This window comes from Panulirus ornatus, chromosome 17 (genome assembly GCF_036320965.1).
Source record: "Panulirus ornatus isolate Po-2019 chromosome 17, ASM3632096v1, whole genome shotgun sequence".
Lineage (NCBI taxonomy): Eukaryota > Metazoa > Arthropoda > Malacostraca > Decapoda > Palinuridae > Panulirus > Panulirus ornatus.
Window position 1 is genome coordinate 52,864,995 of NC_092240.1, and position 54,708 is coordinate 52,919,702.

The following is a 54,708-nucleotide window of genomic DNA, read 5'->3' on the forward strand; positions in this document are numbered from 1 at the left end:
GATTGAAGTAGAGGAGGCAGTACAGATGGAGGGAGGTTATATTAAGAAGGGTATCTGTTTGGATCATGTCCGGGGCAATGTGGTGGAAGCTACGAAGCTCCAAAGTGACTGAAGCTTCGAATCCCAAGAGGATCGAAGCTTCAGTACTGGGTTGAAGGCTTCGAGGAAGCTAATTGTCAAAAAAGGAGAAAATGAGAAGAATGGAGGAACAATCTGTTTACAGAATTCCTTTTACAAAAAACACTTTTACTGAAGACCAGGAAAACAGAAAATGAGAATGATATTGTTCAGCGGTGTAATGACATCGGTATTACTACACGGAGCATCAACCTTGCCATTAAAAAAGATGGGAAGACGTGTGTTAACGGCTGGGAGAACCTCCCGTACAGATGACGAGAGACTTAGGAGATATAAAGTGCTATGAAAAGTTGTCGCCCGGTACTCAACCTTCGAGACATTGGCGAAGGAGACACTTAACTCTTTTATAACAGTGGGCGAACCAAGTTGCCTGCCATTAAGGCCCTGATGGTTGGCATTACGAGAGAGTTGGGCAACTTGATGGTTGTGCTCCCCACATCCCTGGTTGTGAGGTGGTGGTGCTGCGTGTGGCCAGGTGGTTAGGTATGGTTGGGTTAGGTTAGGTTAGTTAAGACTAGGCTAGGACAGGTTAGGTTAGGTTAGGTTAGGTTAGGTATGGTTGGGTTAGGTTAGGTTAGTTAAGACTAGGCTAGGACAGGTTAGGTTAGGTTATGTTAAGTCAGGGTCTGGTTAGCTTGGGCTAGAGTAGCTAGGGCTAACTAGACTAGTGTTAAGTTAGGGTAGGCCAGGGTAAGGTTAGGTAGGCTTGGCTTGGGTCTGGTTAAGCTAGGGGGTTAGGTTTAGGCTAGGCTATGGTTAGGTTAGGTTGATGTGTAGGACCCCGTGAGAAACGTGAAGGTGGTGCCATCGAGGATTTAAGACTTGTAGCGAGGGAGTGGGTAGAAGGGCGTCTCCCTCCCCGGGGGGAGGGGACGGCGGGTTTAAGCTTCTCGCTCAGGAAGGGAGAAGGCTAAGGATTTACTGTCCCTGTTCTTCCATCCACACTATACCGCCTCAACACCATCATAACCGCCACTCCTCACCATACTCCCACAATTGACCCCCCCCCCCCAGTCCTCACCGTCTTTTCCTAACTGCCATAAAATAATCGGCCACAAGTTAACCCCTCTTGGAAATGATACAATGAAAGGCCGACCTGACGAAGGGCTTGTGTGTGTGTGTAGGATGAGCACACACACACACACACACACACACACACACAATATATACATATATATATATATAATATATATATATATATATATATATATATATATATATATATATATGTCCATCATGTAAGTGGGGTATATGCTCTGTGTTTGCTGTGATGTGTTCACATGAAGTCGCTGAACTTCTGGAGAGAATAGTTCAAGGAATTTGAATATTTTTTGTGCCTATGTGTGTGTGTGTGTGTGTGTGTGTGGTGTGTGTGTGTGTGTGTGTGTGTGTGTGTGGGATAGTTAAGGAAGGACGTGTGTTGAATAGGGAGGTATCGAGTAGCGATGTGTAAGGGAGGCATGTGTGTGGTTGGCATGTGTTGGGTGGCTGTGAAGTAGGAACAGTGAAGTTGTGTGGTCAGGGCATCCTTCTGTGACCTTTTGGCAAGTGAGATGGTGATCGTCGACAGCAACAGTGAAGAAACGTCGTATCACTGCATCCGTGTTGGGATATACGTTCCGTCACACGACCACAGCACAAGATCCCGATGGTTTGCGCCGCTCACCAGCGGTGTGGGAAAGCTTGGATCAGTTTCTTTGTGTCGCGTGTTCATCATGGGGAAACCTGGGTTTCCCATGGCAGAACCATGTGGCATGTAGTTGCGCCTGTGTGTATGAATTAAGGAAAGGAATAATAATAATCTGGCTGCAACAGAGTCCATATTTAAGCCCTGGAGTGTTAGTATTGACACAGATCCTTCCTGTATTTGCGACAGATTGGAGCACACGAACCCACATCAAGGCCTTATCAACACGCAGAAAATCTCATACCTACATAATACAGACGAGCAGATTTCGTCCCCATTCTGATCTCGGCCGAACTCTTCGACCGGATCTGACGGAGCTGAAACCGAAGGATTAATCTCCATCGATCGTATGATTCGGGAAGAATCGGCCATTTTCGTCCGGAATTATTTTTGGCCACATCTCATCGCGAAAAAATCTAATCAGGATATTCGACAGCAGAGGGCGTAAGGGGGGGGGGGGGGGGGAGGCCATCGCTCCAGATACTAGATCCTCCGCTGACGTTACTCTAATGTTTACGACCTCGTTCGCTAGTTTACGAGGTAGATAAATCCAGGTTGGTGGAAATAACCTGATTGGTGTGTTGCTGCTGCTGCTGCCGCTGCGGCGGTCCCCTCGCTGTCGTAGAAGTGTTGGCAGTGGTTTGGCAGTGGTGGCAGCGAGTGGCAGTGGTGTGGCAATGGTGGCAGCGAGTGGCAGTGGTGTGGCAGTGGTGGCAGCGAGTGGCAGTGGTGTGGCAATGGTGGCAGCGAGTGGCAGTGGTGTGGCAGTGGTGATGATCGCGACAGTGGTGGTGGTGGGATCGTGCTCTCCAGTGGTGGACCTTTGGTGGTGGTGGTGGTGGTGGTGACGACGGGCGGGGTTGTGTTGTTCGCGGTGTGGTCGTTGGGTTGGGATGAGTTGGGGGTGTTGGGTTGAGGGAGGTTGGAGGGGGTTGTGTTGGCGGAAGGGAGAGAGAGACGGTATGAGGGAGGAGTAATTGGAGGAGACAACCCTGGTGGGAAATGAGATGATGGGGGGGTGCAGATAAATGTATGGCGGAAGGAATTATGACAAGGGAACAGACGCGATTGTGTAATGGGTGGAAAAGGGAATTGTGGGTGAGGGAGGACCTGGGTGCCAGGGGTTGGGGGTGGAGAGGAAAGGAGGAGGAGGAGGACTTCAAGGGGGATGGGGGGGTAGGGAGGGAGTGAGTCCCCCCCTCCTTGCGTGGGAACCTTTCCTCTGGGTTGCTCAAACTTGCGTTCTTAGACGCTAACGAGGCGGAGCCAAATTCTCGTTAGCAACGTCTTTAAGAACTCTTTAAGAAAGTCTCGGTAATGGAATAAACGAAGTAAATGATAGGCGATCGTTAAGAGAGAAGGATTAATATGTCGGTAGATTGGGCGGGAAGGACCCGGAACCGGGCCCATCTTCGCCCTTAGCCCAGGAGGCCCGAAGGCCCGTTATTGACCCACCGCTCGCAGCGATTTTATGCTACATTGGCAATGATTAGATTTGCTGGGGTTCATTTTCTGAATAATTGCCTGATTTTCTCAGGATCAGACGAAGGGGGGGTGGGTTGGTGGACCCCCCTTCTCCCCCCCCGAACGTCTCCCAGACGCAAGAGAAAATCATTAAGAGAAACAGGAAGATCTATTGGGGTAATTACCAGCGAGTCACGCGCCGGGCAGGAGCCATAAGCATTGGCTCTCAGCTGCCCCTCCTCCCCCTCCGCTGCCGAGCGGCAGCTGACTCAAATGTTGCAGCGGTCATGATACCGCTGACGCAAGGCTCCACAAGGAGCTTGAATATGAGCTTTTAGAGCTCGACTGTACGACGCTTGAATATGAGCTTTTAGAGCTCGACGGTACGACGCTTGAATATAAGCTTTTGAGCTCGACGGTACGACGCTTGAATAAGCCTTGAGCTCGACGGTACGACGCTTGAATAAGCCTTGAGCTCGACGGTACGACGCTTGAATAATCCTTGAGGTCGACGGTACGACGCTTGAATAAGCCTTGAGCTCGACGGTACGACGCTTGAATAAGCCTTGAGCTCGACGGTACGACGCTTGAATAAGCCTTGAGCTCGACGGTACGACGCTTGAATAAGCCTTGAGCTCGACGGTACGACGCTTGAATAAGCCTTGAGCTCGACGGTACGACGCTTGAATAAGCCTTGAGCTCGACGGTACGACGCTTGAATAAGCCTTGAGCTCGACGGTACGACGCTTGAATAAGCCTTGAGCTCGACGGTACGACGCTTGAATAAGCCTTGAGCTCGACGGTACGACGCTTGAATAAGCCTTGAGCTCGACGGTACGACGCTTGAATAAGCCTTGAGCTCGACGGTACGACGCTTCAATAAGCCTTGAGCTCGACGGTACGACGCTTGAATAAGCCTTGAGCTCGACGGTACGACGCTTGAATAAGCCTTGAGCTCGACGGTACGACGCTTGAATAAGCCTTGAGCTCGACGGTACGACGCTTGAATAAGCCTTGAGCTCGACGGTACGACGCTTCAATAAGCCTTGAGCTCGACGGTACGACGCTTGAATAAGCCTTGAGCTCGACGGTACGACGCTTGAATAAGCCTTGAGCTCGACGGTACGACGCTTGAATAAGCCTTGAGCTCGACGGTACGACGCTTGAATAAGCCTTGAGCTCGACGGTACGACGCTTGAATAAGCCTTGAGCTCGACGGTACGACGCTTGAATAAGCCTTGAGCTCGACGGTACGACGCTTGAATAAGCCTTGAGCTCGACGGTACGACGCTTCAATAAGCCTTGAGCTCGACGGTACGACGCTTGAATAAGCCTTGAGCTCGACGGTACGACGCTTGAATAAGCCTTGAGCTCGACGGTACGACGCTTGAATAAGCCTTGAGCTCCACGGTACGACTCTTGAATAATCCTTGAGGTCGACGGTACGACCCTTGAGCACGACGGTACAACCCTTGATACGACGGTACAACCCTTGAGTACGACGTACGACCTTGAATAAGCCTTGAGCTCGACGGTACGACGCTTGAATAAGCCTTGAGCTCGACGGTACGACGCTTGAATATAAGCTTTTGAGCTCGACGGTACGACGCTTGAATAAGCCTTGAGCTCGACGGTACGACGCTTGAATAAGCCTTGAGCTCGACGGTACGACGCTTGAATAAGCCTTGAGCTCGACGGTACGACGCTTGAATAAGCCTTGAGCTCGACGGTACGACGCTTGAATAAGCCTTGAGCTCGACGGTACGACGCTTGAATAAGCCTTGAGCTCGACGGTACGACGCTTGAATAAGCCTTGAGCTCGACGGTACGACGCTTGAATAAGCCTTGAGCTCGACGGTACGACGCTTGAATAAGCCTTGAGCTCGACGGTACGACGCTTGAATAAGCCTTGAGCTCGACGGTACGACGCTTGAATAAGCCTTGAGCTCGACGGTACGACGCTTGAATAAGCCTTGAGCTCGACGGTACGACGCTTGAATAAGCCTTGAGCTCGACGGTACGACGCTTGAATAAGCCTTGAGCTCGACGGTACGACGCTTGAATAAGCCTTGAGCTCGACGGTACGACGCTTGAATAAGCCTTGAGCTCGACGGTACGACGCTTGAATAAGCCTTGAGCTCGACGGTACGACGCTTGAATAAGCCTTGAGCTCGACGGTACGACGCTTGAATAAGCCTTGAGCTCGACGGTACGACGCTTGAATAAGCCTTGAGCTCGACGGTACGACGCTTGAATAAGCCTTGAGCTCGACGGTACGACGCTTGAATAAGCCTTGAGCTCGACGGTACGACGCTTGAATAAGCCTTGAGCTCGACGGTACGACGCTTGAATAAGCCTTGAGCTCGACGGTACGACGCTTGAATAAGCCTTGAGCTCGACGGTACGACGCTTGAATAAGCCTTGAGCTCGACGGTACGACGCTTCAATAAGCCTTGAGCTCGACGGTACGACGCTTGAATAAGCCTTGAGCTCGACGGTACGACGCTTGAATAAGCCTTGAGCTCGACGGTACGACGCTTGAATAAGCCTTGAGCTCCACGGTACGACTCTTGAATAATCCTTGAGGTCGACGGTACGACCCTTGAGCACGACGGTGCGAACATTGAGTACGACGGTACAACCCTTGATACGACGGTACAACCCTTGAGTACGACGGTACGACCCTTGAGCACGACGGTGCGACCCTTGAGTACGGCGGTGCGACCCTTGAGCACGACGGTGCGACCCTTGAGTACGACGGTACAACCCTTGATACGACGGTACAACCCTTGAGTACGCGGTGCGACCCTTGAGCACGACGTGCGACCCTTGAGCACGACAGTACGACGCTTGAGCAGACGGTGCGACCCTTGAGCACGACGGTGCGACCCTTGAGTACGGCGGTGCGACCATTGAGCACGACGGTACAACCCTTGAGTACGACGGTACGACCCTTGAGTACGGCGGTGCGACCCTTGAGCACGACGGTGCGAACCCTTGAGCACGACGGTGCGAACCCTTGAGCACGACGGTACAAACCCTTGAGTACGACGGTACAACCCTTGAGTACGACGGTACGACCCTTGAGTACGACGGTACAACCCTTGATACGACGGTACGACCCTTGAGTACGGCGGTGCACCCTTGAGCACGACGGTGCGACCCTTGAGCACGACGGTGCGACCCTTGAGTACGGCGGTGCGAACATTGAGTACGACGGTACAACCCTTGAGTACGACGGTACGACCCTTGAGTACGGCGGTGCGACCCTTGAGTACGACGGTACAACCCTTGAGTACGACGGTACGATCCCTGAGTACGGCGGTGCGACCCTTGAGTACGACGGTACAACCCTTGAGTACGACGTACGATCCCTGAGTACGGCGGTGCGACCCTTGATACGACGGTACAACCCTTGAGTACGACGGTACGATCCCTGAGTACGGCGGTGGGACCCTTGAGTACGACGGTACAACCCTTGAGTACGACGGTACAACATTTGAGTACGACGGTACGACCCTTGAGCACGATGGTGCGACCCTTGAGCACGACGGTACGACCCTTGAGTACGGCGGTGCGACCCTAGAGCACGACGGTGCGACCCTTGAGCACGACGGTACGACCCTTGAGTACGGCGGTGCGACCCTTGAGCACGACGGTACAACCCTTGAGTACGACGGTACGACCCTTGAGTACGGCGGTGCGACCCTTGAGCACGACGGTGCGACCCTTGAGCACGACGGTACGACCCTTGAGTACGCGGTACGACCCTTGAGCACGACATGCAACCCTTGAGTACGACGGTGCTTATGTTAAACACAAAGATACGACCCTCGAACACAGCGGTATGATCCTTGGGGGGGTCATGACGACGTGACCTTTGACCTGACCCTTAAAGGGTGAGGGGGGGGAGGGTCAACGTTGACCAGCACCATCCCCACCAACATCTACCCCCCCCCCCCCCCACCACCACCACCACCAAAAACATCATTGACCAAACCCCAACACTGTTTCCCCTCCAGCACCAACTTCGTCCACAATCCCCAACAGAGTCCATCGTCTCCCCACCAACACGGTCCCCGCCGGGACCATCCGCACCAGCACCAACACTCCCTCCAACACAAGCATTGAGGGGGCGCCGCACCACCACCACCAGACCGTATATACCGCCTCCTCCACCCCCAGCCGAGTCGCAATTAGATACACCATCCGTCTTCGGCTTCCCCAATTATACCATCGGAGTCCTGCTGTGTGCTACATCCATGCGGGTCTAAGCCGGGCGGGGGAGCATACTAATGTGCTGAATATCCTGCTGAGGAGGAGGGAGGGGGAGGGTAAGTTATCAGGGGAGAGAGAGAGAGAGAGAGAGAGAGAGAGAGAGAGGGGTGGGGGAGAGAGAGAGAAGTACAAGACATGATGAGACGAGATCAAGACTCGGGTAAGAGGCATTACAGAGAGAAGTGGACCCAGGGGAGAGAGAGAGAGAGAGAGAGAGAGAGAGAGAGAGAGAGAGGAGAGAGAGGCCATTGCCAGAGACATTAAAGAATCAAAATTGCTAAGCTTGGACGAGGTAATACGGTGGGAAGCCAAGGGAAAGAGAAAAAAAAAAGAAAAAGATTATGAGAACCCGCATTTAAAAGGACTCGAACCCTTCCTTACCACAGTGGAACGTGGGACAGTCAGCGGCTGCACCCCCCCAACACCACCACAAGAGCAGCGACTTCGAGAGCCACAATGAAAACTATCTGTTACGCCTAAACTGCTCCTACTGTCTCAAACTGCCAACCGAGGAGGTGTAACTGTGCCGCTACTGCTGTGTGTCCTGCCGCCGGAGCCATAACCTTCCAAAACTGTTTTGGAAAACTTGAGCACAGTCGAGATTTGAAAAAAAACAAAAAATAGAATCCCTTTCGGTTTTAGGGAAAGATTTTTTTTTTTGGGGGGGGTATATTTGAAATTCGTTTTACGTTAAAATCATCCGATTTTCACCCTCGAGAATGCGAGAGGAATATTTAAGAATCGTTCATCGTCCAAGAACGACATACTTACGACTCCTTATCAGCAGCAACTCCATTACTTCCAGAAAATAATGAAAAAAAAGTTAGGAAAAAAAAGAGGAATTCAAAAGCTAAAGGAACGGCACGTGAAGTGAATCGCATAGACAACAGACAACAGCAATCGTTCCTTTACCCTTATAGCTGGCCATAGAGAGGTATTCAACTCCTCTTTACCTACACCAACAATGAACAGTAGCTAATGCGGCAGTCCTCCCCAGTGTCCATAAATGAAACAGGTGTTCATAAGCGCTTGCCAGCGAACGGGATTCGAACGCCATTAGGAATGTGGGTGTAGAAGATGGGTATAGGATCCTGCGTCTTCTGTATCACGTATCGGACAAGAGAACGTCATGTCGTCGTGATTGGAAGATTCGACATCGTTTAAAGATAGTCGACGAACAAGGTCATCGGATCTACGTGAAAGACAGGATCATAAATTCCTTCCGGTTCACTATTCATTATGAAAGACAAAATGTTGATAACTTGTGTCTCCTGATTTTGGTTTGGTTCTCTGTAGATTTGATCTTCCATCACCGCCAGAACTTAACGAGATATAGAACTTTGTGGGACATCCAGTACAACTTTAATCCTTACGTTAAACCAGAATTAAGATTATACACACAAGCATTTGGTGGCATTAATTGTACACATGTAGGTAATACCTTGACCTCTGACCCTGGCCTCCAACACTGGATTTAAACCTCTCTCCTGTAGCACCTTGGACACAAATTTGATCCAACCCTGTTGCCCGAGCCTTCAAATATTGGGTTCACAGGTTTTCAATGGTCTGGCTGACGAGCCTTGATAGCGACCTCAGGAAAGCAAAATAACGAGTTGTCAAGCTTCATATTACCCAGCTAGACAAGCTTAACATATTACCCAGCTAGACAAGCTTAACATATTACCCAGCTAGACAAGCTTAACATATTACCCAGCTAGACAAGCTTAACATATTACCCAGCTAGGCAAGCTTAACATATTACCCAGCTAGGCAAGCTTAACATATTACCCAGCTAGGCAAGCTTAACATATTACCCAGCTAGGCAAGCTTAACATATTACCCAGCTAGACAAGCTTAACATATTACCCAGCTAGACAAGCTTAACATATTACCCAGCTAGACAAGCTTAACATATTACCCAGCTAGACAAGCTTAACATATTACCCAGCTAGACAAGCTTAACATATTACCCAGCTAGACAAGCTTAACATACAACTCGAGATAATAGTTCGAGATTATCGTATGTTGCTGAAGTCAATACCTCCAGTTAGAGAGAAACAAGACTTCTAGATTTGGAGCGATTTAAATGATTGAACCTACGGATCATATGTCGAACATATTACATAATTATCGAGCGTAATGAGCGTAATACGCTTTTGCTTATTCGTATTTATCCTTCCTCGATAAGCGTGGAAATACAACTTCGTTTATGCTCTTAAACTCACAATCTTCAGTTTAAACCAGTCACTAAAGATCACCTCAAGACTGTCATGGCGGTTTGAAATGACGGGTCCGATATTGCGCTCGGTTGCGACGACCACAGACCCGATGCCTCTTGATATCGGGGGAGGAGGTGCGTTGCCATTTGCCGCAGACGAACGACGGCAGCAGACGCTTCATCACAATAACACTTCCCTCCTGCGGTAATGACGCGGCAGCCGCAACACACATGCAGATGGGAGCGTCCTCCTCCCATTAACCAAGGGCGCTCCGTGCACTCTACCTCCCCCCCCCCCATCTTGCTGCTGGCTGGCTCCCCCTTCCTCCTGCGCCGCCTTCAAGTGTGTTCACGCCCCGGCAATCAACCTTAAATGCAGCCTCACACCACTGTCTATTGCGGTGGGGAGAGGGGGGTTTAGAGACGTCGTGGGGTGGGGTGGGGGGGAGGAAGCGAAGGGTCTGGGCGTGTCTAATTGCATCGTAGAACGAGGGAATGCCTACAAGATTATTCTTATTGCTTCGCGAAATTGGATTTTGCAAGCGAGGCGTTTCAATACACTTGAAATCGTTCGTCTCGCTGCATTATGCAACGAGAGGATATGTAATGTACATATTTGGCTCGGGTAGTTAAGGGGGGAGTGTGGAAGAAGGCGTGTGTTCCTTGTGGCTTGGAGAATTACAGGAGCAAGATTTGCTTTTCCAGAATTTGAAGAACACTGTACTCCTGAAACCGAATTGTTTACTTACCTCTAAATGAACAATTGTCTGATAAATGTAATTCGAGATGAAAAACTTTCCGCAAAGATACATACATATTCAGACATTGAAAAGATTCAAGATGGTTTGCCTCAAACATACGGCGATTTACTACGGGACAAATACAAGATTATGATTTCTAGATAATGTAGAAAACACGTTTTTTAGATTGTCTGACCTAAGAAAACGCCAACTTGAGTAGAATGAATCGCGTATGGAGGATTTCAGTTGCCCAACCCGTCAATATACTCATTTTATTTGACACGATGAAGTCTTTGATTTTCTGTGCCGTTCACCCACACCTGTGTTGCATTTATGAACAGGCACGCCTGCCATGCCACAAGTCATACGTTTTTCGAGTAGCCAGCCATTCATACACAATCTTCGACGTTAAAACCGAATGTAGTTGACCATCGTGTTCCACACCCACGAGTATTGCGTTTATCTACCCACAGGTAGTCAACCACAGTCGAGTACTGTATCTAACCACACTAGAGTTTTGTATTGAACCATCACATTCGTCCACCCACAAGTATTGTATTCAACCTCGTATATTCAACCACCCACAAGTATTGTATTTAACCTCATATATTCAGCCACCCACAAGTATTGTATTTGACCTCGTATATTCAACCATCTACAATTATTGTATTCAACCAACCACGAGTATTGTATTTTCCTCGAACCAGATGTTCAACTTTACACATTCAGCGATCGATCCCACAAAATCCTCTCTCCTGTCGATATTAAAAGCTACCGTGTGCCCACCGAACGCGTAGACACGAGGTATTCGCAGATCCTGCATCTTGAAATGTTGATGCCATGTTGTCACACACACATTTTCATGATATGCAGACCTGGTGACAGAGACCTTACTGTCCCTTCTAAGTCAAGTGTCCTTCGTCCCAAGGGCTACAAAGTGTTAGGGACAGTATAGCAAAGCAGAAGGCACTCTTTCTTCCTCTCCCATCACTCCCATAGGGCCAGTCACCACCGCGGAGGTCTCAAGTGTTCATGACAAGTCAATGAACGTTTAAGCTCAGAGTACTGACCTTTTGGTACGAAAATCTCTTTCTCATCTTGCCCTGACAGTCCCATGCAAGACGTTTGTAAATAGGATAGATTTTCAGGCGGACAGAGGGGAGACTAGTATAGATCGAAAATGATGTTTACGAGAGAAAACAAGAGGCTCGATGGACCAGTAACGTTCACATCACTCCTCAAATGACGATCGTACCCATGGCCTTGGATACCACACACACACAAGCACACATTCCCGTCCCGATGGGAATGACTGATACATGGCTCGTGGCTGGACATCGTCCACATCCAGTACGTCAGTGTGTGTGTGTGTGCTTTGTCCTGTCTGGCATCCTTTGCTCAAGGACGCGGCTTTGGTAAGGATTAAATCAAATACAAATATATAAATACAAAATATAATTTAACACGGAAAAAAATCCAACACAAACAAGTATAATAAAATTTTACGATATAAAACAATGACTTGCATGCATGGGATATGCAGCGACAAAGACTAGAATAAACAGACTCACAAATACATTTAAAAATATGAACAGAAAAAAAAAAAGAGCTAACTGCTTTATAAAAGCCATGGTATATAATAGTCCACAGCGAGACCTGCAGCTCGTCTGAAGCTATATGTATTAAAGCCAGGACGCCCTGGGAATATCACAGTAGTATTCTTTATGGCCTGTGCCACAACAGTCTCTCGGGAATATCTCCCGCTAATGGTCCGAGACGTTCGTCTGATACCCTGAATACGAAATGGAGTTGGGGAAAAAAAAAAAAAAAGTAAGATTCATTCTCGAGGCATTTTTCTCTTTCAGGGTTGTATTACCGCCCTCTTGCTATCCCTGAAGGATGAGGCGTCTCTACCACAGTCTTGTAGGAACTATTAGCGTCTTCGACAACGCCTCGGGAGTCCTACTATCCGAAGATCAAGATGGATGGTGTTCCGCTAAAATATCCTTACGGAGGCTGCTGAGGACCTCCAGGCACATCCTACGCGGCGCCTCGGTAATCCCCGCCCCTGTAGAAGGCCTCCAGGATCTTGGCGGGCTCCTCCAGGACGTCCTTCTCTATTCCTACACAGTTCTGGCCGGCCAGGGAGATCCTGTGGACTAGTCTGCCGCCGACCTCCGCCGCCCAGATCTCCATCGTCCGCTTCTTGGGCGCGTGGAACTTGCCTTCCTGCCAGAACCTGCGAACAGAGGCGTCCAACAACAGACCAGGAGGAATGGCGTGGGACGGAGGGGAACGTGGAAGATGGAACGGTGGGAGGGGAGGAACGTGAAGATGGAAAGGATGGGGGGGGGGGCGAAGATGGAATGGCACGAGAGGAAATGACGCTGCGCGCGAAAAAAGAAATATTTCATTAAAGCTTAATTTAGTAAATGAATGAATTACCTGGTGATTTTGTGTAACTAAACTACATCGAGTATCTGTCAGGAAGGAGTTGTGACACTCGCCAACACTGCATGGGAAGGATGGGGACTTGCTAAAGGTTTTGACTACAGGAGCATCATGTTGGTAGCCATGGTACAGCCACATTAAGCCAGAATCAGCCTAAGAATTATTCATCATGAATTACACCTTCATAGAAATCTTGCCAATAAAAGATAGCCTTTTGCTTCGCTATCTTGTCCAGTCTACATAGACTAGGAAAACAAAACCCTATTTATGTTCCATAGCAGATGAACAAGACTATGGCTTCTCATCTCTTCATCCCATGTCTCAGAAAAGCGTCAGAAATCAAGTTACATTCAAGAAACGCATCAGATTGTATTCATACTTTAGATTTCATGCCGTCGCTCAGGGTACGTCATGAAAATTTAGTTTTTTAAATAATTAAACATGACTACAATCTCCTTTTTCTAACTCCCCTCACCAGAGAAATTCATCCCATTATCTCCAGTAAATATCATGGCAGACCCCTTGTTGACCTTTTATATTCTGATAAACTCTGCCTCATCAGTATGTCTCTGACCTGAGCTAAGGGGTCACGCTAAGTATGATAGGCGCGAGTAACTCATAGCCTGTCACAGTATAAACTCGGAGCTACAGAAGTACTGCTATAGCCTCCGTAATGATAGCATCGAACCTCGGGTCGAACGATGCTCATGTCAAATTAACCATCGATCTCAAGCACAAAGCCTTTATCTGTCATATTGATAGGATCTAGTAGGTTTTCCATTCTGAACAAATCGGAGGATCCGTTTCGTACACAAGACCCTCACAGAATCTGAATGCTCCGATCCTTCACAGTGATCACACTTATGGAATATAGATTACGTTTCACGATTACCCAACTCCCAGTCCTGACCACAACTCCTGCAAGAAGCCTCACTGAAATCAGCTCCACCACTCGTGCTTAGCCGTGTTAGGGTTGGCCCCTTTTAGAAGGATACGAGGGAAGCGTCGTGTGGTTGGCCAGCGACGAAGGGCTTGACATTTCTAGGCTTGGCTGCCTCGGATTAATCTGCACTGGTTACCATAAGACCTTCGGTTACTCCCCAGTACACGGAATACCTAATAGTTCTAGTCTTATAGAGTTCCAACTATTCCTTGTTAACCTAATTTCAGATTTTCTCATTCTCAAACTATGGTGCTTTCACATAAGATTTTAAGCCAGTTTGATTTTTGAATGTTTGATTTTTGTCGGTGTGAATCTTGGTTCTCCATTGTGGAAAAAAATGTTTTGCATTCCGTGTATATCAAGTGGTAACGACGAACGCGTGGTAATGTTCCCCTTGGCAACATTTCGTGCCCTTCCTTTCGGCCGGATTTCTTTTGCCTTCGGTAGACAGTGACAGACACCGCTTTGAACTCTAAGGGAAAGTCTTCTTACCTGACGGAGACTCGAAGGTAGCTGTCAGTGCTCTGAATGCCCATACAGAGAAGCAGTCCCAGAACTTGGCAATTTGCAGAAAGTTCCTATAAATCCCACAAGAACATTTTTTTTTTTTTAACGCAGAAGCACGACAAAGCAACTTTTAACCTTTCTCTACGCTGATAACCTACAGTCAAGACCACGTAACTACCAACCTGTGGACGCCCTTTTGGGAAAAGCGCGTGACGAAGCCATGATCGTTAATAACGTAGATGACAAGCTGGCCAGCTGGCGTTACAGAAAACCTGGTCTCCAGCGGGTGTTCGACGGCCAAGTCTTGCACGAAGTAGAAGATCGGGTTGGGCACCAGCGAGTACAGCTGATGATCGTAGTATTGGCCGTGCAGGGCTGTGCCGAAGTGACCCAGAGGCGTCACGCCGTCCTCGCTGAACCAGTCCATTCTGTGTGATAATTGGAGAATTACTCTGCATCAATCAGAAGATCAAGTAACTGATTATCTCACGCTATTTCAGCAATATCAGGCCTTTTGATTAATCATGTTATTGACTTATCATGGCTCTATCTATTCCCACTATTTACACCCACTCTTAGAAGCTGTGGGTCACCCCGTAATCTGTGCCGGTAATATTTCTACTTGCTTTGATGGATATATTAAGCTTATTATCAAAGGTTGAAAGTAATCGGCAAATTCCTTCTACATTCACACACCAAGCCTTCTGCTCAAGCTCAGACACTATCTTTCCTATCCTAACCACTTTAGTACATTATAAGACGTGTTGATAATCTCCAGCGGAGAGAAATAAAATTTTTTTTTTCATCTCAAACTATATCCCCCAGGCATGTACGAGCTACGCTTTCTCATCCGCGCTCTGGACACGGCCTATCTCCAACAGTGCAAACAGAATCAGCATATCAAGACCACCCTTGCCGAACATGCACCCTCCATAGCGAAATAATGAACCCAAGATCCTCTTCACTCAGCCAGGTATGTCAGCTTGAGTTCAGCTTTGAAAAAAAAAAAAAAATTTGCTTAGACTATTTCAGTAACAGGTAATCTAGATTAACGCGATAAGAAAATCACATTAGTTCCACATCCTGGACTAGCTCTGTTTGCAAACCTAATTCCAACGTTGGGAATTTATTTATTTAAACAGCATGAAGCCTCTGCTGTCTTTGAGAAGCCTCACTGTGTTGCAACATCCCAGTCTACTGTGTCCTTACAGACCTTAGCCCCTTGCCATTTGGACTGCATTCATTAATACCTCTGGTTTATAAGCTACAGTACTTCAGTCGACCGTCATATTCATTCTCTCTTTTGTGAAAGATTTTCTATACAGACTTAGATCTTCCAAACCTATTGGAAGCGTTGGAGTGTATATACACGGGAATATCACATCCATCTGTTACTCTGAACCGAGTCAAGGGAGTAACCGACCTGTAGATGGTCACTCTTCCCTCTTGGTCGCCTCTGAAGGCCTTGGACACCACCACCAGGAAGAGGTCCGTGTTGTGGGAGACCATCTCCACCCACACAACTCTGGGAAGGTCAAACTCCTGCGAAAATAAAGGCTAAATCAAACGTCAAAGAAAGAAAATTCGGGTCTTTGTATAGAGTTGATATTCACAGCAAAGTCCTGTAAATCATACAGCGACTTACAAGGATGTACGGGAAACCATCTTTTAATCCTTTTCTGCCCCGTCATCATATGAAATTAAGGCGACTGAACTGTGTTTTACTCGTTTTCTAGAAAACGGGAGGATGGCAATCTGGAACGACTGTTAGGATTTAAAGCTGCAGAGAAAGGAAAAAAACTTCATAAACATTACTTCACTACAGTCCATGCAAACCTAAGACAAACACTACTAATGCCATACAATTCTCAGTTTCTCAGATTCTTCAACAGCAAACACCTGGTTCACATATCCTCTACCTCGCACAAGAATTGTGCTTTTGTAATTCGAGCATTTACTTCAGTTTCATTTACCTTTATATAAGAGAACTCTACGTGCAGTTTACCAACTGTCTGGCCACAAACTTTGAATAGCCTGACTAACCTTAGTCGCCAGCACTTACATCCACCTGCCTTGAGAAACGAGAATTCAGTCCCATCTAACTCCCAATCCCACAATCTTACGTATGCCCCGTATTCAAAAGTACTTGCAATCATCTTTCCTCCTTCAAGTGCAAAGTATAACCCATCTACCAGCTACAGATTCGCAACGAACGTGCCGAACCCTTTATAACCAGAAGGTCCAAGAGTATAAACGAGACAAAGACCTGCAGGGTAATGAAGGTGGTTGTGTAGTGGTCCTTCCTCCATATGTACAGGGCTCCCCTGTGGCTGGAGGAGTCGCCGTAGTCTGCCACAGCCAGGAAGGTGTAGTTTAGACCCACTGGGTCCAGATGGTGTGCGACCGACGCCTGTAGAGAGAAACACGGATTACTTGATGCTTCTGCGTCGTCTTCTCTCCTTCCCTGTTGCACGGAAACTCTGACAGATATTTCAGTCTTGATCAAGATACAAGCAGCAGATCAGTGTAGAAAACCGTTCGATAAGGCATTTTAGTAACTTTTAGTCATTTTCATAAACCTTTGTATTCGGTTTAGTCAATCGTGAGTGGCATTTTATACCCGTCGGTGTAGGAGCTGAGCACAAATGCTTACCTTGCGTGGGTTGACAGTTCGCAGCCTCTGGTGTTCCTTGAAGTGGCCGGCCTTGTACTCGCACAGCACCACGGTGTCGGAGGCCAGAGCCTCCACCACCACCAAGCAGTGGACGTCACTCCACCAGAACACCTGTTTAGGACAAACACTATCGAGACTCCACCGAATTCACACAGAAACAAGACAGCATATCCTACAGTTGTTGCGTTGCTATACATTCCACATTTTCTGTATTAGTCTATGAAGTGATAACTTCAGTTATTAAAGTGATTTTACGGTAGTGAATGGCAGAATTAAAGATTATCCTTGGGGATTTTATAGCTAGTATCACGTCCCTTCAGATATCAAGGGTCAGAATCTATTCATCGTCATAATTGTGATGTTCTAGATTGATCATATATTGTACACTATCTACTGAGTAAATGTGTTCTATGTGTGGTCAGATCTATAGAGATCTCCCACCCAAGATAAAGTCTATACTGAGTTCAAATGAACAAGAACTAGATTCAGCGTTACCTCAACTATGGACCATAACTTTCATATTTCCTTGCGGTCGGTTTTAAACTAATTTGCAGTACATTAGAGGCGATCGTTCCGGCAAAGTATGACTTTGCAAGCCAGACGCCGCCTTGGCGAAGGGAGTCTGGGGACCTACCTGTATGTCGGCAACTCCTGGTGCTGGTACAGAGGACACTGCGACGACCTGACCCTCCGTAGTGAGGGAGTACACCTTGACAGCGTCGTCAGCGACACCCTGTCAGGAGGACAAGATCTCATTTCTCCACCGTACAGTGCGTGTGAATGGGAGGGGCAGATATAGGAGGACCTGGTGGTTTTATCTGCTGGAGGACAGTACATGGGAAGGACGTGGCAGAAGACTTGATAGTCTATGAAGAGGTTATTCACTGGAGGACATGATACCCAAAGTTATCGACATAGATGGAGACAAGTTTAGTAATAGGACAAAGGTACCTCATGCTTAAGAGTTGTGAGGGTAATTAGAATTTCAATTTCCTTTTCTCGTCTTAAATCTGGCGTTATTGACAGGTCAGTTGTCGCTGAATAATTCAACATTTAAGACAAAACCTTTATCATCTCCTGCCGAAATATCGATCAAAGGATCGTCCATTACATTCTTTTTAATGGCATGACACAATGGTAAAATCCGTCTCAATGGTGGCCATGATAGTTGAAAATGAAATAGAAACAAGGATATAAAACTTGATTAATCAGGGTTCATTTGCTTGTAAGCCAGACTCGCTGAAGATGGTAAGGTTACGAGAAGTCGAACTCTAGTAGCATTGTCTAACATTAATTTATATGAAAGACAATTAGCGTGATAGGAAGGTGGTGTTCAGTACCTGTGTGGTGGGCTGGGAGGGGCCGTAGTCGGTGTAGCTGCTGTAACAGGCGTGACCCGTGACCAGGAAGGTCAAGTCATGGGATCTGTAGCCAACCACCGACTTGGTGCAGTTGGCAGGCAGCACCACCCCTGTGGAAAGGCGCCAGGCATTAACCACACACACACGCAGATTCAGTCTATCAAACTTTTCTCTAGAGCATCACATATCTCCTGTCCACTTAACTTGATTTTTCTCTTAGACCCATAAAGAAAAAATTATGAATAAAATACCTTGAAAAGAAAAAGGGTGTATATTTAAAATTCTAGTATGCCGAAGCTCTCCTGTCTCGTATGTAAATCTACGTGAAGATAATGTCATGAATCGCTTTTCTATCTGATCATATGTACATTGTAATATCCGTTTACAGTTGGATACCGTAATAAGACCAGGAATTCTTTTTTTCTACACTTGGCAGAAAGCAAACGTACCAGAATCCTGGTACTGCCTGGTTGTGTTGCTGTAGAGGAAGATCTTGGTATGGCCCAGCCTGGTGATGATCGCCAGGTAGGGCGAGGCCAGAGGCACGGCTCCGCTAGTGCCAGCCTCCCTCCAGTCCATCCTGAGGGCGATGATCCTCTCTGGCATATCTCCAAACTCCTGCACGCTGCGCCAGCCCCAGAACTCGCGGACTTGCTCTGTCGGAAGGTAGGTACGAGAAGAAATTTGAACTAGTTTAGTAATACCCATTTAGACTCGAGTGACGCTATAGTGTACAATGTGAAGTACGAAGACTCCGTTTAGGGAGGGGGAAACACGTCAACAAGTCTTCCGTTCTCTTATTCCCGACAAGGCTAGGTACATTCCGTTTTCACTTCGTCCCATTAGACCTACATGAAGGTCTAGATGCAAACTGGAGGAAGCGAGTTTTAGAAAAAGTAAATTAGGGTGATGATGAATACCTGTAGTAAAGTCAAAGCGCGTATGGTCTTTTTGAATAAACTTGCACGACTTTACGAAGGTCGTCGGCCGTAACGACCATGGCAGTCGTTAGGAACGTGGAGTCCAAGTACTCCACTAACCAAGTATCCATCAGACGTGATATAAACATTGACATCAGCCCATTTTCCTTCAGAACGACAGGTTCAGAGCATCTGCGTATTTTATGATGAACGAGACTTCAGGCAGTCTACGTAATGGGGTCTAGATTTCAATACTTGAATTTTCTTTAAGATCTCATAAAACTTTGGGAACTTCTGCGTTGATGCAGTGCAGTTTTGACCACAGATATGACCGATTGATTTGGAATTATAAAAATGGATTCATCGGGGGCGGTAATACCACTGTAGGTTACGTTATTGAAGTTAGCCAAAAGCCAATGTAACAGTTACATTCGACACGTTTCGTTGTGCAGCCAGAGGTATAAACCCCTGGCATTAATATCTTAAATGGATTATAGAGTTTTTGGCAAGTTTTTCCAGCAATTTTATTTTTGCCAATTTCTGAACAGACTGTAGCACCGACATGGGTATTGAGGTCACTACATCCAATCCCTCAGACGAACTTCATTAAGCTAATTAATGAAAAAAAGCAAATTAAACGATACAGGTTTATCGATGTAAATCCTGGAATAATTGTTTCACAACTGGTCAGGGAGATTTGTTAGAATTATATGTTGCATCTGAAGGGGAAGTTCGTATGAATACTCATTTTACACTACACAAGGTGATGCCTTGTCACGATAGGTTCCATCCTTAACCCCACACACTTCTCCGATCATTGCCATTGCCTCGTATACACGAGAATCTCCAACCAATTGCTCATTTCTTAAGGAAAAGTCAAAGCTCTGGAGATCAAATGGTCTTTCACTCACCTGTTACTGCCCAGTGGGAAATACGGGACAGCCTCTCCAGATGACGGAAGGTTCGCCCAGCTGCCTCAAAGGTCATCCGTCTCAGGTTCGAGTCGCCCAGTGACAACCCGTAACTCGTGTTCTTGAAGACGACCAAGTGCAGGAAGGTCACTGGCGCCCGTACCGTGTTGGCGCGACCGAGATGGAACTGAAGGGAGGATTTTTCCGAGGGTTGAACTTCAGTGAAAGGTCATACTAAACGGTAGACAAATGTTCAAAAGACCAAGATGGAAGTCAACAAATATAGCACAGATGATGACCCTGTTCTTTAAGATCTACCTAGATAATGGCTAACAGAAGTGAGGATATTATCTACACAAGCCCTGTGTACACTGGGCTCCGTTATCACTCGGAGAACTAAAGCCATGACCAAGTCTGCACTTCTAATTAGCTGGTTTAGTCGTGACTCGAGGGAAATCAAGCGTAGAGGCTTTTCTATAGGAAGTCTTATGCCTGATGTAAATGAACCGAGTTTTAGCGAGTAGAAAACAAATTGCAGAATCCTACACACGATTTCGTCAGCGACCATCGTGATACAAGATTCCACAAAAATGCAATTTTGTGTAAAATAGTCAAATTTTTTTTTTCTTTTATACAAGTCAACCCGAACGCGGGTTTATTCTACACCGGAGCAGCAATTGGAGCTAAATACTACCATCATGAGTAATTTGGCGGTAGGGAATCGGGCTGCATGGCGTCAGAAAGTTCAATTAATTAAACTTCTGCTCTTTAAAAAAAAAGTATACCGAAGCCATGATGCCAGTTCCCGCCATCACCACTGGGACACATCCAGCCCTCGGCTTGGCTGGCCTGTGTACCCCCTGGTTCCTAGTCACCCACCGCTCTTTCCTGAAGCTCCGTGAGGTTGAAGCCGTTGAAGAGGCCATCCCGGGCACCACAGCCTCGCTCAGCATTGCGACACCTGCAGGAGGAAATGATTTAGGGCTCAAGTCGCATCACAGCGGCTGTTTGTTGAACGATAAGACTGAACGATACCTTAAGAATTAGCCGAACAAGTCAAGCAGTTTTGTACAAGTCGAACGGAAGACTCGGTCTTTAACGGAAGGTTTTCCAAATTATTCATACATCACATATGTACACCAACAAGAACTGATCGATCGATTAGGATCCACCTTGTGAGACCGTGATGGTCAGTTGACCCGCCATGACCTGCTCCCCATTCCGGGTCAACACCAGGTCAGATGAGACAGGTACTCCATCCACGTCACCATATGCCCTAAAAAAGGAAAAAAATTATGAATCCAAAGGAAATGATGTCGCTTTCCACAATTTGAGAAGATACTTTAAAATGAATTAATACCTCTGTGGAAATGCGGATTTTGGAAGATATTTTTTTCTGTCTCGTGTATCGATGACTTGGTTAAAGCCATATGTAGATAAAGTTTACTTCTGTAGACACATCAGTGACCTTGTAACAGTCGCGAGTAAAGATCAGAATAAAAGCGAATTATGAATGCAACAAATTTGGTCCAGTCACCAGGATACAAAGCTGGACAAGTGCCGTCTTAAATTACTTTCATCCTAGAAATAAAAATTGAAGATACGTTTATATTTTAAGTATTTTGCTTGAAACCGTCAAATACTTTGTCTCTTTCATCTGGTTTATTTTGGGTCAACTCTGGAAATGTATTTGATATCCAAAATGATTTTCCAACCAGACTCGAACAGCAAGTTCGTCCTGCCACCGGTAACGTCGACCAGTCATGTCAATCTCGAGCATTGGGTGGATCGAACCCTCAACACGAGTGACGAAGGGATATCGAGAACCCTCTGGCCTGGGACTTGTGATAATTGGAAACACTGCCGTCGTCTTCATAAAAGACAGCGCTGAAATATTGGTAAATATTCACAATCTGCAGTGCTGAAATATTGGTAAATATTCACAATATTCTGCAGTGCTGAAATATTGGTAATTATACACAATACTCTATACGCATCCATCAAAACCTCATACACACCCGGCCCGTGCCAGTAACGGCACACTAGAGAACGGCAGGGCTGGTCTGTGCTCGACCCTGTGGCGACTATGTAAACCCACAAGGGAACACGTTAACCTAAAGACCTTCGGCAACTATAGTTTCCTTCTGCTGGACTCACAGTAGGCGAGGCATAGTGAGCGTCCTGGTGAAGGTGGTGAGACCTGGGATGTCGCCACACGAGGACCTGGACACAGCCAGCCTGAAGGCCTCAGACACGTCGACCCCCTGAACGGTCCTGCAGGAGAAAGTACGTGTTGCAAACACTTAACTCCTGCGTCATAATAGGTCGTGGACTGAAAGGGAAAACTTTTTCCAAGATTTTTAACAGTTAAACCACCCGATGCACAGGCGATAAAACAGAGAAAACCTAAAGCCACTTTTCTCGGTGTCTAAAAACCCTTAAATGTGATTATAGAGTAATTTGGTAATTTGAGTAATCGCCTGAAGAAGGGTAAATGCACTCACCTGCCGTCTTGCACATCGAGGTCGCCGCTGACGATGACGTCTTCGCTGAAGGTCTTCGTGGCGTGGACGACGCACGGTCTCCGGAGCTGGCAGAGATCAGTCATCCTCATCCCGTTGACCAGGTTCGATGTCACCAGGTCGCCTATGGGTTCGAGGGAGACTTGTTAGCTACACAAACACACACAAAGCAGTCGAAGTCAATGCTCGTTACCACACAACGATCGTGATATACAAGAGACTCGGGAGTACATAGGCACGAGCCTGAAACGTGTGCACACACGTACAAGAGCCCACTGCATGTGCACAGGCCCGCACGAGAGCGCGTCAACCAAGGAACGCGAATGAGGAAATATTTGCCACAATGAAGTCATTATTGTCCCTCGGACCTTCAAGACAGGGACGCCTTATTCGCATGTTTCCTAGACGCTACTTACCGTAATTGCTTCCAGACACCCTGTTCATCACCACACTGGAAAGGAGATGTTCTACGTAAAATACGGGATATTTGTATTTTCACTCACCAAGCACATGTACTGAATCAATATCCCAGTGACCCGTGATGACCTGATTCCCAGTGATGGTGAAAACACTCTGAAGGTCACTCGGAGAACGGCCATTGAGGGTGTTCGTCTGTGGAAGGAAGACCGGGTCAGGTGGAGCACACAAGGTTATAGTGGTATTTACGCCTATCATTTTACTCACGAGATGAAGACATCTAAAAGGTGTCCAACGGTGGTCTTCAGACTAGTGATGATGTAGGATACAAGCACAGTCATTAGACACGTATTTAGACCTAGAAAAAGGAGTCTTGCAAGACCGATCACAATTCGTAAAGAGGGTTCGGACCTCCTACCATAACTAAAGCAAGTAGAGTTAGCTTTAGAATTGCTCTAGACAGCAAAAATAACTATAACTTCCAGACGCGTTTTCTACCCGCCGGGGATTATTTCTCTCTATATTCATTCCCGACTCCCACACACTTCTATTAACGAGATTTGTTTTGCCAATCCCGAGAGCAGGTATCTGCAGTCTCATTCCTCCCTCCCCTCGTCTCCATCGCCTCACAGACTCTGCAGACTACAATATACGACTCTAGAACTCCCAAAGCCTTCACTGCGTTCCCCTGTTCACTTTCATCAAAAAAAAAAAGAGACGCAGCATCAATATCCTCTATCGTCAACGCTCTTTTCCTCTCCCATCTATAACCACAGCGACTCTGCTCCTCGCCCCTTCCCCTATGAGCTATTAACTGGTTATTTCTCTCGTCAGCTGAAGGCTCTGTCAAAACGTTACCCGATTGCTCGCTCGGCTAAACCACCCGTCTATCACACCCTCCTCTTGTCAATGCTGGGGCGTCCATATTCATGAATATTGCATGCAATATACAACTTCATCTCCCCAATCTCTAAAAGCTAATCTAATTTTACGCCAAAATCCGACCATTTCATGTATTTCTAAAGCCTCTGGAAGCTCCCAGCTCAAAGTCTCATTTGGACTGGTTCTGTCAAGTATAAACGGCACGTTTCCAGTACATAAGGATGCCAGGGTTGGAGGATAATAATTTCATGCTTAAAATGCACCAAAAAAAGGAGGAAATCGTTTGCAGTTTGTCGTGCGGGAATTTACAGAATATTTAATACTCAGGGAAACCTACCAGGACTTCGTCAGCGAACAAAGAATGCGTCGTCAGGAACCCGAAGTGGAAATTGCCAGGCAGGACCTGTGAAGTACTGCAGGTCTGACGAAGTACCCGGGTGCTCAGGTCAGTCAGGTCGACGTCGTTGACCTGTAGGGAGAGGAAATTTAGTCGTGGTTCAAGGTGAATCCAGAGAAAGACAAACCAAGGTCAAAGGTCAAATAACGGTTAAAAGAACTCACAGTGACTGCCCGAGGGTGCTGGGTCACCAACTCCTGCAGCGTCATCGGCTGCGTCAGTGACACATCTCTGTCTATCGTCCAGAAGTCTCCCAGCGACTCGCTTGTGATTCGATGCGGGCCCAAGAGGACGACTTCAGCATTGACGGGACTCGCGAACTTCGCTCTACCTGCAGGAGGTTGCCGGAGATGTTAGTTTTAACATGTTAACCTATTGGGGAGGTACCTAGCTGACTGGGTCAGGCTGTCATTACACCCCGTCGTGTGGTTTAAAAAAAATAATCTTTCCTTTCGCCGAAGTGCTTTGTGAAATAGGGTATCATGTCTTGCCGTTCCTACTGAAATTTGGTTGGTGGGGATAGTGTCATGACACGAGTTGACAGGTGGGTTATTGTGTAGTGAAATAGTAGGGAGTGGGTCACTTACGCGAGGCCAGGAGATGACAGGTGGGTTGTGTCAGCGACATGAAAGACGTGACAGGTGGGGTCACTCTGGACTTGCCAGACGACAGTTGGGCTACTGTCATGGAACCGACAGAAGACATCACGTACGGTACTGCGTCTAGAGCTGTCCCCACTGATGTATACCAGGTAAGTTATTAGACCAGTTACCGCGTCTTGCATCATGTAGTCATCAGATGTATCATTTGTTTTAGTTGGTGAAAGATAATGGTGTCGGAAAGTGACCTGCCAGACGGTAGCTTTCATGTGTATAGAATGGCACCAAGTTAAGCTGTTTGTTGTAGTTTTACAAGGGAGCCAATGAGAAGCAGTGAAGTATTTATTAAGTAAAGAATGTGTTGCGAGTAAGCAGAGAGGAGGATGAGTGGTTCCAGGAGAAGGTTAGGTGTGCGGCAGCGTTGTGCGAAGTTTCCATAGCTATTTAGTCTGTTTATGAACGCATATAATCGACCGAGCCTTGAAGTAATTGCCTTTAGTTTTGGGTGGGTTATAGTCAAGAGTCATCTATTGTGTATTATGTGCTGTATTTTGTCTTGCCAACGGCTAGATGGGACGTACAATTTTTGCCTCATCCCAGTCACGTAATTAAGTCCCTTGGCATTCCTGTACGAAATTGTACGTAACCCAGACGAGATACTCGGTGCCATCTGTGTTTATAAAACTCCCAGCTCCATTCGTCAGCTAGTTCTGGATGGACGACTGAAACTCCCCATACATACATAACTACACATTCGAATAATTTTAAAGTTATGAAAATAAGGTTCACGTATGGCATGGATTCTCGTCTAATGACCTTAGGGTGTAGAGAAAAATATTACATGTCCAAATGGCCAGAAAACCTTTAGGAAATTTATGTTCATTCATCCGGTGGATGCAATTCGAAAGGCGACATCTCTGATACTGTTGTGCGTGTTGGAGAATCCATAAGTTTGTCTAGGGATTGATGTGCATACGGTCTGAAAGAATTTAATCTCCACGAACGTTCACATCTGAATACTTAATTCAAAGAAGACACGTCCCATGTCCCATCAGTTTGCTCCATGCCTGTTTCTTGTGGCACCATGATGAGGCTAGCACAGAACTGCGTCCTGTCCACCGAGGGATAGACTCCAGTACTGGCGACCCTGGACTGACCTTCCATTGGGTGCGATAGCTTCCAGTGTGGACAGGAGGGAGCGAGGGGTGAAGGCTATAAAGGAAACGAAGAAGCGTAGCACAGCAGTAGAGTTACCAGAACCATTTGGCGACTGTACCATCATAGCCCCAGTGATGCTGTGGACGTAGTACATACAGAGATCCCTCACCAGATTTGGTTCAACATACGTAGAGGTGGCGTTTATGCAAGAAATCACAGGACAGTTGATCAAAGTAGTCTTGAGAATCGTATTTTTTTGCCACAACTTCACATATTGCACGCGTGTAGCGAAATGAAGACATAATACACAGTTCCCTGAGCGGCTATGGAATGTGCAGCGCTGTACAAATACGACAAGACTTCATGACAACGGCACTGTTTACGCCAAAGGTCTAGATCCAGAGCAGTCGTTGTTACCCATGCCTCTCCTGGCGCAGCGAAGCCTGCGTGTCTCCAGTTCGCAACACGTCGCTCTGCCCCTTTACAACTCCGGCCATCCATTCAAGACGCGGCGATTCAGGACTGTGATTCTAGAGCAGTGTTCTAACAGTACTTCCGAGGTATAAAGTGTCATTCCCATGTGAAAATTACACCCTGTTTCACAGTCATCACTTTTGACGAGGTGGTTCAGTATTCATATCGTAATTTTACCCAACTTACATAAGTTTACACCCAGTTCATCTTGTTAAGTTTGACCTCGTTGACACACAACCGACTCTCGAATCACAAGCGAGGTAAACTCGGGTTCATTCCTTGAATAAGTTGCTTTTACTTAACTTCAAATCACCTCTTTTCTTCCCTCAGACCAGCGCCGTCTGTAAACTAGATTAAAAAACTCATTTCGTCTGACAGACTACGGGGAAAGAGACACCACGAGGGGTTAATGTGAAAATTGTGCTTTCACACGAACTGGTGTCATATACACTGGTTACGGGGGAATGGAGGCTTCATATTCCAAGTGCCCTTTTCTTGCATTTAATACGAATATGCATCTTACAGCAACCTTAAGAAATTGATCGAGCGTCGAATATTACAGGCCCGCGATTTAGAGGACGTGACTGGAAAGTATATATACTTGTTAGTGGATCAGTGTAGTAACACCACACAAGACCAGACTTTGGGTCGAACCACATGACAGATGCCCAGTGAAGCACAAGATTGCTCATAGTCAGTGCAAGCGCGAAATTACAGGCCTTTTCCGTGTTGATAGCTACATAGAGGGAGATCTGCCAACGTTACGTAAACACTCGAGGTTCACGAAGTTCATTTCAACTTTACGAGTAAATGTGAACCTCACACGACTACGAAATAGGTGGAGGCCAAGCCAGGCTCGAGATGTTAGAAGCCTCGTTTCATAGATTCGGAGTCAGTGGGCGAGTAAAAGTAATCTTGTTCGTGGTTCTGCCTGTTGACTGTACCTTCTGAGAAGACGTATTTGTATGATATCGTCTCAAGTGTGCCCATAGCATGGTACCGGGTGGATTGTTCAACTTGACGGAGTAGGCGCTTTATAGGTTTTACGTATCTGCATGGATGGCAGCTGTTAGGATGAATCTATGTTCCACAAGGAAACGATAAATCTTTTGCTCATCCCTTAGTCCGGTGAAGCATCCCTTCAGCCAGCGTCTGTTTTCGACCAGTACGTGACCTATTGTAATAATGGTTACCAACGAATGGATTACACTGTTCTCTGTACCTCAAGGAGAGTAGCCTAAGTGTATTTTCCTATCTCATTACTCGGCACCCAGTTACCAGGGGTGGCTCAGGCATGTACGGACTGACAGGTCACATCCTCGACCCACGCTCAGATCTCAGAATACCACGAACACCCAAGCCACTCTCTCTTACCTTGAATTTCCAGCTTATCCACAGAGAGGCGTTCGCATAGGGAGGAGAGATCGAGGCCACTGATACCCCTGGTGGACCTAAAGTCCCCGAGTATGAAGACGGGGGCGAGGAAGGTCTTGGAGGAGGTGAAGACGACGGAGGAGGAGTTATGGAGGACCCCTTCCTCAGACAGGTCCCAGCCTTGCACCAGACCCGCCACGAATACCTCCGCTAGCGACACCACTTCGGCTGCCGAGTGAATCATCATATTTGTACAGTTCCTTTTATGCATTTGCCGTACAAAGTATACCTACTTGCTACTGTACGTATTACACCTACTTGCTCTGTAGCGACCACAAAGACTGAATATTCACTCGCAGAACATGAATGCACTTCGAACACATTATATAAAGTCATTTGTGCGTATTCACTCACCAAACCGCAGCGGCACGTTTATGACTTGCGGTTCGTCAATGGCAATGCAAGATTGTGCAAGACGCAAGAGGTCGACCCCCTGGATTTTGACCCCGGGTGACACCGTGACGTCATTGGAGTTTATGTTTACGACAGCCAGTTGACCGGAAATGACCTGGTCAGGGGTCCTCAACAGCCATCCTTCACCGTACTGCGCTGACGATACGGCATCGAATGATTCTGAAATGACAGTATTTTAGGTCTTGAACTCCACTCAAACTCGATCTCTACGAATACTTTCATATTCTACCACAACCCCATACGTACTTTTCATCAAAAACACATTCATGTAAATATGAATCGATTGCAACAGACGAAGGCCAGGGAGAAGGGAAGAGAGCCTTCATCGTCGAGCGCTTCGTCAGGGGACCTACCGAGGAAGGAGAGGGATTCTATGGTGGTGTTGCCCGCGAGAACAAGCCCGCCAGTGATGACATTGGACGTGTCCTTGTACACGACCCGCTGGGCCAGCCTGGTGGGTGGACGGGAGCGGAAAAATTAGTCCCAGCAAAAGGTGTGGTGTTAGTCGTGCTTCGAAGCCGTGCATGCTGCTTAGACGTAGCAGCGGTGGAGTTCACGAGAGCTAAGTATATACAGATTACGAAACCAAGCCACATGATACAGTAATCAACGTGACTATAATAACTAGCATTTGTTGCGACTATAATACAGTATTCAACAACTCTGACACCTGCTGTGACTACTTTAATTTTCACACGATTTTCGTGAAACACGAGGGAGGCCTCCCGAGTCCCAGAGAAATGAAACGAAAAAAAAAAAAATCGAAACAGAGTGCCGTGCCTGGGTAAGTGGATGACGTTGTTCGTGCTGGGGACTTCGATGCCGAGTGTGGAGAAGTCCTGTAGAACCAACAGCGTCGCCAGCTGCACCTCACTCGACAAAAACACTTGCACATCAACTGGGCCGGGAAAAAAAAAAGGAAATCTTTAAAACTCCAGTCACTGACAGAACATGTCATTTATTTTTAGTTCACCCGAGGTTCAAATTGGATGAAGTGGCAAACGCATGGGTGTGTGTGTATGGCTGGTTCATGTCGATCGAAATGAATATTTGGAGGTAAATGTTGCATTCTACTCGAGTATGGATTTTTGAGGTTCTAAGTTCATCTTCAACAGGAGTGATAACATGATGTTCAAAGTTTTTCACTGCGAGTATAAATCTCTCAAGATCTGATGGAGGAGACAATACACATTACCTAATCCATAGGGTTAGAAGCTACATTACCTGGGTTCTTCCTGAGGGAGTGGTAGAAGAGGTTGTTCACATTGACGCCGTTGATGACGTCCGCCGTGAGGTCGGCAGCGTGGACCTCTCCCTCCGTCACCGCCACCTCCAGGAAGGTCTTCCTGCCTGCATGGCAGCAGTGACAAGCAATGCAATGGTTAAAGAAAGCAGACCCCAGTCTGGCCAGGCAAGCACAAATGACATGTATGGTCTCAATTATCCTCAACATCTGAAGGTGGTGTTAAAACATTTTCTGGTTGGTGGATTTAGCATGACTTGGTCTTAATGACCCCTGACAGTCGATAGACCTCAGAACAAGCCATCGCCCAAGCAGATCCTGCCTCTGAATTAGTTTGTCTCTATATCAATAGCTTGTATTTAGTGAATCAATACAGAAGATATGACTTATAAATTAATTGTGTAACCATAAAGCACAGAAGAAAATCAAATACAGTTGCCTGGCTTGTGTAGTACAGTATATAATATTAACTGGGGTCTAAATAATTTTCACCATTTCCGAAATCATGACGGCTGACAGACTCAGGATTGCTTTTAAGATGCTCCATGCTCTACTTCCTCGCTTACCTGTGATTAATGCAGTCTCGTTCAGCAGCACGAAGTCCTTGAAAGACACCCCCAACACCTGGCCCTCTTCGCAGTCCACCCTGGAGGAGTATGTACACAGTGTGTATAGTAAGGAAACTGGGGGTCTGCTGGATCGTCACCAACGTCAGCACGGAGATATGTCCTTCCCTGGTTACCTTCAGACACATCATCTTATTATGCAACAAGTTCAGAGAGGTTTCCGAGGGTATATAACGGGAGACCTTTGGGGATAAAAACTATTTTGATTGAAGAGAATTAGAAAATTGAACATGTAGAAACACAGAGGGTGATCTAAAAATATACATTTCCCCTCAGCATGACAGTATGGTATCCTAAACTTTCATACAAGAGCAAGTGCATATTATGTTGCTATACGTTTTCATCCAACTTCTAGTTGATGCCATTATGTTTATGAATTAAGGTCTACTACACTCGTTCCTTGACGTGTGGGGTATCTGCATTTTTTATCGAGGTTATACCACGAGGAGGCGACCACAGTCCAACACTCACCCCTCTGTAGCGATGTTCACAAAATTGACGGACGAGACGAACACCTGGTGCTCCGTCGTCACCAGCGCCACCCGCTTCCTCAACTCTGCCAGGTCCAGGTTGTTCACCGTTGACAACACCCTCACGTTGCCCTGCACTGCCACACTCTCCTGGGGTCATGGGGAAATAAGATAAAGCTCCCGTATTTCAATGTGGCACCAAAGGTCGTACTTGATAGGCTGGCTGGTGGACTGTCCAGAACAGCCTTGTCCAGCAGGATTTAATTGCTCGCCACAGTTGTGGCCAACGTCTATTCAGATTCTCCATGTCAAAAAAAAGAAAAAAAAAAAAGAGTTTGAAATGATTGGTTAGAACCAACAATACAGAATCTTTGTGATGAAACTATTGAAAAGATAAATGGAATTAAACAGTAAAGCAAGGTTATGACCGTTTTTGAAATTCATGAAAGCTGGACAAAGAAATCGTAAAAGAACAAAAAACGAAGTTCTATACAGACCATAGATTCACCATAAACCTGTCACCAATTCGCCACGTTTGGCTGGTGGCGAACATGTTGGACAAGCCTGATCTTGAGGATAAAGTCAACCATATCTTTGACCAAGTTCAACATTTAAGGATAAATTCTTATGTTTATAGGAGCGTTAAGATTTCAAGACCAAACCTGGGGAATGTTATACTTGGGTTTGAGATTTGAGGAAGGTTCCATTGTTTTTAGTAGTATGGAGAGAGAGAGAGAGAGAGAGAGAGAGAGAGAGGAGAGAGAGAGAGAATCTGCCAGTGTTGTGCGATTTGGTTCGAGCGTTTCCGCTAGGATTACTGTAGACCTCCAAAACGTATCATATGGAAATATCACTCACAGGGTTGGAGTTCTGGAGCCGCGTCTGTATAGATAACAGAAGACAGAATTCTTTGTCTAGCGTGTACAGGAAAAAGTTCTTCACACGTAGGTGTCATTTAAGGCTGCTTGGGTCAGTTCAATCTGACCTCATGAAAACAGTCTTAGGTTTTCATGTTAAGGAATAAATTGCTAGAAATCCACAGTTGGCAAGGTCTCTACCCAGGGTCGTCAGACACTTTTTTTTTCCCCAATACTTGTCAAGTATTGCACAATATCTATCCCTATTCACTTACAAGTTTTCTATCTATTTCTCAATTGTAAATCAATTTCATGGGGTTGATCGAACCTATAAAGTTACAATAGATTCACCAATATTACTTCATTGATATTCATATCTTAATATTTCGTCTTTAACCTAATGATTTCTGGCTCGAACAAGTCTGTCTCTTGTATAATCATATGCATAGTAAAGACTGAATACATATGCAAATCTTGAGGCAAGACTTACAAACGGTAGCTCATGGTAAATGGCCCATGAACCCCCGAGAACTGACCTTGAACGTGACGACCTTTGTGAAGACGTAATCACCAGTGAGGGTGACGTATTCCGTCGCAGTTACCTGGTTGACCCTCTCCACCGTCACCTCACCACTGACCTGCCAACCACATCGGACCTTAAGTCGAGGGAACCAGCATCGGGAGCGATCAATCCACGTAGTAGCAACCACACAGCTCGGAACATCCACAGATTCAGAACATTAAAAAGTCCTCTCACCATACGAACAGTCGTTTTCTATAGAGATCTTTAAGGTCATTGTTCAAGTTCATCTTGTTCATGCATCGACGTTCTCATTCATTATTCACTCGTCCCATAAACGATCTAATGACTTTATAAAGCTTGTGCTGACGATCCTCTTTTGTCTCGTATCATGACACGTTACTCAACAGTTTGCATTCCACATGATCCCTCACATATAAGCAAGCCAAGTGTACACTTTAGTGTGCCAGGCATACACAGTACGGAGCACAAAGCCAGACATGCACAGTGCAGATCAGGCCAGACATACTGAAGGCATAAAGAGGAAAAGAACACACACACACACACGTCATCCATGCTGTACTCACAGACACAGGCTGTTTGAAGACGAGAGAGGTGGGGATGCTGTGGGTCGTGGTCGGCAAGCCGTGCTGGTCAACACGTACCACATCCACCTCGTTGACAACAGACACGTTCAAGTCCGACTTCAGGATAATGTTTCTGATGCTCCCCATGTGCCTCACTGGAATGGAACGAGGAGAAAAGATCTACTCGAATAAAAGTAAATTTTTCTTAACGCATTGGGAGACAAAACTCGAGGGTTTAGTGGTTCATATGGATTCCGGATTACCCAGCATCCCATATAAGGTAAACTTTTCTAAAAGACTACTTTTTGAAATTTAGTTTCATTAACACGAGACATTTTCTCCACATTTCACTTTTCTCCACATTTCACAACAGAGACAAACTACGTACCTACGTATCGGATGGGCTGACTTGTTGCCAGGTAATACACCTCTCGGAAATGTTGGAGATCCTCGAGCCTATAGCCAGCCACCAGACCCAAGACCCATGACCCCGTCTCCCATTCTCCTGACGGGTACATCGGCGCGGTACTGGGTGTTACGGACGGTGTCGAAGGAGAGGGCGAAGGAGTACTGACAGACGTGGAGACAGAGGCAGTTGGGAGGTATGGATCATAGTAGTCCACAGCTTCCGCGAACGAACCGCCACCATCCTCCAGCTGCGTCAGGCAGAGCAAGACTTTCGTCAGGGTGGCTCGAGCGGCAGGGAGGAGAACACTCAAGAGAGTCAGTTCCTCCTGAACCACGGCTGAGAGGGCCGGCTGGAACTCCTTGGCATAGTTCATCAGAAGGACGAAGCCAGAAGTCTGCGTCGTCAGGTTGCTCCTGTCCAGGCTGTAGATGGTGTCAACCGGTTCGTCGTAAAGGCTCTGGAAGATGTCGCTGACCTGGCGAGTATAATGCCTGAAGTAGGTCTCGAAGGCGACGTCCTCCACGACCGAAGTGACTCTGATATCCCAAGGCTGGGTCGAGTTTATGCTGTACAGGAACTGCAAGGCAACCTGCAGCAGCAAGATCCCTTCCCTCACACTCTCCGGGTTGTTGTAATGCTGAGGGAAGTCGCTGCAGGTGAAGTAACCCTTGGCGCGACTTGTGTCTGGGCAAGTCCACAAAATTAAGTCTTAACACCATGAAATCTCAAGAGACAAAATGAAATGCAACAACCTAAAGCCCCGAGTGTGTACAGGCATAGAAATGTAACTCATGAGATGTATAATTTCTTATTACAGGGTAGGGAAATGACTATCCTTAGAATGGACGAATTTAAAGAGAAAACTATATATATTATATATATATATATATATATATATATATATATATATATATATATATATATATATTATATATATATAATATATTTCCATTCCAACCAAGTGATATGTTCTTACAGACGCTTGAGAAAATGGGTTTCCAGATTACCATCATGTAAAGAAACACAAGAATACTGAACAATAGTTCGTGTCTTACCTTCTGGTTCGACGGCTCGCTTCACCCTCCTCACCACAGACTCTGGCTCCTCCTTCAGTCCTCGGCTATACGACTCTAGCATCGTCAGAATGTCCTCATTGTCCTCCCGACTCCCCGCCGCTACAGTTCCACACACACTCGCAACTTTAAGGTCTTCGCTCAGTCTCTCCTCTTCCCTGATCACTTCGAGGAGCTTTCTGATTCCGTGCTCGGAGACCGCGATCTGAAGGACCTGACGCTGGTTACCCGAGAGCTCGGTGATGTTGCTGACAACCGAGGGATACAGGCGGAGTCTCCTCAATACACTCTTGATATGTGAAAACCCAGGGAGGCAGTGCATACGTGTGGCCTCCGGAGTGGAGGAGCTCTTATCCATCTCTTTGCAGACGGTCCGACATTCCTCGTGGTCGTTAGCGCTGTGGCTGCTTTTATTCCGCCTGTCCTCAAGGGCGTCAGTCAGGTATCTCAAGACGAGGAGGTCCTTGTCTACCGCCAGGTGCTTCGACGTTCGGATATTGATGAACATGGCAAACACGTCTTGCCAGGTCCACGGGTGGTTCATCATTGCATGAAGGTCCTTCTTATACTTTTCGACATTATTAATGATTCTTGTGATATTTTCCCGCAGGAGTGTTAGATTGGACGTCTCCTCCTCTTTCCAGTTTAAGTTCTGGAGATCAAACCTCATTCCTTCGTCTCCACCGTCTATCTGGGAGAAGGCACAGGGAACATCCTGAGCCAGTCTGGTATAGAACTGTGCACTGTGCTGCGAGTGTGTCAGCGTGCGAGGCTCTGCAGAAGCCATGATGCTCAGCAGGTCCTGAGCAGTGGCCACACTCCTGACGCCCCACAGCAGCTCCTCTCTGCGGGCTTCGGCCTCCGTCAGGCCCCGGCTGCCACGGAACCCACAGGAAATCTCATCCCCGCTCGACTCACGCCGTCGGCGCCTGCCTGTGTTGGAGTAACCTGCGGTCGAATCTCCCTGAAGCAAGTGGATGGACCTGAAGGTCTTGCTAGCAGTCACTATCTGATTCCCGTACACACTTAGAACGTCCAGTTGACCATCAGTCACCTGAGATAACAATGATACACAAACCAATCAGGGTTTCATTATTCTACGATTGAAAGGCAACAAGACAATACACCTCTACAAAACCACTTAAAAAAGAACCGACTTGAAGGGAAGAGGACAGGGACATGTTAAATTTAAATTTAAGTTTCAAACCTAATGAAACTTCTGCAGGCTTTTCCTCAAGTTTCATCGTCTGCTTTGAGCGGTTGGCTACTGGAGCAGAGAATGCCATTTGACCGGGAGAAACTTTACGATAAAAACCCGAGCGATAAGACTCGACCACACTTAACCGGGGAAACTTAGTGTGGATTAACTGCAGCAAAAAGATTTCCGTGTGGAATTCTGCATAGCAGTTGAAGTGGAGGAGTAGTCATAACGGTAGCTCGGAGTTGGCCCCGTGTACCCAAAGCTCCTGCGTACAGAGTACCACACCATTACATCCGATTGGATTAAATTCTTCAGTCATTCGCACTTCCCCTCCACAGCTGCCTAAGCTGGGAAGGGCTTTTATTGGTAGTTGAAGTAACGAAAATTTGGATTATACCTTACCGACCTAATTTTGCCAGAGCAGTCAAGAGCCCGGATCACCACGCCAGCTTTTATTGGCTAAAAGATTCAAAATATTAACTTGATTAAATCAAGGTACAAATTAGAAGAATATTGCCAATAATTGATGTGGATGAAACTGAAAACTCTGTAAAGCTCCTGAAACCTATTCACTTTTAGTTATCCAAAACCTATTAACGCAGTCAGTGGGTTAATTCAGAGATGAAAGTTGGCATTTAAATTTCATTAACCTCGTTGAAAAGTTGAAATCCATATCAGGAGGTAGGGAAAAATGTGTAAAAATCAATTTTCAACTAAATGAAATGTATTAACGACGTTCACTGTGGGAGTTTCAGTGAATTCGAATAAAAGGCCAAAGCCAACTTGAACGTTTAAACTCGAGCCTCCCAGTGATGTGCTGTGCCACATCAGCTCAAGCTTGTAGGCGGCTGAACTTCATTATTATTCTTCATGACCGTCCCTCCAGGGAGTGAGGCGAAACCTGACTGAGCTCTGGGTTCACCGCGTTAGACGCGACAGGGAATGACGTTTGGACAGATGTGACGTGTGGCAGGACTAACGCAAGGACGTCTGGCGGCGGATGCTGTGGGAGGATTCTGAGGTAAGCGGACGTCCATGGAAGATTTCTAAAGAAGGAAGACATCTGGGGAAGGATTCTTTGGAAGGAGGACGCCTGGGGAAGGATTCTAAGGAAGGGCGACGTCCGAGGAAGGATTCTAAGGAGCTGGGTGGGGCTTCTGGGAACAAGGATTCATCGAACGCCAGGATCCGTCTTGGGGGAACTTCGAGGCTACTGACCAGTCTTCGGAATAGAGAGCCATTTTGCTTTCAAACTCCAGAATATCGTAAGAGGCGCGGCACAACGAGGACCCGTAGTTTAAAGCTTTCACAAGATGTCGTACGCAGCTTACGTCTTTCGTAGTATCGTTAAGGTAGGCATCAATGACGTACATTTAGTAAGGCTATTAGAGGTCATAGGATCTATAAATGCTAGTTAGATTTAGTTTGTCCAAATGAACACTACTCGGGTCTACTGGCCTCACACTGTACAGTGACTTACCGTGATGGTGTCGAGAGCTGTGCTGATGGCGACGGAGGAGGAGGCCAGGACTTGGGTGAAGGCGGCCGACGGGACGGTGTAGGAGTAGCCAGCCCGCCTCAGGAACACGTCCTCCGGCACCCTGACCGAGTTGACCCTCCCTGCCACCCTCACTGACTGGCTCCTCACGCTCTCCACCCGGTGCTGCCCTGCACCGTGGCCCAACAGATTATACCAGTTAGTACCGTACAACAGACAAGTGACTGGCTACTGCTGCCTTGAACCGTAGCCCAACAGTTACACCAGTTAGGGCACTAACATTCAAGAACTGTCAAGTGCCAGAAAGAGGGACTGGTTCCCAAGGATGCTAAACTCCTATATTGCTACCGTGTCCGAACATGGATGACAAAGTGAGATCTGAGGGGAGATCGCCTTGCTTTGCCTGCTCGAGGCTACACAGCCATTGAAAAATTCCCTTTGAGCAAGGCTGTATCACGGAGTAAGTCTTTTCCAAGATATTTCTCACTCCAAAGGGGTCTAAAGTTCCCTGCTACAGGAAGTAGCGCAGCCTTTAGAAAGTTGCTGGGTAACACTAGGACTATTACAAATTGCTTCTGGGGTGATTATGTTTAAATCAAAAGATTAAAGGAACAAATCTCAATACAAGTGGCAGTGTGTATAGTAGAATAACTATTGCTAGTGTTGAAAGGTTTAGTTAAACCCTTGTTGGCGAAGAATAAAGTGGGAGTAGAAAGAAAATGGCAGTCATCAAAAGGGCCCACTAGTGAAAAGTGTATTTAGAGCAGTCATGTTCATGCAGAAGATAAATGAGAGACTATGTTTATATCCATCGAAATATTTAATCCGAAATAATTGCTTGACAACTTCAGGCCAGACAAATGAATAATTTTCAAAATCCTTAGTCCGTGGTGAGTGCAAGGAGGAGAGAGAGAGAGAGAGAGAGAGAGAGAGAGAGAGAGAGAGAGAGAGAGAGAGAGAGAGAGAGAGAGAGATGCAGCGAGGATAGATTAGGGATGGATACGTTTCAAATGATAGCATAATGAGTAGAAGTCTGGTTCTCTAAGCCTTCCATGTACAGAAGTCGTGTGAATACACATTTCTCGTACAAATTGTGTTTAAAATGAAAAATTATGAAGCCCTTACGAGTCTTGCAAGTCTATATGTCACTAAAACTGGGCATTAGTCGATGTGTGACAATGATTATAGAGATTTGGTATCTGATCCACCCTATGAAAATTGGAAATGCAGTTAACAGGAAATTTGCCTTTGTATTTAGATAGAGATTCACTCCATAATTCCACTTGCAAACACGTATAACTCATTACGCATTATATTTGCTTAGTAAGTGCATCTTGGCCAGTTGAACCCTCAAAACCGTCCCTGTATTAAGAATAACAATGAAAAACAACAACGATAAAGGACCATCTACAATGACGGTAAAAGGTCAGGTTATTATGCCCTACCTCAAGTCTTTCATAGTTAATCAGTGAGCTTTGATGTATCGCATCCATTTTAACGTTTGACACCTCAACGACATGACGTGGTCAAGGGTTCAACTACCGTAAGGGCTGTGGGATCGATTGTCCAAATTTTCAGCAAGATTCTCTTTGGACTACCACCACCACTGCTCACTGACCTGTTATGACCTGTTCCTTGAGGTCATCTGTCCTCAGCGGGTGGTAGAGGTCGATGTTCGAGGTGACGTTGACCACCGCATTCTTGGGATGGACAAGGTCACCTCTTACCACCAGTCGACCTGAGGAACGAGGAATGCATTGCGAGACATTATGACAATTTTCAGTCTGGAGGTTTTGTCAGATGTACCTGAAATTTTAAGAGACTTCTTGCGGATAATGGGGTCTTCAATATCATCAATGGCACTTACCATTGGTGGTGGTGTGAGTTTCGAGTTACCTACCCAAGGAGGGTGTGTGTGTGTGTGTGTTTGGAATACTTACCATCGGGATCGGGGCTACTTACCACTGAAGATGGAAGTGTGTGTTTGGAGTACTTACCATTGATGGTGGTGGTGTGTACGTGGCCTACTTTCTCTTGATGGTGATGGTATGTACATGGTCTACTTACCATTGATGGTGGTTGGCGTCTGGCCTACTAACCATTGATGGTGGTGGGTTCGTGTCTGGTCTACTTACCACTGCTAATGGTGGTGGGTTCGTGTCTGGTCTACTTACCGCTGCTGCTGATGGTTCGTGTCTCGTCTGCTTACCGCTGCTGATGATGGTTCGTGTCTGGTCTACTTACCATTGATGGTGGCGGAAGCGTCGCTGGTAACAAGGCTCTGGAACAGGTCACTGACTCCGATGCCGTTGATGGAGCTTACGTACACAGAGCCAGCCTTCAGGGAGGAGCAGCCGATGGATCCTGCAGGAGGCAAGGCAGGTGGTCAAGACGAACACGTCAACAGGGGCCGTCATGGTGTGCCCTAGTTCAAAGGCTTACGTGAAGTAATGTAATCATTAAAATCCTTTTAGTAATCATGCAAGATACTAGAAGTAATGTAATCGTGTAAAATTGTACTGGGTCAAAAGTTTCGCAACGTCAAGCGCGAACGGCAGGACTTCAATTTTAACATCTGCAGCTAAATGGGTCAAGGAGGAGAACCTGTGTGGTTCTGGACATCTGTAGTGAGGAGGAGAGAGTCCCGGGCGACGCGCACACCATCCACGGTGCCAGACGTCCCAACTCGAGCCGTCCCCACCTCCTCCAGGAAGGTCACCTCGCCTTCTATTCTGTGGCGACCGTTTAAAGTGACGTACTCGCTCACCGGGCGGCCGTCAAGTCTCGTTACCCTCACCCCGGCCTGCGAGGTAGATGAACTCGCCGTTATTCATATACAAGTCATGTCTGTGTCTACCACAACTAACCTACCGATTCGCTAGTATTCCTTGGCTGCTAACAAGGTCAAAAGTCATTATGCAACGATACAGCAAGCACGAGTTCACCTCGATCGGTTTAGAAAGTAATACCAAAGTATAGAAAAATCCAAATTATATTCAGTTGTATTTGGTACGAAAAACGAAAGGGTTACTCAGTGCATAGATTAAAGTTCAGATCTATGGAAAATACGATAGTTTGTCAAATGAATGAAAAGTCCAGTTAAGGCGAGGCTCTGTTACAAACGGTCAAGTTACAGTATCTTACTGTAATGATCATTAACTATAGGAGGTCTGGGGGAAGTTATAGTGGCGATTTAGGAGGTAATATGACCCAGGTTAGGGTGACAATACTGGAGGTTAGGGAGGCATGCCAAGGAGAATGCAGGACGCTCACTTGTGTGATTAGTATTCCATACCACGACCCAAGCGGGTGATCTTAGAACCCGGGGGTCATATAGAGGATATAACGAACATAAAGGATTTTCGAGGTAGTTTGATATGTTATATGTCACTTCATAAACATGGGAGAGGGACAAGTTATGAGCGTGGTCACCATCGAGACAAATCGCCTCGTGGAATAAAAGCCATGACCTCTCGCCATTTGACTGACTGTCGAACAATCCAATTCGTAAAACTACAGTTCTGACGACGCTGTTCAGCCAACATACCTGCACGTCGACGTTCTTGAAGTCGCATCGCCCCACGTGGATGGGTCCAGACGCCCCCATCTCCACAGGGTCTTCCTGACCAACCAGGTCATGTCCGTTTATCCAGACCGCCACCAGGTTGTCCACGGAGGAGATGTCGGAGGTTTCCAGGGCGTCCAGGTGAGCGAAGTGGAGGCCGGCTGAGGACGAGAGACCAAAAAGGGAAAAAGTTAAGCAATATTCTCGAATGCTGTCGCTCAGGAACTGCCGGTCCGCGTCCTCGCTGCTGCTATATTCCCATACTGAAAATTGGAACTGGTAATCTATTTTACATCTACAGTCATTACCAGGTCAGAGGGTAATGAGATACAGCCAAGCAGAGGATTTACGTAGCAATCAAGTCTCGCATAATAACCTTCAGGAACGTACAATGTCGTGGGTTAGTGTGTGACCATAGACAGGCATCGAGGTAGTGGAGGAACATCACCTCTCACTGCCTCTGGCTACAGGGCAGGATGCGAGAGCAGAGAGAGGCACTATGTCCCTTGCATGACAGAGGAAGCCAAAATACTCGTCAGCTGTTCATACAAGATCAGTATGGATGGTAAAACTAACTTCCATACGATCAATTGGAAGTTCATTAACACGAGCAGTTTGTAATACACCAAACTATCTTTAAACCGAGGATTACTACACCCGTTAATCTGGTTCCCTTTGATAGAGATGAACACTTGTGACTAATGTCGTCCACGAGGTGGTTTGAATGTATACTTTGGCCTTAAATGTCTCTTCATGAAAGTGTGCTAGACCACGAACCAGTATGACCTTCATGAACCTCGTTTCCATAGGGACCCGACCTATAACTAGAACCGAGATTGATAATCATGTCTCGTGATCTTTGGAATATGTTACCGTCCTGGTTAATTGTAGTACAGTGACAAGATCAACGTTTCTCGTTACCTCTTGTTATGGACAGAGACGAAGATTCTATACACAAGATGGCGATAGAAGCTCGTCTATTTTTATGTGTAGCATCAAGGAAAATCTGTCTACTGGCAAGACTAAGAATATATTCTTGGTCTATCATCACTACTGTCTGAACATTACTTGATCCTGTGTGTCGTCTAATATCCTACCTGGCCAGGACACGGGTCCAGCGAGAGGGATGGCGTCCAGGATCCTCTCTTGTGCCCGCTTCAAGTCCTGCTGGAGGATCAGCCTTCGGGCCTCCAGGTGGTTGGGCAAGTCGGGCAGCCACTGACCCTTCCCGCGGATATAAACCTGAACAGAACAAGAGATTCAAGAATGTCTCGTAGACCCGGACTTGGCGAAGCACGGGTAACTATTTACCTTCAGTTCAGCACATCTTCAGATCAAGGGTCATGAACTGCTCTTAACATACCCACGGGTACCCTGTGCCATTGGTGATAGGCGTGGCAGTTCACAAAGGCTGAACATTTGTTGAACTAAAAGGTAAATGGTGAATTCTGCCCAAGAGTCTTGGGATTTTAAGAGATACTGGAGATTTTCGAATCGGAATATTTCATTTGCACGATGCTCCTGTCCAACAAAATTCCTGAAAATGAGGTTTAGCGCTTTACTGAATTATCAGACAACATTACTATTATATATACTCTCTGCTGCGAGGGAGTGGATCACGGGGAATTTATGTTCATGCGATGATTTTCGTGTTAAGATGTTGGCGTCTTTGGATATAGACCAGCATTAAATTTAATGGATGTTGAGACAGGTAGTACTTTTAAAGTTAAAAGAAATTAAATAAAGTTCGCTCGTATCTTGTTTCATCCATTCATCTAAAACTAAAATGGCTTCATGAAAGATTAAAGTCCTGAGAACTAGACAAAAAAAAAAAAAAAATGTATCAGGAATTACTTTTCAGAAAACCTTGATTATGGAGTACGAGAAACTATTTGCAAGGACGGCAAGACAAGAAATCTACGAATCTAGTAATATTTTCCTGTTAATCAGTTGATTTCTAGCCCGTGTAAAGTTAATCCTACAACAAGGTCAAAACAAAATCAACATTTTGTTTTCCTCATTACAAGTTTCTTGGTGCTAAAATAACTTCAAGCCTTTAATGGTTCATGTGGCAGTACTACCTGCATGGCTGGTATCTTGAAGTATATGTGAAGACTGGTTAACACAGACTCCAACTTTTATTCCACTTCACGTAATTATGAGCAAAATATTGGATGAAGGGTAGGCAAGCAAATACAGAGATAAGAACGTATTCTGTACTAACTTTGACTGTCGATTTGAGGAAAGTTATGCATTGTTCTTAAGAATACCTCGTCGAAAGTATTCAAGAGTAAATTTGTACCCTTCCCCAAATTTCCTTCATTCCTTTCGCCATTGTCTCGCCGTGGACAAGACCTGTAGTATGGTCAGGTCATTGGAGTCGAGCTAGAGGCAAAATACGTCTCCCTCTAAACTGATGGGCCTTATTCTCTTCCCCTATCAAGTGATGGGTATCTCTCCTCCTCTCTCACCTGATGGGCCTCACTCGCCCCCAATACAGTGAGGTTCCCGTCTATCGTCACCGACTGCGTGAAGGTGTAGGGAAGGGAGTTTCGAGGGGCGGCGTCCACCTGCTGTTGTAAGGCGACCAGGTCCTCCTCCTCCAGGCGAGCCAGTCGCTCTTCGCACCACCGCTCAGACACCGTGTAGAACTCCTGATAGGAGACGAGGGAGAAATTAGTTATTCGGCTCCAATACCTTAAGCTTCCCAGTCCAGCAGATGGGATTCGATCCCAGTCAGTAGTTCAGTATAGACTGCACATGTAAGCAGAACCTTAACTTGTAGGCTTAAGACCCGCTTTTGTTGTGGGTTTTGTCTCACACACTCTGCTTTGTAGAAGACCTGTCCCCTCCACACACACACACACACACACACACACACACACACACACCTGCATTGCTCTGTCCCTCTTGAACGATACGGTGTATATAGACGGGGTGTACGCCGCCGATAATTCAGGATCCTGATTTGTTACACCTAAAAATAGAAAAATGATTGTTGAAGTGTCAGAGACTAAAGTCATTGTTGAAGACACCAAAAAAACTTCAGATATCTTATGACGAGTGGAGAATATACCCCTCCCTACCATCGACAGCCTCCTTCTCCTCCTCTAAACCCACCTATGAGGATCGTGCCATTCCAAATGACGGAGGCCATGCTGGTGACGCCGACGCCAAAGGGCCCGGCCGTGTGCTGGATGGCCGTCGGGACAAACCTCCAGCCATTGTACTGATAGAACTTCACCCCCGTGAGGGCGTTAGCTACGGCCAACAGCACGCTGGACTCCAACTGTGGAAGTTGATATATGCATATGAACAGTACTGATCAAGATTACGACAATACTACTACTACTACGACTAATCATACAAGAAACTTCTTTACAATGCCAAAACCTTTCAGAGACCTTATAATTTCACTTCACAGAGTATTAAGAGTCAGATGAAAGTATAAAGTAGTTTGGGGGTTCTCAAAAGTAGCACCCGCCTAACCTGTATAGCGAGCCACTGGAGAGCTGCGGCGGTCGGGATGGACTGGAACAGTATAAATCTTCCGTCGTAATAGCGATAGATCCTCGATTCGGTGTACGGGTTGCAGCCACCTGGAATAACATTGAAAAAAAAGCATCGATAGACTTTTTCAAGAGATTGAACATGGTCCTTTTTATCCCAAAGATATTTAAGCAATTTGACCATATTCCAATATTTACTCTTCCCTCCCTTTTTTTTTTTTTTGAGGGGGTGAAAGGTTAAGATTAGTGGCCTGGTTATGTTTGTGTAGATAACAGTTTTACGGCTCGTGGTTCCTGCATGGATTGCAGGTCTAATATTTACATTCAGTCTTTGATACTCAACGAGTGAAGATCAAATGGACATGACGGGCAAAGGAGAGGGCCGTCCAATTTCCCAATATACATTTGCCACTTTTTTAGTCGTTCCTGTGCATTAATACACACCGTAATTATCAGACTCTCTTAATGACACTACGCCTCTTATCTTGCCAAGTTCTCTTATCTGCATTGCCTAAGGAACGGGTACCTACCGTCCGCTTCATCCTCGCAGGAGTTGGCGACAGCGAGGTACGTGTGGGGGAGGAACCCGTACCCCATGGTGAAGATCTCTATGTGCTTGGCGCCCTTCGTCAGTATCTGCTGGAAGGGCACGTAACGCTCCACGTCTATAGAGTACCGGAAGATGGTGCTGTGGGTGTTGTGTTGACCTGCAGAAGGGGACGAGTTACCGATGCATCGAGCTGTGGATAGATGCTGTGGCCTGACCTAGCGTCAGGAGTTGCTATAGTTTGACCAAAGGCATTCTATAGATGCTATAGCATGATCTTAGGGGCCTAGAGATGAATGCTATAGCTTGTCCTGAGGTGTTGATAGATAGATGCTATAGCTTGACCTCAGCTATCAATAGATAGATGCTTGACCAAGTGTCAGTATACAGATGCCATGGCTTTATCAGAGCTTTACCCTACTAGTCAATAGATTCTGGAGCTGAACATGGGGTCAGTATATGTTGTAGCTTAACCGGAGGTGTCAATATATGTTCTAGCTTAACCGGAGGCGTCAGCCGATAGACGCTGTAGTCTGACCTGTGTAAATAGATGCTAAAACTTTACCTTCATTTGTCCAACAGATACCGTTGTCTTGGCCGTACAAACCTTTGTTGTTGATAAAGTTGGCCATGGCAATGAAGTGGTGGTCTTTGGTCTTGAAGTGGCGTACGGAGGTCGGGTGCGTCCCCGGCAGCTGGTGGAGGAAGTCAAAGTACTGCCCCGTCCAGTAGTAGATCTTTGAGGTGGTGTGGTACGTGGTGGAGGTCGGCCCCCGGACACCGGCCCCGACAGACTTGGCTTCAGCCACCATCAGGAAGCACGTCCCTCGGTGCATCCTACAACAAGGAGAAAAATAGGAGACGTTCGAGCCCGATAACGGTACGCTTCCCTGGTACTCTGGTCTTTGAATCTAAACCTATCGTGCTCAAGGGCCGTACCGTCACGCTCAAGGGATGGTGATGGATGGTGTGGTCTACCAGTACCTGTAATATTCTAATCAGTTGCATTTCAATAATTCGATCTTATCCAGCGAAGAAAATGGCGATTTGTTCATCGAGAGCAACCTGCATTCTGATTTCATAAGTTAGCACGTCTCGTAAACAGCACTTTACAATGAACGCTAATGAAATAGTTTTCTATCATACGAAATTAAATCACGTCAAATCCGATCTCGCAGATGTATCTAATGAAATTGCTGCTTCTAATTACATTTCCCGATTACTTTTATATGGCCAATTCGTTGTAGTGGTTAAGGCTCATAGTCTAACCTCGAATGAGTCAGAATTCCGCAAATATTTGACTACGGTAAAAATAACTACCGATGAGTAAAGTAAATAACTGGTTACGAAAATCATATCCGTTATTTATACAACCCACAGAACACTGCTGTGGCAATGACGAATGTCAAGACAACGAAAAAAAACCCCACTATTTTCAGTCGCATGATTTAGATACTATAACTGCACAGTCTTCATGACTATTTGATAGCGAATTATTCATCCCTTTGAAACTTGTTCAAAGACTAGATTCCTCATTGATTTACGAGTTAGCCAGATCAAGTCCGGAATAGAGCATTGGAACATTGGGTCGAATGTGGACTTACCAGGTGTGGAGGTCGATTAATAGGGCTGTAGCACAAGAGTGTAGATTCGGCAGGTATGGAGGTCGGTTGGGCTGGTACATAGTCGAGTAGAAACTCACCAGGTGTTTAGGTCGGTTGGGCTGGAACGTAATCGAGTGTAAACTTACCAGGTGTGGAGGTCGACTGGACTGTACCCAAAGTGTCGACTCACCAGGTGTGCAGGTCGATTGGATTCTCTGTGGGAATGAACTGCAGGAGGTGGACGGTCAGGGTGCCATGCCCAGTCTTCGTCTCCTCCTTCACCTGGTAGACGGTCACGTCCACAGTTTGTCGGTCCGTCTGGTCGTAGAAGTTCTCCTTGAAGTACGGGGCGTTGCGGGTGATGCACAGCAGCAACAGCTGGTCGTCCAGCGCTTTGGAGAACTGGCAGTTAACGTTCCCAGCAAGGTCCAGGGTGTGAGTCACCTTCGAAGACAAAAATACAAAGGATTGCCTCTAGATATGCGTAAATGTTAAAAGTCTATTTCTCATATTATCAGACTTTCTAGAATGGACAGCCTGTTTATTCGAGAGCGCCAAGTGCGAGCTGGTTCCGTGGTAACCAAAGTAGCGGTGTGGCACATGGCGCTGATGTGGCCAGTAGTGCCCCCAATAGACGCTGGTAACAGCGGGCAGCTTGCCACCAGTCACGCCTCTGGACCGGCCGAGAGAGCAGCTGTGTTCAGGAGTTCATCACAGAACGTAACTTGAGAACGGTAGCTCAGCGGATGGTAGAATCCCTAACCATGAGCGAGCAATAGAAAGACCATCATTTTGCCTGAAGTATTGGCTTGCTTGAAGCCTAGGGCACTATTTTGCCTAACTTATGGGCTTGTTTGAAGCCTAGGAGGGCGAAACATACCCGATAGAGACTGTTTGCGAGAGTGTAATCCAGTATACATCATCCAGGTCAGTATATTTCTTAGTTTTATGGTTGGAAGGGACTGCACACGTCTCCACGAGTCATCACAGAACTCTAAGGACATTGCAAATCACAGTCGATTTACAGAAGAAAACGATTTTACAAACGTTTGAAGATGGCAAAGATTTTTACCGATTTTGGCAGTAGGAGGCACAAGTAAATGTTCTCTCCCTGTGTCAATATACAGTTCATGAATATCCGAATACTTAATAACAAATCTTTAGAAATTCCCAAAGAGAATGTTAATTCAGAAAATCTCACCCCAGATATAAGGATGTTTTTAGCCACTTCCTTTGACATCTCCAGGGGATAGATATCCCCACACACACCAGGTAGTGGAATGTCTGGCCTTTCAAAACACAAAGTAATATTTAGAAGAACTTGCGATACTATTGTGTCATATTTATCACACCACAAGTCAAATACCCTTCAGGAAATGAAGTACCTGCTATGAACTGGAGCAACCTGTGTAACATCATCCCTCTGGAGTCTGACTAAGACCCTTCGTTACCCCTGTCATCCCCTTGCGCTACCGCTCGCATGATGATCGTAGGGGAGCGCAATGAATTTGCCTGGGTTTCCGGCACAAATCAATCAGGCTCCTTGACTGGGTTGCAAGGCTTAAGTGTACACCCCCGACTCTGGCGAAGTTTCGCGGGGCGCGACTCACCTTGTAGGTGTTGCGGTCTAGGGTGCAGAGGGAGAGGCGATGCTCAGCGTTGATGATGGCCACGATGGCCCTCCCGTGCCACACTACCATCTCGATGGCCAGCGACCCGTTCACCTGCAGGGTGGACACGCCCTTGATGTCCTCCAGCACAGGTACTCCTGCAGGAGACGACGATAGATGGATAAATTGGCTCATAACATACCCCAGTACAAACAATAGTTCATTGAGGAAAAACTATTGAGAATTACGCATGTCAGTCTGGTACTGGATACTTTTAACTCAAGAAAACCATTGTGGTCACAGCAACAGTCGACTAGGCCATCCTACGCTCACGTCTACGTTCTACGAGGAGAGGCTTTACAGTCAACAACACTCGTCACGTTTTCAGACTACTGCGGACCTAAAGATGGTTCTGTTGTTCCCGAAACTCAAACTTCGCACAGATTTTGAGAAAATCTGCTTAGTCTTGTTCCCAGACTTATGTTTAAACGAAAGATTGAGATACTTGCCAAAGGCTCGACACGAAAATATTGTAGTCTCAACTGAATGATGGACATGTTTCGTTTTCGCTTTTCACATAACTTTTATACGGTCAAAACTCTTTCAAGTTTTCGTTAGACATTTCGTAGGTCACAGACCTGCATGATCGAACATACGAACTTAATCAACAGAGAAAATCGATGATAGTGATAAACCTTTTGCAGATGAAGCCACGAATGAGATTTGTATATCGAGCCTGGGTTGACCAAAAGCTTTAGGGGCACAAAGAGATTTGTGTTGAAATTGAAATTATAAGTCACCATCACTGCAAAGCTATCCATCACAGTACCTTACAACACGCTCAGTAGTAGTGCCATTGCACTCTTAGTATATGGTAAAGTGACTTTCACCAGTTGTCCATTTTCTTTATCGTTTCCTTGATAAAGAAGACCTGCCACCCACCGTCAGGGTCTTTGAAGAGGGGAAGATCGAGCGGGTGGTCCCTTCTTGTCCTGTGCCGCCCTCCGCCGCCCACACTGGCCTGGCCTTCTGCCGCCCACGCCTGCCTCTGCGTCGGTTCAAGGTCTCCATCTGCAGGGCGGAAGACATGTCAGTTCCTACGAATCTGACTGAATTTCAGTGTCTTGCGTTAATACCTACCAATTACTGTAAAGCGATACGTAATGCGAACGGAATCTGTAGGCCTACAGCGAAGGCTGAATTATTATCCTGTACTGTACCACATTTACCACTTTCCCCCAACCTTCAGCCTAAGCCACCACCAACCCAGTTACACGTATACCTTTATGTAGACCCAACGGTACACGCCCAGCACCACCTTCCTGGACTTCCAGCCTCAAGCAAAGACTGGACAGGCGCCAACCCAAAGGCTCTCTTGCGCCTCACCAACAGAGGAGCCCCAAAGACTTGTGGGGAAGCCTTCCAGAATCTGTTTCCAGTCCCTCCAGAACTCACCCGGGCGTCGGAGTCCAGCAGCGCGGATGAAGAGCGTCACCATCTCCTCTGCCTCCGTCAGGAGCCGCCTCCTGAAGGTACCCATGCGATCCGCTGAAGAAGAAACTCTGCGTCAGTCATGGATCATGTATGCTGCTCAACTTGTGCACCTGCTTATATAACAGTCTTCCCACTTGGAAGACCGTCCGTGAGGAGAAGTGGATGGTTCCCCAGTTTAGCTAATACTACTGCAAGGGCACGCTTGTCCGTGACATTTGGTCATCGTCCGTGTCAGGTGGCCGTTATGGTAGTGTTACGCCGTCTATAAGAACAATAATCTTTATAATGTCAATCTTCTAGGTTCCAGGTCTGGTCTCAACATACTGGATTCAGGAGTCATTTCATAGACTTGTAGTTCTGCCTCGAACAGTGAAAATATCAATGCCCTCTCAACAGATACACCTGGCAGTGGGTTTGTCAGAGGCTGACAAGACGATTCAAGCTGCCGTTGGCAGCAATTGCATCGCTGGAGCTAGAGAGTGTGGGACGAAATTGCGAAATCATAGTTGATTAAACAAGTCATTCGTCAATGACACTCGGGTTTTGCTAGAGGATCTGCAATATCTGACAAAACGAAATGAGAAATCAGATACGAGATGAACTGAGAGAGATGTTTACGTTACTTTAGAGATCTTAAGACACCTCTGACGCTTATGCAGGTTCTACTTTTGTTACGTTATGAAAACTTGAAGTCTCGTTACAATATAAAGCTGTTCTAAGCCCCTTCGACAGACCCACTACCGTGTTCCCTAACAAGCCCTGGAGAACATACATGCACAAGTATGAATAGACTATACGTGTGCACGTTTGCAAGCATGCTAATGTATTCATCGTCTCACGTGCCTTCACCCACAGGGGTAACCACGTCTGCGCATTCGCAAACACAGGTAGCCAAACAGAGCATTTAAGTCGGGCACTGGCTATCTGTCGCATCCATAGATGGTGTTGCAGTCATACCGCACACCCAACCACACCAATTGATGACCTTCTGAATGATAGGTTATGAAAGCTTGCCAAGTTTTACGACGAAGACAAAGTTTGAGAGATGGGGGCTCTTAAGAGTGTAGAACTTCAATCACCGTACGGTGTAGAGAGGTAAGTACACACGCACCCGATACTCACCCAGGTCTCTACCATCCTCCTGGATGATGTAGGGACGAACTCTCTCCCATATGGAGTTCAGAGTGGCTCCCAGGACACTCCTGCTGCCGTTGACGGCGAAGCCTTCGTCAGGAGCCGAGGACTCTGTCTTATTCACGGGTGCGCCATCCTCATCGTGTTCAGAATTTGAGACATTGTGGCTAGCGGGGGGAGAAGTTCACTTTCAGAATCTCTTATTTACCAGGCTCTGAAGTTTGTGGTGGACACAGTCACTTGAAGAAAACTGAAGGAAAACTTAAGTAAAGCAGTTACTACTGATACTTAAGATTACTTTAGACCCGTTGGAAATGCGGTTAGTTCATCGTTTTAGTTATGTGTATCTTGTTTTGCTGTGGTGCTGTAGCTTTTAGTCTGGAATAAAAGCTAACATTATATTTTATTCTAGATGTATTAAATAACGGGACAGTGATGAGAGGTTTGGATATCAGGGTAAATGTGGTGTTAGACAACTAATATTCAAAATCGACGGACACACAGGAATGGCAACGTACATTCGAAATTTATAGACATTGCAAATTTAAATGCGAGTAGTCGTGTTGCTCACTAAACATGTTTAGAAAATAAAAATAAAGTTACTCAGATCTAAAAAAAGCTTTAAATGTTCATATATGTATGGATGTGTAGTGATCTAACGAAAATCTGTATTAGATCGGGTGTCTCACGAGTAGACGACAAACTTCCTACATTTCCCAGCTACCAGAAGTATCGCATTGTTGGCCTGCAGGACTCTTGGAAATTAGTCCTAGGGTCTGATAGAGAGATTAAAGTCCATGCTACCCCCACCAAGATGAGGTTGGGGACGCACGTAAACACACTACAAGTCTAGTGTGTGTGTGTCTTAACCTCCGTGTGGCCCGAGGCAGCCGGACGCCTTGCCCAGGGTTCGAAGCAGACCCGTGGTGTATATACATTGGACTGTGTCTAAGCCCTATGGTGGTTTCTACCTCTCCACTCGTGAGCTGATGACCAACCACATTGTCCTCTCCATGCAAGACCTCACCTGTGGCGTGCACGGAGGGCACCATCGCTGTTAGTGGTGGGCAGGAGGACCACTAGGCTACAGCAGGCGAGGACTGCGGACAGTATTAAACGCCTGGTCATCGTCTCGTAAGATCTCGCACACCAGGTGGTGATCGTCTCTGGGGTCGAAGTCCTGTGCCGGCTACGGGTCGTCTTCGGATCTGGGAGGAGAAGAGGCATTCTTGAAGGAACCTTCGTCTCCCGTACATAGTCCGAGCGAGTCTACCACATGGCCCAGACGTAGGCTGCAGACACCGGCCAGTGCCTCAGGTTTAAACAATCTATTGGGGGATCATTTCGGAGATTGGGGTTTCGATCCTCAAGCCTAATGACCACCTTAAGCCACGCGGGGCTGTTTGAAGCAGAACTCTACCAATGGCAGGGTTGCATGACGAGTCAGAAGCGGTGTTATCTTTGAACCAGGCAATTAACGAGGTGTCATATCACGTACGACTGTACCAAACTGCCAACTATTAGTTCAAATATTAATCTGTTGAGCCTCATCTTCGTAACAGATTGTAGGCAGTTCAATATGGACTGATCAGCAATAGTGCTATTTGAAGACATTTGGGAAATTTGAGTGTAAATATGTTACCGTTATAATTCTCCGCTACCGTTAGGCAATGCTTCCCCGCTAGATCTAAACTAGCTTTAAAAACCTCCAGGTTTAAGTGAACATTTCTCCAAGCTGGTCCTAATAGGAAAACTAGCCAAAAAAAAAAAAATCGATATTGTCTACAAGAAAATCAATGGTGAAAGTACACCTGGGAACCTCGATTCACATTTAGAAATATTCCCATCTTTAAAATTCATATTCGCACAGTGCAAAGCCAACCAATGCCTCAACTTCTGGCCTTGACCACCTTAAATGGTCGTTATGTAGTGCACTTGAGAGAGCGTTCAAATCAGGTTCCACCACGGGGCAACATTATCCTACAAAGCTGCCCCAAAAAAATTTCAACTTAATTACGCCGTAAAGTTGCCTTTATATCGGTCGTTCTGGTCCCGCGACGACCTATTGTCGCCACATTACTACACAACACAATTCCAGAATAATGGTAGTTTCCCAATTTCGGCGTCGACTTGCGCGTTTCGGTATTTCCTTCCTTTATTTACAGATTATTTATCTTTTAAGAGGTTATGCGAAAGTCGCAGACGAAGTATTTTTCCTCAGCTCGTAATTTATTCTTAGGGAGAAGCAAACACAGACCCCCCCTCACACCTTTTTGTATAGCAATGGTGAAGGATCTTTGGATACTGATCCAGAGTGGTTTCCAAGGGGTATTTCGTGGCTTTATATTATGATAGTCCAATGTCGATTTTTCCAAACTTTCGGCCAAAGTCTGTCGGCAATTGTTTCTGATCTCGAAACTCGAGGGAAGATTGATATACATTTAACCAATGTATTTGTAAACTTTACATGATGGTTATGCATTGAACGAGTGCACTTGATCGAACGACATCGTTAAACAGGCTACCTAAACTACTCTTTACGTTGGTTGGGTCGGATGTAGGACTATCAATTACCTGGGATATGAAAGCAGTTAACATCAGTTTATAACCACTAATCTATTAGCCTTTAACACTTTCAAGTAATTTCAAAACGATCTAATTACCATAGTTATGCTTAGTTATCGTACCTCAAAGAAGTTAATTCGCCACAGTTGGCAGTTAGGCTAAAAACATAACCGGCTTAAAATAATGCAAAGTTTTTTTTAAAAAAAAAAAACGATACATCAGAACATTAAACCTTGAAGAGACAAAAAAGTCCGACTGAAGAAAGAAAATTGGCAACAGTTACATCCAAATTATTTAAGTTCACGTTTAAGCCAAACCAAAACCAGTATATTGACTCGTTACTCTTATGTTATTAATTGATTGATCAATGATAACTGCCATAAATCATTAGACCGGCGATGGTATGACACTCGTATCTTACCTTCCCGTGAAGGACAGTTCTATTTAGACAACACGCTGGCAAAATTAACACCAAAATTACCAACAGTCGACCTCTGGCTGGTCTCGGGGAAGGCGTCTACGTCCTGTCTCACCAGTCGCCGGCTGCACACTTGGGCGCAGTGGGCGATGCGAGCCGCGAGCAGTGTTGGACTGTGAACGATCCGTCCCGAATCCTGAGTTTCGCGGAACGTACGAGGCCAGTGACTCTGAACGACGCTGTCCCGAACCCTGAGTCGGAACATGCGAAGCCAATGAGCATCAATAGATTGAAAATACTGCTTGATCTACGGTGTTGGTGTACGATAGATATATCTATCAGATGTCATGCTTTAAAGCACTAGTTAGCCTTGCGTTCACCAAGGTTGAGGGTAATGCTTCGGGAAGAGTCTGTAACCTTGAAAAGAATGGATGTGATCCGTGAAACGGGTCGTTACCCCAAAGCTCAGTCCTTCGTTTTCCCCTCCAATTTGCATTTCTTAAATTCCCAATAAATGAAAATCTCATTTTATACCATAAAGAAATTCCTATCGAGTTAGGTAAAAAAAAAAAAAATTGATTACAGTTGTGTTAAGGGAGAGCAGGGCGTAAAATGACGTTGGGTCAAAATTTTGCGAGTGCTGTTCGTGTTTCCAAATATCCCTGCATTCTGTGCCTGTTTACGTGGAGCTCCCAGGAGATACACGAGCTTAAACAGGAGGCGAAGATGATGTGATGCGACACAGATCCCAGAGAGACGGGTACTACACGCTGACAATGACTGACAGACGAGGAAGGGAGGGTAATTCACGCTGATGATGACAGAAGAGGAAGGGAATTTCATGTTCGGTCGTCCACTGTAACTCGCCACCTTCATTACTCATGTTGGATTCTTTCGTTTCCCCACCCGCCTCTTCTTACTCGCTAATTACATAATTATGACCTCAATAATTACTTCCGAATATTTTCTCTGACGTCAGTTTTTTTTCTTTTAAGCTTAGAAACTTGAGACTATGTTAATTGATGATGGTCGTTCTTTTAGGTATTATCTCTCTCTCTCTCTCTCTCTCTCTCTCTCTCTCTCTCTCTCTCTCTCTCTTCTATATATATATATATATATATATATATATATTTTTTTTTTTTTTTTTTTCTTTTTGCGATGTCGTTTCTTGTGGTCACAACCATATTGA

The 54,708-nt window shown here is 46.2% G+C and overlaps 1 protein-coding gene across 1 annotated transcript; it reads right to left on the reverse strand.

Annotated features, from left to right (window-relative positions):
- Positions 1-20,298: 20,298 nt before the first annotated feature.
- LOC139754450 (uncharacterized) lies at positions 20,299-53,784 on the reverse strand. Its single transcript, XM_071671724.1, has 38 exons — positions 53,583-53,784; positions 51,564-51,744; positions 50,525-50,703; positions 49,364-49,456; positions 48,851-48,979; positions 47,909-48,066; positions 46,489-46,742; positions 45,302-45,531; positions 44,678-44,854; positions 44,128-44,237; positions 43,759-43,927; positions 43,530-43,615; positions 43,110-43,292; positions 41,736-41,880; positions 40,621-40,799; positions 39,678-39,876; positions 39,318-39,437; positions 38,692-38,811; positions 37,056-37,243; positions 34,357-35,428; positions 33,281-33,985; positions 32,893-33,047; positions 32,322-32,423; positions 30,930-31,078; positions 30,399-30,478; positions 29,814-29,939; positions 29,370-29,487; positions 28,943-29,040; positions 28,530-28,748; positions 28,116-28,343; positions 24,675-24,841; positions 24,451-24,582; positions 23,318-23,426; positions 22,797-22,938; positions 22,450-22,566; positions 21,465-21,568; positions 21,172-21,253; positions 20,299-20,479 (listed from the first exon to the last, which is right to left on the reverse strand). Exons 1-38 carry the CDS (start codon positions 53,782-53,784, stop codon positions 20,440-20,442), a joined length of 7,047 nt encoding a protein of 2,348 aa, XP_071527825.1. The 3' UTR covers positions 20,299-20,439.
- Between the last annotated feature and the right edge of the window lie 924 nt (positions 53,785-54,708).

Bases quoted from the DNA above. Each gene is read 5' to 3' on its own strand.
- LOC139754450 (XM_071671724.1), bottom strand. From the start codon at position 53,784: ATGTTCCGACTCAGGGTTCGGGACAGCGTCGTTCAGAGTCACTGGCCT. The intron at 48,980-49,363 runs GTGAGTTCTGGA...TCCGCCCTGCAG, and splicing joins TGCTGGACTCCGACGCCCGG to ATGGAGACCTTGAACCGACG. The intron at 22,567-22,796 runs GTGAGTGCATTT...TTTCTCCTGCAG, and splicing joins CTCGATGTGCAAGACGGCAG to GACCGTTCAGGGGGTCGACG.